This window comes from Myxocyprinus asiaticus, chromosome 22 (genome assembly GCF_019703515.2).
Source record: "Myxocyprinus asiaticus isolate MX2 ecotype Aquarium Trade chromosome 22, UBuf_Myxa_2, whole genome shotgun sequence".
NCBI lineage: Eukaryota > Metazoa > Chordata > Actinopteri > Cypriniformes > Catostomidae > Myxocyprinus > Myxocyprinus asiaticus.
This window is the reverse complement of record NC_059365.1, coordinates 41,478,900-41,550,988: the sequence shown is the minus strand read 5'-3', so window position 1 is coordinate 41,550,988 and position 72,089 is coordinate 41,478,900. Positions and strand designations below refer to the sequence as shown.

Genomic DNA, 72,089 nt, shown 5'->3' with positions numbered 1-72,089 from the left:
GAATAGAAAGAGCAACATTCATGCAATACTTACATTTATTAAGCATTTATAACATGAAAGTAAGAATGCTCACTATTTGGCAAGTAATGCATGAAATTCACACTTTTTTTTCAAGCTGTTATAACTTCATATCGATAATTTATAATATTATAATGCATTTGTAAATTACTTATTAATCATTAATAAACCACTTTATAAACCCTTAACAAAGGGAACATTAATGTATAGTGTTACCAAGGAAGGAACTGGTTCTCTTTTCTGATTACCATACCATAGTCATATTGGTATACCAGTTAGGTGTCTATTTTGGACGAGGACCCCTCGACAATCAAGGCAACTTGCCAAATTGTTTTGGATCACTGCAAAATACCTGAAAATGTATTCCATAAGCACTGCCTCAGTCCATTGCAAACATATGTGGGGCAGACAGGTTTGTGCAAAGACGGTCCAGCTGTGCAAAGATGGTCGCTCTAGACAAGTTAAGCATTATACCTCAAGGCGAGTCAAAGTTACGTCTGTATATAATTTGCGATTTCTGGGGAGTAAACAGATTTTCCTTTCAGTTTTAACTTGGAGGACTTTCAGATTGCTGTCTAATTTGTGTCTCATTCTTATTGTCTCCATAATAGCGTACAAGGGACCCCTACAGCCTTTGAAACCCTGTTGCTCAACCGACCCCAAATCAGTTCCATTTCCACCTTAATACAAAGAAAAAAACAACTTAAACTGACTTTAAGAAGCTCAATCCCTTCAAGGACTACACGCCTCAGACCGGGGGATAAATCGGGGCTTAGGGGTCCCAGAATGCTCCGCTGTCAGTTGAACCCAGCGGTCCTGACATGCCCCAGTTCCCTCGTCAGCCCTCCTGGTCAGAGATCAAACGAGGCCCCCTGAGGCTAAGGGCCGACTGGCTTAGGTCTGTTCATTTATCACGCTCAACAACAGACAGACGAAATCAGACTAAAGAGGCTGGTATAGCTCCCTCTCTTTTCCTGTCAGGCAAACGAGGGTGAGGAGAAAACTTGAAAGCTTATAATGCAGGGAGAGACAGAGTGACATTGGAATGATTACGGGGCTGAAATGGAATAAAGTGCCCTAATCCTCAGTTAATAGACTCAAGATGAGGCCACACACCTGCAGAGCACACCCATCTTCTCTGGAAGACCTTTGTTCACTGGTCCAGGGGTACACAAGAAAACCAAAATACATTCTAGTCTTTCTGTTACTCCCACTATTAGAGCTGGGTATCGCAAACTACCGATATTCAGTACATACAAGGATCTAAAATATTGATCAGTATTGGCACAGCTACCCTGATTACATCTATTTATTTATATTGTGTGTCTGTTTGTGCATCTATCTAACTATTTATCTTTGTAGCTACAGTATATGTCTGTCTAGCAATCGGTTTAAATTTATTGTGGTTTATTTGCATTGCCAAAGCAGTAAAAAATAGGAAAAACAATAGTGCAAATTGAATAAAATAATGGTATAAATAAAACAAAAAATACTATATACTATTATATAATATAATATTGTAACATTATAGACTGCATGTAAAGTATAATAAATATTTATTCAAATATACAAATGAAATCTATCTGTCTGTCTGTCTGTCTGTCTATCTATTTATCATTATTCCAGGCTATACCAAAATTTTCAAAATTGCCTTTGCAGATTTATAATTTAGTCCGTTATCGTGTAATGCATCTTACATGACTTTGTCCCATGTCTTTCTTCACCAGTAAATTAAATCAAACAGTCAATGCAGTCAAGGCAAAAATCAGTATCACTGAAATAAATGTGAGCACACAATGTGGTCTCCTGTCTCATAACCTTTTTGCCGAAGTCCAAATAACCAGTTTGACCTGTTTCACCTTGTGAAAATGAGGAGGAACTGCCACAGATTGGGTCTTTAAAACAGGCAGAAAATTACAGGATAGTTCATTCCTGTGTAACCCACAGGTTGCTAGACTGCTCAGAGTGTTGCATAAGTCCATGTCTTTTTTTCTTTTACTCTGTCTTTATCCTGCTCTGGTCCAAAACTGTGATTGTGAGCTGGCCTGCTATCTTCTGCTTACATAGGTAGCTGCCTTCTGAGGCAGCATCCTAACTGGAATGGAATCTCATAAATGACCGGTTAGGAATGCATAGGCAGCCTCTGCTGAAAAAAAAAGAAAAAAGCTTAAACCTGCCTAAGCTGGTTTTCAAGTCTTAGCTGGTCTACCAGCCTAGATATTTTGCTGGTTTTAGATAGATTTTGGGGACATTTCAGCTGTGCAACTAGCTTTGGTTTAGAGACAAGCTAGACCATTTTAAACCAGCTAATTATAAGATTTTATAATCTGGTTTTAGCAGGGGCAACTTAGTGTGTCATGATTTCTTTCATTTATTGATTTCAACAGAGCACAACAGTCTGGTTCCAGAAGTAAAAATCCTATAAAAAATGTTTTATTCCATAGGCAAAGAGTTGTTTAGCGATTAACTTATAAACCTTTAAAGACAGTCCTACCGGGAGCCCTGAGTAAATCAGTGGTATATGCTTCTGATTTAAATGTATTTTTTATTTTATTTTAACAATTTATAAAAAAAATCATGTTTAATAGTACAATTGGTGGTAAATTATATCTATATTATTATATTTAAATTATAATTATATCATTACCCCTGATCCTGCTCAAAAAGATCCACCAATCAGAGAATCACTGCAAACAAACCTAGCCGAAAGAGCTCTGCAGCGACCACCCATTCATGACCAACCTAGTTTTTATAGAACGAACGTTACTATAGCTAATTGTTTTACAAACTGACTTTTACGTGCCGAATTCTACATTCTGCCACAGATTCCTGGTGAAATGAACACTTGAGGTGCTACAACTACTGTGCATTTTATTCACTTTCACATAAATCACAACTACAATGGCTTATTATGACTTTATACACACTTATTTTTTGCACTATTACTCACACAGCTGTTTTTAAATCAAAACACTTTAACTCTAATGCATTATTTGAAAAACGATACTTTTTAACTAGGGCTGTCGATTTAACACGCTAATTCAGTGCTATTAATAATGCGATTAATCATTTCCCCGGACCATAATAAGGAATATTCCTTCCATCTGAGCAATTCAAGCATGGAGTACCACCTGTTATCTCCAGGGGGCAATAAACGAAACTCCAGCTGTATAGGCAATGCGCAGCTCAAACAGACACAGAACAAACCACACTTACCAAGAGAAGACGACACAAGATGAGAACACGTTCTTGCATACAAACACAGCTTGATGGAGCACAAATCCGAAGGCAGGGATCTCAAGACGTGTTTTTCTAAGTTTCAAACTTTGTGTAACTTGACACAGTGACCTAAAAATGGTATGTTTCTGACGCAACACAACTGCGATGCTCCAAAAGTATCCGTGTGATGCACGTGTACATTCACATGTCATTAAACAAGCCCTCGTAATAAATTTTGGACTGATTGACACATTCAATTGCAAAATGGATTGCTATGAACTGTAGGCCAATGATAGGCTTGTGTTCAATAATATGGAAATAAACAATATATTGCATTTTAAAGCCACTTTTTGTATTGTCTTTGATGCTTAACTTTTTGTGCCTAAATAATGTAATGCATTTGAATTATCTGTAGTTATTATTATAAACCCTGTGTTTGTTATTATGTAATATTCACCTTAAAAATCTTGTCTGATTACAACATCATTTCAGTCTATTTTGGTGCCCCCCACTGGACATTTCACTGGGAAAGTGAAGCCAAACATGTAATAAGGCATTATTTATTTAGGTAATTTAGTTTTGAAAAAATGTTGCCACGGTCACATAATTAAAATACGATTAATTGTCCAATTTTCAAATTATTTTTTGCTTCAAATCAAAGTTTTTTAATGTTTTAATTAATCTCAAAGCTGGTTGGTTTGGTTCTTAGAACTCTTGTATGAAGGATTTTATGAATTCTCTTTGGAAGAAATGAATAGGAAGTAATTTATTCCAGGAAGTAATTGCGTTCACACATTTCTTAACATGGTTCAGAGGTTCAATTTTCACTCTAACGTTCCATTTTTACTCCACTGATGGTTGGGTTTAGGTTGTTGGCAGGGGTGTTTCTAGGGTCAGTGGACACCCAGGGCTTATCCCAGAGACATCTATGCATCATTATACACTTGATACACTTTAATATATGTTTAAAAGTTACATCGGCAAAGAGTCCATATTTAAATGAAGTAAATCTTTCAATATTGTTTGTTAAAGAATACAAAACATAAACTTATGCCTGAGCATAAAATGAGTTGGACTGAAAACCTTTCAGATCTAAAAACTGCTTTATTCCACCACTATAGACAATCATCTGCAGTCCTTCTTAATAATTCTGCTCAATGCTAATATAACTTGTAATCAAACTCACTGAAAACTTAGGCTACATGTTTAAATCTTACAAATCCAGAGCCATGACACAAAGCTGTTATTCCTATAAGGAACGTGCCTACAGAACATCCACAAATTATAACATGATATTCATCAACAAAAATGCATGACCACAAAGTGAGAATACCCGACATTCTAAGATGTTAAATTTACAAGCAAAACTACAGCACAGGTAAGGTTTATCTGCGCTGCTACAGCTATTGATGACAGGAAAGTCAGTACATTCATCTTTCATATTATGTTGACAGTGAATCCCGACTTCTTTCCTACTAAATTTTTAGAAGCTATTTTTGTGAGAATAAATAAATATATACATAAATATTATCTATAATAACTAAAGATTCTATACCAATTCTTCAAGCACATATTCAGTTTTATATAATCTATTCTTAATATACACAAACACGTAGATACATAACACACACACTAGTCAGAATATACACCGGCTAGTTAGAAACTTTGCTAGCTTTTTTACTTTCACAAATAGAAATCAGAGAAACAATAAAAAATAATAAAAAAAAAAAATAATAAAAAAAATAAATAAATAAATAAATAAAAAAAGATACAAAAGTGAAAATAATATCATGAAGAAATCTAGAGTTGTCTCTTAAGAGTACAGGGCTGTTAAGCAACAAAGTTAGCCTCATTTAACAATGCAATCAATAAGTTATATTGTAGTTACACATACCTGAAGCAGCCGCATCTTAATGTTGAAGGCTGTTTTACTTTTTTGTTCAAATGTCCATTTCAATATTCTTATAAATCTCCTCACCAAAACAAGTGCACACCTACGAACGTTCAGTCTAAAGCAGGATTTCTCAACCTTTTGCCCACTGCGACCCACTTTTTTTGAATGCCAGTCATCCATGACCATGATTTGTAGCTTTGGTGTTGCTGGCTTAAGTTTTCAGACGGTCCCTTACCACACCCTCCACAGTTTTAGCACATTTTAGCACAAAGTGAGGAGTTTTCAGATGGTCCCTTACCCACCGTAGGCACAATTTTATCAATAAAGGTTAAATTAATGATCTTGAAAGATTTTGCGGTGACTCCATCGGACCAGCTTTAATCCGAGACAAATCGAATCCCGTATTGATTCGATACAGGACGCATCATTTGATCTTTAGATATGGGATCACGTATTTTACGGGATGGGTGGCGTAACCCTACTTGGGACTGCTGTTCTGAAATGATGATGTCCAGAGATTGGATTGCATTCAGACTAGCACGGTAATCCATTGAGCTAGTGCACGCAATGCTACGTAAAGAGACCTTTGTGGGGCTGGGTGTGCTTATATGGGGGCAACTGTATTATACCTTAAATGCAGTGGCGGGACGTGCATTTAAAGTCTAGGCCTTCAGTGTGATTAATGCCATTAAGAAAACTCAGTTTCACAATGAATAAGACACCCTATGTCTTTGAGCATCATACATTATGTTCAACGAGTTATACCAATTGACATTTTAAAAACACATGCACGCACGAAAGCTAGAACTTGAAATGACACTTAATGCTGAAGCAAGCCTAATTTTAACTGCAGCATGACTGTTTTGTGAAATGAACGTCTCCCGAACAGACATTCAAAAATCATAATTTTTCATATGAATCTACCATGGAGGTCTATAATACCTGGAAAAATCTATCTAATAATATTTGCGATTTAAATGTTGCTTGCAATAAATTTAGTTTCGTCAGGGTACATGGTTATGCTGTGTTCCATTCAAGTTTTATGTGGGATACTCCTATTTGATATCTCCGACCATAAATGCAATCCATTCCCCGATATTCGGAAGATGACGTTTAAGGAAACAAAACTGCAATGCTCCAGTTAGCTTAGCAGGGGTTTGACTCTCATTAGAGATGTCTCCTAACAACCCAACTGATAAACAATGCTGCAGCGCTAGCATTTGTGCTTCAGGTGTACGATTATCAAAAGAGATTATAATGTTTTATACACCTGTTTGTGCAGGCTTTTGTTAAACAAGCTTTAATATCATGTAATGTGGAAACGAACTCATTTATCGATATTACTTAATAAAGTGAATGTTTATCACTTACTTTGTATATCTCCCTGAATGACGACATATTTGTGTGACATAATGCCCCTGTATCTCGGCGAAATCAGAGGTGAGAATTTCTGCACGAGCCTACAGGTTGTAATTCTGACATCAAGATGCATTCCATTGCACTTTTCCTAGTAGGAAGTTGTAAAATCCGCCTTTCCGAGTTGAGTGGAATGCAAAACTACTTTTCAAAACTTGATCCGACACTGAATGCTCAAGCAGCCTAATTTACACTTAGAAAACTCCTGATGTTGCTATAACAATGCAAAAAGCACTTACCAATTTGCTTGAAGTGAAAATCAGTCCTACTTTCCTGTTTAATAAATTAAGCAATAACACGGTCATGCAGAACATCTCGTGTTTTAAAATCCATAAGGATCTCTTTCTCAACAGCAATACCACCAGTGATGACAGCCGACTCGTCAGACAGCTTGATCTTATGCTTTTCGCTCTTGAATTACGTACATCACTTAAAGCATGATTTCGTCACTCAAGGCCAGCTAGAAGGCCTCGACTGGGACATATCCTAAAGATCACACCCACCGAGAACAAATAAATCAATCTGATTGGCTGATGAATCTGACAATCTGACTTTAGTTGCCCATTCATTTGCACTGTTGAGGGATTCTGTGGAATTCTGAAGGCCTGGTGAGATGGAGCTCAGACATGCTGCTTCTGCTAACGAGCTTGGCTTCAGGCATGCGATTTGTGAAACAGTTGTCACGCTTTGCTTGTAAGTATCGAGGAATAAATTCTGACTGGATACATTTTTCATTTTTCTCTATTTGTTTGTAATGGAAAATGAGAATACAACATACACATTTCTTCATGTCATACAGGTTTGTGTGATTGATACAAGCCTGCCAGTCAGTATTGTGTTGCTAATTTTAGCACAGCCACCCCCTCTCTCCCTCCCTCCGATTCTCTTTCTTTCTTTCTTTCTCTCTCTCTCTCATCCTCTATCTCTCTGTCACCTGGGGAGAAGAGTAGTAGCAGCAGATAAATTGGGTTCCTGCCCCAGAATCCCTCTCTTAACGGCACTCAGTAAACTCGGTCATCTGTCTAACATGCGTATGCTCTGTGAGTGATGTAGTGTGTTGTATTCCACAGGGCTATCAATAAAAATAGAGTGTCGACATTGGTAAACACTGGAATGGATAGAGAGAAAGAAACAGCAGCCTATTTCTGCCTAGTTTCTTTCCTTGTGCAATGCTAATTTTACCCCCCTTTTCTTCAGCACATGCTATAAATACAGATTATGTTGGTTTGGTAAATAACAGATATAATCAAAACCACAAATGTGGCCAGTTAGCAGTGATTTGAGATGAGATATACAAAGGAAGCTAGATATTTATATAAATTTTGGTGTAGGATCTTAACTATGTAGGTCACGGACCACTCTGCTCCATTCAGTCTTTCACCTTACTGCTGCCTCCACTGTCAAAAGTGATTAATATTCCAATGTCCTCATGCAAATTTACCCAAATAGGTTTGGTTTGATTGGTGCAACTGCGGTAACCGGTGTCAGAGGAGACCATTTAGTGAGATCATGCATATGCATGAGCTAATCCATTTATCAGCTTGGCTGCAGTTAATCTTTGGGGCTGCATTTGAAAATAAATATGCAAGGGTTCTTAATTTTCACAAAAAAGATAAAGAAGAAATGACAGACTCTGGCCACATGGGTGATATAAATTCACCACCTGTCTCTAATCAGGAAGAGATGATCAGATATGAAGGAGTGTATTAAATGAGACAGTATTGTTCTGTTCCAAAACCCAGTGAGCTGTCTATGGAGACAGCATTTTAAGGCATAATAGGCACTCCTGACGTGAAGGCTGTTCCAAAATTTGATTTAATTATGCTGCATCCTAAGATACCTTGTTTTGGCCAAATTCTAAAACTGCATTGTGTGTATCCTTCATGGAGAATTCAATCCTGGAAAGCATTGCGATGAGCTCAGTGAAAAAATAAAACCAAGATGCCGGACGAAGCTAGAGAAATGTTGAGTATAAACAGAGACAGTTTAGCTGAGATGAACCACTTGCATTAAAATAAACAGGATAAATTAGTATATGGTGGGGAATGTTGCCCAATATGGTGGCTGTAGAAAAGGAAGTCCTGCCTTACAGGTAAAAGAGACGATCACCTTTTTGATAGATACATCGAGAATATGCATATGCATTAGCTAGACCAACTTTTTTATTTGGCATGATCCAGTTGTCAGATTTTACTGCTGATTTGAAATATGTCATTTGATCGTAATCTTGATCAACAGTTTCAAAGATTTTAGTGTTGTTGTCCCATTCAAGTAGATAGGAGATGTACTTGTAGGCCACATGTATCCATAGAAAATAGCTGCCCAGGAGCACTCCCAAGATGGCAGCTGAGTGGAATGACTTGTCTTCAATCAAGATAAATATCATTCAGTATTGAAAAGTATTGACAAAAAATGTTTTCATTGCAATTACAAATTTAATATTGTACCGAACAATTGTGTGTGCTATGTATATTTATGCTTATTAGTGTATCACATGGTTAGTTTAGCAAAATGCTAACATTAAAATCTATTGAGATCAACAAATGAAGTTACTCTTTATGATCTTTTAGCACCCCTGAAAAAAAAAACTGAGTTCAATAGCTGTGTTTCCACTATTGGGCCAGTTGTGTTCCCACTGTCACTTCCGGGGCTTCATCGTGCCGCCTCTGGGTTTTCTCTGTGCCAATTGCAAATGGCTTTTGGCCCGTTGATTACCCTTGGACCAAACAAGGCCAACTGGGGACTGAGGTGGGGTCAATGTCAGTGTCAAACTTGCCAGGTTTTGTATCCAGCGCACAACGGTAGAGGTTCAGGAAAAAAGAAAAAATTGCAGATACAGTACAAATCCGATAAAACACACAATGGACAAAGGAGTGCCCAAAGAAAGAACTTTCCATGGTTCGAGGTCATGGATGGTTTGCTGGGACATCATCCCACTGTTAGTGGAGAGACCACTCAAGACACTATGGCAGTTACAGTCGGTGAGTTGTCAACGCTAACTTAATTTGCTAGCTAGCTTATGTTTACAAATGATATAAACTCGATATTCTAGATAAATAGATAACATGGTACCTCAGCTTGAGCTTCCCTCTTGCTTGTAAAATGGACGGGCTTAGAGAGTGCCGTTGGCACCAGGGTGGCATGTTAAAGGCGTGTTTTAAGGCAAAGCTGCTGGGCTATTGGCCCGATGGTGGGAAAGCAGGTCAATTTTTTTGTGGCTCGAGGTCCAAGGCTATTGGCCTCGACTGACCAGCCGATAGCCCTGGGTCGCACTGGCCTGATAGTGGAAAAGTGGCTAGTGGATGCTTCATTCAAATTGAGCTGAAAATGCCCAGAAAAGTGCTGTTTGTGGGGTTGAACACCTGGTTTCCAATTGTTGAATATTTGGGCTTCTTTAGATTTCCACCAGAATCATCGGTGGATTAGGACAAACTCAGGATTTCACAGAAAATTATGATTATCGCAACTGTTTTATTAAGACCCAACTGCCCCACAGCAGCTGTTGGTAGATTTGAACTTTTCACGAAGGAATAACATCCCAAATGGCTGTTTTGTAATTTCCAAAGTGCAACTGCTGTGACATATGAGGCCAAATGTGATCTAACGAAGGTTTTGTACCACCAAGATCTAAGGAGACTAACAAAATCCCCTCTCCACTACCTCAGCACGAACTGGCTGTTTTTGAAAGGATATGCAAATAAAATGTATCTACTATTTTTCAAATTTTTGTTTGGACTTATTTGAAAGTAGTAACTTGTTCAATCTAAATCGGCTGTTGGAATATTAAATATTAAAGATATGTCAAATGTTATTATTTACTATACAGTATGTGGGCCAATAATTTAAACAGTAAAGATGCACATTGCACTTCTGATGGTAGTTTTAATTTTTATGCCACATTTACCAGGCTTTAAAAGTTTGTTAAACATGTGACAATGCTATTCATTAACCTTTCACATTTATGACTAAATCATACAAGCCATACAGTTAAAACTTTTTGCGATAGTTTAAAAAAAAAAAAAAAAAAAAATACATATATTTCTTCTCTATTAACAATAGATATCACTTTATAATAACTTTTATTCATATAAATGGTTACACTTTATTTGACAGAGTCCTTGTTACAGTGTAATTACACAAGTAAGTACAGAGTAATATTAATAAACAACATGTACTTACTATAGGGTTAGGGTTAGTTACATGTAATTGTTGGGCCTCATGTATTCAGATAGAAGACAAAGGCAGGCCTAACACAGTCGTAAAACCTAACTGAGGCCCACACACAAAGTCATAAATTTTACTGATAAAAACCGCGCCAAAATCAAACAAAGGGAGTCCAAAACAGACTACAAATCCCATGAAGCCTTGCTCACTAAAGGATCGAACTCTCATCTCCTATTGGATGAGGCACACGACAGAACACTCCTCTACCATGACGTCATCAGGAGTAGAAATAACTCTGAGATGCTTCCGGGCATTGCTTCCAGCAACTTTGCTCACCGTGTGTAGACGCAGCTCATCGCTGCTCTCAGGTGTAGCCTCGTGGCACAAGGAAGTAATATCCGACTTGAAACTGTGGCCATACAATCTCCATCTCGCTGGACGAGTTGAGATTACTCTGTGTTCCACCGAACACTCTAACGGATCTGAAGGAGACCGCCGAGCAATCTGCATCCTCATCCGTTTGCCTGCAGAAGTGAAGAGAAAAAGATTTCTCTTCCATCTTCAATCAAGTCGACGTTGCTGATTTCTCTGCCAGCCCGCCGAGAATCAGCAGCTGTACCGCCCGCCGACAGAGCGAGGAAACGGCCTCCCATCATCACCCGAGCCTCGAGGAACCGAGCCGGAGTTAAAGGACGGATGAACACACATTCTACCTGCGTCCTTATACGATTCAAGTAAGAGGTTTACGTCTGGGCAGAGATAGAATATTATAGTGTGTTTTTCTTGTGTATCAAGGATATTGCTTGTACAGTTATGGACCACCGAGTCCGCTCATTGCTGCTAATAATACTCAAGGTATTACTGTAATGTACTGTTATCACGAATGAGATCTGCTGTGTTGTAGTCCAACCACATTGGACTGTTGTGTATTTCCGCCATCGCAGGTGAGACCGGCACACTTTATCCATTAAAGAACCAAAGACTGCGGGACGGTTTACAAGCCGTCCACCGCGTCTCTGAGTGATAAACTAACAGTAGCTTTCTCTCCCACGATCGCGAAACCAGCTTTGGTGCCGCCACTTTATTCTCTCTCTCTCTCGTACTAACCACACACACATGCAACCCCTCACAAATATTCTCGCATACACTTTTGGCTAGTAGATAACTTCGTGATAAAGCTCAGCTTTGTCCCTAATTTATTGTACAAGCGGAGACACACGGTAAACGGGCAGACGCTATTAACCGGCTTCTCTCCGCCCACATTCGCGGCCATATTCTCTGGCCGGTACTCACCACGGGAGTCACGTCCGCCATTTTGTGCGCATCACTCCTTACACACACACACACACACACACACACACACACACACACATACACACATTCACACACACACACACACCTTCCTCTCATGTGTTATAGGCTTATTTTGGTAACCATATCTAATCATGTCACTGTTTGGTTTGTAGTTGTAAGTCGGAAGTTTATTGACTGCATTGTATTGATTATTAATTGATATTACTGCATAAATAAACTTTGTTATATTTCAAAGAGAAGTGTTTTGGTTTATTTTGCATACACCTGTGTCAAATGCTGACAGGGGATGTCAGTGCTCAGATTCAAGCCTTCATTGTTTCTTTTCGAAGGTCGATATTCTTCGGATGTCGATTTTCCTAAGAGAACGATCTAATATTGAGACTGTTATACTATCTGGTTATTAGTCCCTGATTCCAGGGTGGTGCCCCGGTGATATTAATCCTTATTAATATTCTATTGATTTTTGATAATTGATAATTATCTTTGATGATTGTTGAATTTGAAGGATCAATAAGCTAGTGTTAATTTTAATCAATGTTTCATCGATGTTAATAATTAATGATGATCTTTGATAATTGTTGATTTAAAGGATTAAAAAAGCTAACATTGATTCTCATCAATGTTCTATTGATTTTAATAATTAATAATTATCTTTGATAATTATTAATTATTGCTAATAACCAAACCCGCTCCTGAACATGGCGCATTACATTTAATGGTGTGCCATGTGAGGTTTTAATGTTAGAATGTTATTTAAATATTAATTAATAACTAAATAAATAATTATTAATTATTTCTGATAGTAACACTGATCTAAACAACCAGTAGAACCTACATAATTATGGATAATTTACTGTTATTACTATAGTCAATACATGCAATATGTATAACAAGGACACTGTAAAATAAAGTGTTAACATATCAACTATATGTGCACTATTTGTTTAGCACAATTGCTGTCTAGGTAGGGGCTTCTAAATCAGTCACTTATGTTATTATTCCATGATGGATAGAATGCTACCTTAGAAGGAAGCTCCTAATTTAGGCAGCAGGCAGCTCAATAACCTGCTGAAAAAAAAAAAAAAAAAAAACACAACTTAACCTAACCTAAGATGGTTTACTTGTCTAAGCTGGTTGCAGCTGGTCTAGGATGTCTCCCAGCCTGGCCAAGCTGGTGTACAGCTGGCTTAGCTGGTCGACACAAAAGTGCCCAAAACCCTCTAAAACCAGCCAATCTGACCACCCTGACAGATCAGGTAAGAACAGCAAACCATCTTAGACTGGTTTAAGTTTTTAAGTGTAAGTTTTTACACTTTTTTTTTTTCAGCATGGATGGTAGGAACAGAGCTCTAGAGAGAGAGAGAGAGAGAGAGAGAGAGAGAGAGAGAGAGAGATAAGGAGTTAGAAAAGAGACTCTAAGGGGAAAGAAGAGAACAGAATCAAGGACAGCGAGAACGTATTTCTCTGCAAATCACATCCAAGTCCCCCAAATTGAGCGCCAATGCTGTACATGATGAACTACAGATGATGGATCACACTTGTCTTAACTTGCAGCTTTCGTTTCATTTCAGAGTGCACCTGACTTATGCGTTGTGGTTATTTAAAATCGTAAGCTCATCTTGCAGAATGTGAGAGCTCATTCGCAGATTTGGTGGAAATAATGCATGTTCTGGTCTCTGGTATCCATTAAAGGAATTAAACCTTTGTTATTAGGTGCACATTTCCATGTTAATATTGAGGAAGGTGTTTAATCAATAGTAGCAAAAGGTCTAGAGGTATTGCTGCATTTAAGCAGGTGATTGAAAGAAATTGCAGCATGACACACTTATAAGAAAGATACATTTCAAATGTGATGTTTTTTCAAGTTTTTCCTAGAAAAATATGTATCCAAAACAGTGATAAGATTAAATGGAAAGTAACTAAAGGCTTTTGCTTAAAAGAATAGATCACCCAAAAATGAAAATTCTCTCATTATTCACTTATACTGATGCCATCCCAGATGTGTATGACTGTCTTTCTTCAGCAGAACACAAATGAAGATTTTTAAAAGACAGAGCTCTGTCAGGTCCTTATCATAGAAGTACACGGGTGCCAGCACTTTGATGGTCCAAAAGTCATATTTAAGCAACAATAAAGTAACCCACACGACTCCAGTCGATCAATGAATGTCTTCTGAAGCGAATCGATTGTGTGAACTCGCCGACGTGCTTATGTCACGCATTGCGTCAGCTGCTGGTAGAAAGCGCTTTTTAAAAGTTAACGTTTTAAATATCATAAAAAGAAGGAAGGTCATTTCTTTTCTTAAACGTAAGAAATATGATATAGTGTTTCTTCAAGAAATGCATCTTTCCCCGCAGGAAGCTGAAAAATTTGGGAAGATATGGGGTATGCATGTTTTCTTTAGTTCTGGCTCAAGTAAGAGCAGGGGAGTCATAACATTGATAAGTAAACATCTACAATTCAAATGTCTCAAACAGATTAAAGATAAATTAGAAAGTGTCATTATTGTTTTAGAAGAAATTCAGGGGCAAAGGTTGATTTTGGCTAATATTTACGCACCTAATGCGTAAAGGGGATCAGGGCTTTTTTATAGATCTTGAAGGGATGTTGTAAACCGCTGGCACTCATTTCATCTGTTGTTGATTGCTCAATTGGAAATATCTTAGTCTCAGATCACACCCTGGTGAGTTTAGAGGTGTTACCACATATGGAGAAAAAGAAATCATATAGTTGGCACTTTAATGTATCCCTTTTGCAAAATCCTGATTTCCAACAAATGTTAAAGGCTGAAATCAATGTTTATATGGATACTGATCTTCAGTATCCTCTGTGGGAATGGCTTGGGAGGCACTTAAGGCGGTTCTTAGGGGTTGGTTCATACAGTTTGCCTTATTCATCAAAAAATCCAACGCACGAAAATTTGTGGAGTTGGAAGGGAATATTAAAAGTGCCGAGGCAGAGCTGAAGTGCCGAATGTCATCTGATGGCCTCAGTGAATTGACCCGATTGAAATACAGATATAATACTATTTTGTCGCAGAAGGTGGAGTTTTGGTTATTCAGGGTAAGACATATTTTGGCTAGATATATAAAGCATAGAGAGTCTTTTTCTACAATTCCCTCAGTGAAATCTGTTGGTGGTGGAATTTTTACCTCAGCCATTGATATTAATAATGCTTTTAAGGAATTCTATCTTGATCTATATAGTTCCATGTCTTCGTCTACTGATGAAGATATTAGAAACTTTGTGGAACCATTAGAACTCCCTAAACTAACGACTGAGCAAAAAAATCCTCTTGATTCTGAGATGACTTTGGAGAAGCTTGGCAAGGTAATTTGGGCCTTTCCTACAGGCAAAGCTCCCGAGCCAGATAGATTTGCCGCTGAATTTTTTAGATCTTATGCTACAGAATTGGCTCCACTTTTATTAGAAGTTTATACGGAATCCTTAAAGAATGGAAAGCTTCCATCAACCATGACACAGGCCCGGATCAGTCTGATTCTTAAAAAGGACAAAGATCAAAGTGAGTGTAAGAGTTACTGTCCAATTTCCCTGATCCATCTAGACGTTAAAATATTGTCAAAAAATTTTGGCTAACCGATTAAGTAAAGTTATGACATCTCTTATACATATAGATCAGGTGGAGTTTATTTGGGGCTGCAGCTCTTCTGATAACATCAGGCGTCTCATCAATATCATGTGGTCAGTGGCGAATGATCAGACTCTGGTCGCTGCCATCTCACTTGATGCCGAAAATGACTTTGATATGGTAGAATGGGATTATCTTTTTAAGATTTTGGAAATGTATTGGTATGGGAGTACGTTTATTGGATGGATTAAGTTGCTTTATAGACACCCGGTAGTGGTGGTACATACAAATGGATTAATTTCAGATTATTTTACTCTGGATAGGGGCACTCGGCAGGGTTGCCCTCATTCCCCATAATAGTTCTGTCTTGCCCTGGAACCATTAGCAGCCGTGATATGAAAGGAAGATGATTTTCCAGGGGGGGTGGCGGGAGGTATGACGCATAAGCTTTTGCTTTACGTAGATGATATTTTATTATTTCTCTCCGACCCCACTAGATCTATGCCTTGGCTCCACAGAATTATGAATTCCTTTTTCTAAACTCTCAGGATACAGATTTAATTGGTCTAAATCCGAAGCTTTGGCTCTTACAGCGTACTGCCCAGTAACGGCTTTTCAGCTGTGCGCCTTCCAGTGGCCCAAACAGGGTGTTACGTATTTGGGTATTTTATTCCCAGAACATTTGTGTTTATTCCCAGAAAATTTTGACCCCTTAATAAAACGGTTTTCGAGAGAGGTGGACAGGTGGGCTTCTTTACATTTATCTATGATTGGGAAGGTTAATGTTATTAAAATAAATTGTATTCCAAAATTCAACTACCTGCTACAATCTCTCCCTGTAGCTATCCCCCTCTCTTATTTCAAGCAATTTGATAGCATAGCGAAGTCCTTCATTTGGAATGGTAAACGTCCCAGATTACATTTCAACAAATTACATAGGCCCATTGAAAAAGGTGGGCTAGGCCTACCCAAGATTTTGTTTTATTATTATGCATTCGGTCTCAGACATTTGGCTCATTGGTCGCTTCCACCTGAGAGAGCCCCTCCCTGGTTTTGTATTGAACAGGAAGTTCTTGCACCTATTTTTCCGTTGCAAAGCCTTTCTATTAAACTAACCGGAGTGATTAAGTCACACTCCGTTATCTCGCATTTGCACTCGGTATGCACAAAAGTGTCCAGAGTGTTTAATTCTGACTTTCATTTAAATGTTGCCTCAAGCATATGGATGAACCCAAAATTATGTATTAATAAGTCCCCTTTCTGTTGGTCGGAGTGGATTGTGAGGGAGGTTAATATGCTCTGTGACCTATATGAGAGTGGAGTGTTGAGATCTTTTGAAAATTTGGGTCAACATTTTAGGATTCCCAGATCTCAGTTCTTTAGGTATTTACAGCTGTGCCATCTACTCTGTACTGTTTTTGGGAGTAGCATACAACCCCCTAAAGCAGCAGATACCCTGGAAGTGGTGATTACTGCCTTTGGAAAAGGTCATGAGGCATCAGTGTATTATTCCCTGTTAATGCAGAGTCTGGGGGATGGAGCTTCAACTTCTTTCAAGAGAGTATGGGAGAAAGATTTCAACTTGGTATCGGAGGAGGGAGTGTGGGCTAGTATTCTATCAAATGTTAAGTCTACATCTACAGGGGGCCTGGGTAGCTCAGCAAGTAAAGACGCTGACTACCACCAATGGAGTTCACAAGTTCGAATCCCAGGGCATGCTGAGTGACTCCAGCCAGGTCTCCTTAGCAACCAAATTGGCCCGGTTGCTAGGGAGGGTAGAGTCACATGGGGTAACCTCCTCGTGGTTGCTATAATGTGGTTCTCTCTCAGTGGGGCGCATGGTAAGTTGTGCATGGATGTCGCAGTGGATGGCGTGAAGCCTTCACATGTTCTATGTCTCCACGGTAACGCGCTCAACAAGCCACATGATAAGATGCATGGGTTGACGGTCTCAGATGGAGGCAACTGAGATTTGTCTTCTGCCACCCGGATTGAGGCAAGTCACTTCGCCACCATGAGGACTTAGAGCGCATTGGGAATTGGGCATTCCAAATTGGGGAGAAAAAGGGGAGAAAAAAATAAAATAAATAAATGTCTACATCTAGAGATGAAAGGGTGTATCTGATGCAATTTAAGATTTTACATTGATTCTTTTGCACCCCTCTAGACTCTATAGACTTGGTCTCAAAGACACACCCACCTGCTGGCGATGCCAATCAGAAGATGGGGACACAACCTATGTTTTTTGAGGGTGTGTTAAGATTCAAGAATTTTGGTTGAGGGTTCAGAATTTTATTTGTGATGTGTTGGGTGCTTGGGTTTGATTTTGCCCCAGGCTCTGTGTTCTAGGCGATGGGATGGTTATTGATGTAGGGGATGGGTTCATGAAGAGTTGGGTCCTGGCTGGTGTCATGATCGGAAGGCAGGTCATCCTTAGGGGATGGAAATCTGCTGGAGCACCTTTGTTTCTGGAGTGGTGCATGGAGTTGGCTGGGCAACATGGGATTATTTAATACAAAATGGAGTAGGTATTTGGATTTTTTGGAGGGCTCTCGGGAGGAGATGGTGGAGGGAGATGGGCAATATTGAATGTGTGTGTGCATTCTTATTGTTTTATCTTTATATATAAATATATATATATATATATATGTATATATGTTATACTATTATTATTATTATTATTATTTATTTTTTTTTATTTTTTTTCTGAATACTTTCTGTTGATTTATTGTTTATTTATGTGTCATTGTTGGTTTGCTGTCAGGCCACTGGGGTGTGTGTTTGTGGCAGGTGGGGGGTGGGAATGTTCGGAGGGAAGTGTTTAGGTTCATGTAATTTGATTTGGTGTTTCCTGTTATGTTTGTTTGATTTGTCATTGGAATCAATAAAAATTGATAATAACAACAACAAAAAAATAAAATAATGTACATTCTCTGAAAAACCTAAATATCTCACACAGTGTTGTTTCTAAAACAAGATAAATCAAATTGATCTTGTTTTAATGATTTTTAGATATTTTTACAGGAAAACAATACAAAAATTATTATCAAGAATATGATTTTTGCCCTAATATCAAAGGTCGTGCTAGAAAAAAAAAAAGAAATTATGATCCAACGTGAATTTTCTTGATAAAAAATATGATCGTGCCTGGTAACATGTGCATGTAAAATGGCTAGAAATAGCATTTTAGCTTAGCGTAAAGCTGACAATTTACACAAGGTTTATTTCTATTTCTTCTGCTCCAAACTTACTTCAAATTTACTTCTCTGTCTGCTCATATGAATGTAAAACATCATAAGAAAGTGTTTCACCACTGTTCAAATACACTTTGGATCGCATCATTTATATGTATATATGTTTTCCATCTGAAAGGACTAAATATTAAATGAAACAAATGACAATAAAATATAAAGTAATCTCTTCAGTAATCAAAATACTTTTTGAATGTAACTATAATCTAATTACCGATTATTTAAACTGTAACTGTATTGGAATACAGTTACTTATATTTTGTATTTTAAATACGTAATTCCATTACATGTATTCCGTTACTCCCCAACACTGAGTATATATATTACATTACAACATCTACAGATAAAATTGGATGTAGACTGTATTATAGTGCATAATATTCTTAAAGGTATGACTATGAATAGGTTAAGTATTATAATGTATATTATTTATGAGAAGTTGTATCATATTATATGGTGTATTATAAGAAATTATGAATGCTTTATCATGCCTATACAATGCATTATAAATATAGGCTACAGAGAAAGTGTTACCGAGATTTCCAAATGATCTTAAGTGTTTCCCATCTAATTCTCATCTAAAACCAGATTATTCGCGCTTTTCTGTACCAGTGTTAGGTAAATTACTCTATAATTTATAAAATAATGCACTACAAATTACTAATTTCTTCTATTAAATTGTAATCAGATTACTTTACTGATACTTCATCAAAGTAATCACATTAATAATTACTTTATTTTTACTGTAAGTTTCTTTCTAAAACACTTTTCACAGAATGGTAAATTGTCTGCACTTATATAGCACTTTTTTAACCTTAGTGGTTCCAAAGCACTTTACACTGTGACACATTCACCCTTTCACACACACAATCAAACACCAATGACGGCAAGGAGCTAGCCTGCCATTGGGAGTAATTTGGGATTCGGTGTCTTGCCCAAGGACACTTTGGCATGTGGAGTCATGTGGGCCTGGAACCACCAACCCTGTGATTAGTGGCCAACCAACTCTACCACCTGAGCCACAGCTGCAGTTTAAAATAATGTCTACATTTCCACCGTTCACTGTCGCATCCTCTGCTGCCAAAGAAATGCAGAGACATAAATATGAACATAATTCATGTTTTAAATTATACTCAAATAATACTATTTTAGATACATTACTTGAGTTACACATTTCTAAAAGTAACTTTATTGAAATTAAGTAACTGTAATAATTCTGATTAGAATTTAAAATGTAATGCATTACACTATTTGTTGACTAAAAGTAATTAGATTGCGCAACTTATTACTTTGTAATCAGGATACACCCAGCACATTAACTATACTCTGTTCTATACATTTAGTTCAATAGCTCAATCCTCTTCATGTATGTCTCATTTGCTCATTTTTATTTCTTCCAAGGAATTATGAAGTTGATACTTCACTGATGCATAAATGAGAATTTCTGATTAAATCTCATGAAATGAGAAAGAGAAAACTTCCCAAAAATTTCCCTTCAGGCATTTCAATTAACCAAGGTAGATTGTCGTTGTGGCGCTATGTGGCCGGTACACTATGATACAGTGGAATTCAAACCATCTTTGAGTAAAATTGAGTCCAGCGCTGTACAACACCTGTTTTACAGCATGCATTAATCTAACATGTCATCTACATAATATCCGTTGCCGATCGGACACCGCAGTGGACAACATCTTGCAAGGCCACAGTGCTTTTATTACACACTGCAACCTGAAGAAATGGCTTTCCTTCTGCGTCTCTAACTGCAACTCATTGGCTGGCTGTCTCTTTGTATTAGTATCTGACATAGCACTGGACATATCCACCACTACCCGTGATAGTCCGAGTGTTAATTCCAGGGTTTCATTTAATTACAGGCCAGATTTCCCCATGCGTGGCATTTTTCTTCCCTTGTGAAAAGAAAATTAATTGCATGAAGCTTAAAGCTCATTACAAGGTTTATCCTGCCCAAAGCCATGCTTATCACCATCTATGATAATCAAGTATCCTTTAATCCCTAGAATGATGGATATGGAGAATTCATTATGTTTTGCTCAAAGTTGACATGGTAGAATCTTGTGTGAGATGGGAACAAGTCTCAGTATACTACAAGTGGAAACAAAGATCTGCATATTTTTATTCCCCTTTTCTCCCAATTTGGATTGCCCAATTCCCACTACTTAGTAGGTCCTTGTGGTGGCGCGGTTACTGGTGGAGGACAAGTCTCAGTTGCCTCTGCTTCTGAGACAGTCAATCCGCGCATCTTATCACGTGGCTCATTGTGCGTGACACCGTGGAGACTCCTCATGTGGAGGCTCATGCTACTCTCCGCGATCCACACACAACTTACCATGCGCCACATTGAGAGGGAGAACCACTAATCATGACCACAAGGAGGTTACCCCATGTGACTCTACCCTCCCTAGCAACCGGGCCAATTTGGTTGCTTAGGAGATCTGGCAGGATTCGAACTCGCGACTCCAGGGGTAGTAGTCAGCGTCAATACTCGCTGAGCTACCCAGGCCCCCAAAGATCTGCATTGTTGATTTCATAATTTTTTTGTCTGCATCCAAGTTCTTTCATTTTCTTTGTAATTTCCTTTGCGTGTTTATTTGTATACAGCCAATATGGTCTACATTTTGAAATCTGTGTTAATGTTCTTTTTGTGTTGGTCTTATTTGTACACTGAAATGGCACATTGAGATATATATAGAAATACAGATAAATCTTTACTAGCAGGGAATCAACCACAGAGGTCCCAGCATACCACTCAATCACTGATCTGAGAGTGTAAAGAGACTTCCTTTATTAATCTGTGTAGCTGAGATGTCAGAAGAACAGCCACCCAGAGAAACATTTATTCAACTAAACAGTTCCCTGTCTGTCACTCACTCGACGTTGTGTGATGTAGTGACATTAGGGGTTTGATCTTGAGAGCCCCAATCACCTTTGCTTAAAATAGAAAAGGCCAATGAGAATTGCCGAGTGGAATTTGCATGCCACTCTCCGCCCCGGACATACGGGTATAAAAGGAGATGGCATGCAACACTCATTCAGATTTTTTCTTTGGAGCCGAATGCATGTATTGTGTTCGTCCCATCACCTATGCTTACGCTGCTGCATTTACGGCACATATCATCGGTCACCCTTGCACGCTCGAGTGTTGTGCTTCATCTGGGCACTTCGGCGGCCGAATCTACAGGTGCTAAAAGAGTATATTCTAAAGAGTATATTTTCTACTAAAAGAGCTCGCACAAACGATTGCCATCTTTTTAAAGATGGCCTTTTGCCTTTGTGCTACTGGATGTGGCCATTATCTCTCCCCTCCGGATAGCCATGAAATCTGTCTCAAGTGCTTGGGGCACCAGCACGCCAAGGCAGCTTTCGTGGATTGGTTATGTTCTCATTGCGAGAACATGCCCATGAGAACGTTGCAGTCGTGGCTCACTTCCTTCTTCGTGAAGCAAGGACCCACCGTGGCTGCTTCCCAACCCGGTCCGTCCTGGGCTGAAACTCAGGCGGCCAGGTCGGCGAGCACCGTGGGCGATCTGGATGTGGACAATTGGAGAGTTTCCGCCGGCTCAGCCCCCGCAGACCTCCCATCCCCCAGCACGCTCATTCTACCCGGAAGAGCTGCCGAGCGATGCAGGCGGTCTGCCTCAGGTCGGATTTAATTCTCATTCGCTGCTCGTGACGAGGATGAGTTATCGGTCACAGCATCGGAGGGTGGGCTTCTGCTGTCAGAAGCGGACAAATCTTCTGAGCTCCCGCTCATGGGTGGTAGAGCTCAGAATGAGGCGGATGCTGAGATGGCAACCGTGCTTGCCTGGGTGGCTGCGAACATCAGGCTAAAGTGAAACCCTCTACCCTGCCCTGAGCTTTCACGGCTGTATGATTGGTTTCTGGGATCGGAGCACGACTCACGGCCACGCCCCGCCCCAGTGCCTTTCTTCCCAGAAGTGCATGAGGAGCTAACGAAGCCATGGAAGGCACCTTTTTCTGCCCATACATGCTTCGCGGGTTCGTCAATCCTAACTACCCTCGACGGCAGAGCGGCTAAGGGATACATCAAGCTTCCCCAGGTAGAGCATGCCGTTGAGGTGAATTTATGCCCGCAGGGCGCAGCCACCTAAAGGGACCGACCAAGGCTCCCTTCCAAGGCCTGTAAGTTCTCTTCCTCGTTGATGACGAAGGCTTACAAGGCCGTGTGTCAGGCCGCCTCCGCCCTGTACTCAATGGCCATCCTGCAGGTCTACCAGGCCAAGGTGTTGAAATATCTGCATGAGGGTAGAACCGACCCAGGGCTTATGCAGGAACTGCGTACCATGACCAACCTCGCCCTACGGGTGATGAAGGTCATGACGCGCCCTGGGCTGGACAATGTCCACTCTGGTGGTCCAAGAACAGCACCTGTGGCTCAACCTTGCGGAGATGCGTGACGCCGAGAAGGTTCGCTTTCTCGATGTGCCCATCTCCCAAGGGGGGCTTTTTGGTGACACTGTCGAGGATTATCCCATCAGTTCTCGACGGTGAGGAAGCAGACGGAGGTGATCAAACACATCTTGCTGAGCCGCTTTCAGGCCTCCGAAGTCCCACGCCCCGTCTGCCTCTCGCCAGGCTGTCCTCCTGCGGCGAAGGCCCCGGCTCCCGCACCAGTGGAGCCCATACGCCGGTCTGTGAGAATAAGATCCTCCCGCAGGAAAATGGCTCCACCTGCCCATCACCCGGACCCATGAACCCCGGACGGGCTTTGAGGCGGCCCTGACACAGGCAACCCAGGGGTGAGGCAAATGACTCCAACCGGTCTGGCCCAGGTGAACTTACCAGCCCCACCATCGCCCCTGGGCCAGCGCGTGGTGAGTATAACATCACCAGGTGCCCTCTGGGCCTCGGCACCCACATGGTCAATAAAAGAGCAGTTTCCTCATTCCCTGGGTCAGCGCGCTCGTGACGGCCAAACGCTGGAAGACTTTCCGGTCAACCAGTCAGACACGAGTACCTTGTGTTCCCTCGTTCTCTGTTGAGAGATGGCCAGTGAACAGGTAAGTGTGCTGGTCTCTGGGGCCACTCACTCGCTCCAGCCACCAGCCACCGGCCACCGTTGTGGGCTTGCGGAGCAGCACGTCCCCCTGGGTTGTCTTCCAGTTGGGACGCCTGCTCTGCCTTGCCACGAACCACCATCCACGGGCACGATAAATCCAGTTGCCCACTTGGTGACTCTGGCGCAGAGTCTGGAGGCCTGGTTAGCGCTCTCCAGCCCCTCACAATGGCTCATGAGGACAATTCGCCTCGGCATATGGCATCCTTGGCAGCGGTTCTCCCCCTCGGGTTGATGCATATGAGCACTGGCTACAGGCTCGAGTCCCAAGGTGGGCATGGCGCCACGGCACCCAGCATGTGACTATCACGCCACAGTGCCGTCAGACTTTCAGCCCTTGGTCGGACCAGGCATTCCCTTAGAGCAGGTCTCAAGGCACGTCGTGGTCACGACAGACGCCTCGAACTCAGGCTGGGGCGCCGTGTGCAACGGGCAAGCTGTATCGGTGCACTGGACGGAGCAGCTTGCCCATGTCGACTCTTCCGTACCTCATGACACGGTTCAGCACCCGCGGCATTTCCTATAGGAACCCCTAGTGTCACTACATCAACACAATGTCGAGTGAGTGACGGACAGAGAACGTCTAGGTTATTGGTGTAACCTCTGTTCCCTGATGGAGGGAACAAGACATTGTGTCGGCTCCTCAGCATAAATCTGAATGAGTTGTGCACGCCATCTCCTTTTATACCCGTATGTCCGGGGCAGAGAGTGGCATGCAAATTCCACTCGCCAATTCTCATTGGCCTTTTCTATTTTAAGCAAAGGTGATTGGGGCTATCAAGATCGAACCCCTAGTGTCACTACATTGACACAATGTCTCGTTCCCTCCATCAGGGAACAGAGGTTACACCAGTAACCTAGATGTTTTGCAGGCAGAACCAAGGCTGTTCTGAAACAAAGGGGTAACTGACAATCAGTGTACAGGACATTTTTAATTAAGAATTAGAGGTAGAGAGAGTGAGTCTGCAAATATTCAATTAAGAAGAAAGCATGCTACTCATAATAACTGTCTATCTTATTTTTTTTTTTTTTTTTTTTTTTTTTTTTATATATATTTTCTCAATATATTTGCACAGCCACAATTTTGACTCTTTTCTGCATACATACCCACAAGAGGAAACATATATTGCTCAAAGATTGCTCTTTTGTAGCTCACTTTGCATGTGGTTCATTTGCTTGGTCCAAAACCTTGATTCTAGCCCCCTCCTTTTTCTATTTTTGCATTGTACTTTTGGGTCTGAACCATTGTGCATTTGCAATATGATCACACAAGAAGTCAACATGTTGCTACCAAATCTTCCAGTTCCCTGTCATTGACCGCGTTCTGCTGACTTACTGACAAGCACCATCACATCAGACATTTCTGCATCAGTTCAAGTATGTTTACCTTTTCCTGGGGTGCGACTGTTGGCACGTTTTGTGAGCAGCCTCAGAGACATGGGTTCTGGTCCCACCTGGAAACAACAAAGTAAATCTCATTTACATAATCAATGGTAAGTGTGATCTGGAGGTTACATCTTTCATCTTAAATTATATTTTTAATACACTGGTGGTTAGGTTTAGAGTTGGGATTTGGGTTAGGATGTATGGTTTATAAAATATGCATTCCTGTTGACTGTATTACATCATATACAACTAAAAAACATATCACTTTAGGGACACTATGTGGACATTTCACCCAGAAACTGGAGCATAAACGTGCTTAAACATTCAAAAACACATCCATATTTTGAATTTTACCTTTAGAACTTTCAACCTACTGTCGCCAAATTCACAGTGAGATCAGTCTGACATTTCCCTAAACATCACGAGTTTCGCCATGAGTACTAGTGGTACATTTTTACCACTGTAACTTCAGTAGGTAACAATTCAAGACAAGAGTAGGCCAGCTTCACTGTTTTATTAATTAACTGATTTGAAGTAAAAAAATACTTGATAATCAGACAAAAATATAAAGGTAAAAGACTATGTACTTAACGTCTTAAATTAGGGCACAAACTACCATCCCATTAGGCATTACAGATGACGTATTCAAATTAAAAACCATGGAAATATATAAAACTATTGATTTTAAGTTGTTGATTAGAAGTATAGAAACGATATATTTTAATTTCATTGAAAAATATTGAGATATATCAATAAAAAAGTTTGAGAGTGTAGGGAGACCGACTTGATTATGGAAGTAGGCGGTCACTGCAGAGCTCTTTTCTTTAGGATCATAGGTAGTCTAGTTCTTCATCAGGAACTTTACTATGTTTGGTCTGTCTTTAAAGGTTTAAAAGTTATCTATACAAATCAATTCCCCTATGGACAAAAATTTATGGGATTTTTACTTCTGGAACCAGATTTTGCACTCTATTGCAAATGGTACTGGAGTTCATTTGAACCATAGACCAGACCATCTCTTCAAGTGGATTGCTGTTCACTGGTGTGCACTCGATTTCAGAAAACTGCTTTCACGTCAAATAAACAAATCGAACTCTTACATCAAATTGACTTGGGTGCACACCAAATGCTCTAGATGGTCTACAGAAAAACATGAAGTACAGAGCTATAAAAAGTATGTGGAAACTTAAAGTACACAAAATATTGCTCAATAGGCTGCAGTAAATTTTATCCCAGTGTATACCGACAGTGCGTATTATCAGAACTCTAAGGCCATTTATAACGGTCTCTTATACCTCACTGCATACTCAGGGGTTTACTTGTCAAGTGATGAAAGAAGTTTTAGATTAGAGCTACTGAAACTAACAGCTTAAACTCTGGATTCTCAAACCTTTGACCAATCTAATCTCTATTACCGTGCCATTACAACAGCTTTGATCAAAATGTTCTTAACAAGTCTGTCTTCAATTGTTGCACAGGTTGGGTTTACTCTAAGTGCAGTGTTTCCCAACCTTTTTTTCTGCCACGGCACACTTTTTACAATTAAACAAATCCTATGGCACACCTCTATCCCACTGTCCCACATAACCATCATTGATAGCTTTCCTTTTCAAGAACTTCCATGTTTTCTTTCACGGTTTCTTTCTTTTTATCAGGATCTTGATGATTAAAATACAGTCATCTGAAGACAAACAAAGCCTTTTTCTACAATCAGAGGGCAATAGAAAAGATTTTACACAGAAGGAAAGTTCCATTGTATCTATAGTTTTAACTGTGGCATTTGCAATAAGATCATAGTAACCAAAAGTGTAAGTAAAACCATGATAAGCAGTAACCATGAAACAAATTATGGCACTTTTCATAAGAAAAACACATTCTGAAATTAAATTTCAGAGAGTCAGCCAACTTTGTAGTCGCACCAATGCGACCTCTTGCAAAGTTTAATCGAACTGTTAGGAAAAATGGTTGAAATATTAGTCTCAGTCCAGAGCCCTGATTTATTTTGTGGAATCTGATAATTTTCCGCGGCACACTCAGTGGTTAGGAAACACTGCTCTAAGGTGATTGGACGTGACACGCACGCTGCTGTGGACTTTCAGGTTGACGGGTTTGTGTGCAGGGTGGACAGGTGGCTCCAGTCTTCCAGCAGGAGTAGAGTGCTTTAAAAAACCTTCTAGAAACAACTGCTGTTTCTCATGACAACAACAACCTGTCCTTGACAATCTCCGGTGGACATGAGGATCGGGTTCTGCTCACATTTCCTCCGATCCAAACCTGATACCCCCACGCTTTGTCCAGTGCAACTACGAGCTTTTAGCAAACAGGGTCGAAGGGTAAATTAGCATTAGACAAATGCTAAATGGAGGGGTGTTTTCTTTCACTCCCTGGGAACAACCACTTGTACAAAGGTGCGCAAGGAGTCAAATGTTACTCTGCCACTTAGGTGGTTATGCCGCCAGCCAACTGTGGTGAGAAACAAAGCTATTCAACCCAGCTGGAGCGAGGAGAAAGGGAGGATGTTTATGGAAACGTCAGCCGCTTGAAATGGAGCGGAACAGGTGATGGACAGTGGCAGGATTCAGGTGTGGATGGGGGGATGGGCAAAAAATTGAGGAAAAAAAATAGAGGTTCAGGGTGAATGAAAAAATAGATAGACCAGAGAGAGAAATGTGTTCACCAGATTTTTCCACCAGAGGGTTTCTTCTTCAATTATAGTCTGCAATCTATTATAATACAACAGAGAAGGTCACCATTTGGATTTTCCATATTGGAACGTATTGTGTGGCCTTGAAATGGAGATGGAAATAGTGCAATTTAAATACGTATGTAGCTGTGGGAAACTCAAAATACTCAATGATACCCGAGTTGGAATGTGTGAAGGGCCGTGCCGACATTAAAGATGGTTGAAAGCAACTTGGAAAGGAGTAGACTGAAGTGAATAATGTTGTGCATTATTTCAGTTGTTGTGCATGATAGAGTATGTAGTCAACTACTGTAAAGCTAATGACTCAACTGTAGTGGTTAGTTGCAGGGTTGTGCAAAATTCAGAATTTCACAATTGTCTCCCTTTCAATTCATGAGTTGGAATTTGAATTAAATTGGCCACGCCCCACAGGAAGATGAATTGGAATTTGAATCAGAATTATAGGAGGTGGAATTTAATGGATTGCAATTCAAAGAAATTTAACACAGTCACACAACACAATTTCCTTTGTCCAACACAACAAGACACATTTTGTGACATAAATAATTATTGGGCATGTCATAAAATATCGATATTTCGATTATTGATCGGCATGTTATTTTATCAATATATTTTTGAGGCATCGATATATTAGCATTAGCCAACATTTATGCTGTCTTCATGTGCTATCTGAATTATTCTACTTCCCACTTCTGAAGTGGTAATTATAAGTATGTGTACTGGGAAAAGCACACACAAACTCACACAACTATACAAATTAAAATGTTTTGACTTGATTTGACTTTTATGTTACAATGTTTTTTTTTTCTACTTTGGCAACAAAATGTCAATGTTCTCTCTTTGCACTGTCAAACAAACAAGTGATAGGTTCTGGTGCTCAGAGCTCTGTAGCGCCAGCCAGAAGGTAACAGTTCAAAAAGGTAGTGGGCTGGGTGAGTGGAGTCCAGAGTGATTTTTCCAGTCCTTTTCCTCACTCTTGAAGTGTACAGTTCTTAAAGGGAGGGTAGGGGGCAACCAATAATCCTCTCAGCAGTCCGAAGTGTTCTTTGTAGTCAGGCACAAGAACAGTTTTTTCCCTAAGGCTATCCATCTCATGAACAGTTAAAACTGCCCCATTGAGAGCAATAATTATGTGCAAAACAGCTTAGTCTATTTATATTTATCCAACATATCCTACCTCTTCTGACATTATATTCCCTTGCACTATCTGTATATAACAGATTTGTATTTGTACATACAAAACTATGGAATAACATAAATGGAACTATGAGAATTATGTTGTGACTAAACAAAATCCAAAATAAATCAAAACTGTGTTATATTTTAGCATCTTCAAAGTAGTCACTCTTTGCCTAGAATTTTCAGAAATGCACTCTTGACATTTTCTCAACCAACTTCTTGAGGTATCACCCTGGGATGCTTTTTAAACAGTATTGAAGGAGTTCCCATCTATGTTGGGCACTTATTGGCTGCTTTTCTTTATTATTTGGTCCAAGTCATTTTAATTACATTTTAGATTTGTAATTAAATAAATTAATATGGTGGCACAATTATATTTTTGTCTACAAAACTAATTTCAAACATTTAAGCATACGCCTTCAGATCAAAAGATTTTTAAGATCATGAGAAACATTTCAGTCAACTGTTTCAAAAGTTTTGACCAGTAGTGTATATATATTTCTTTTTTGTCTTATTCTGTATTTCTACATATACTTATATTTTCTATTTGCTTTTCATTTTTATTCTATTTAATATATATATATATATATATATATATATATATATATATATATATATATATATAATTTCAATAAACATATTTTTTTAAACAATTAACAATCTTACAAGATGATTTGAAAATAACATAATTAGTCACCTTTAGCATCATAAATAGAAGTCTATTATTACACACGTTAGTGCACTGTTTGATATTTTAATTGGATTTTTGTTAGCGAACGTGGGCATACATGGTTTTCTTATCATGTGTTCCAATGGCGCATGTTCAGTTACAGACTCGAGTCTAACTGTTCATGTTCCCAGAACTCAGTTGGTAGGTTATCGATTGCTAGAGAATTTATTTTTGGATATAATCTGAGCTTTCACTTACTATTTTAGATAAAAATCAGTTTTATGACTATGGTTTCTAGTCCGGATGTTGAGTGGACAGTTCGGTTTTGAGACACGTTTTCTGTTCCAATGCATAAATTAAGAATTAGCTTTCAATCGCATTTCCGTGAAGATGGAAATCTGGCAACCGTATATGGCTAGTAAAGTCTACTTTTTAAAGCAACATGACATTGTGCATGCATGAATGGCTTTGGTTGTCAGGGAAATCACAGAACCAGCGCGATGTAGGCAATCTTTTCACTACACTTCAAATTAAAAAAACAAAAGTGTTATTTACACAAATCTATGCTTTTGGACTCCTTTCATAGTTGTACATATTTTAACACTGTTTTCAAAGAACAAGAGGAAATACTTTACATTGGTGGTGATGTTATAGATGAACCTATGCTATATATATATATATATATATATATATATATATATATATATATATATATATATATATATATATATATATTTATATTCTCATGTTTTGGAAACCGGGTCTTGCAGTAAGGACATTGCAGATATGGGGCAGTTGTGTTATTAGACTAGCAGAGCCCTGGAGAGATTCCATTCAGCCTCGATTGGCAATGAGAGGGGTGGAATGGATTATGACAGAAACAGCAGAGGTAACAGGGCTTTCATCTGGAAAAGATCCTCATTAGAGAGAGAGAGAGAGAGAGAGAGAGAGAGAGAGAGAGACGAGACGAGACGAGACGAGTATGAGAGCTCAGCTACAGTCTGACTCCATACACACACACACACACTCATTCAAATTCAATAATACTCTTTCCAAAAGTTACGATTCCAAAAGAAACTGGCATATAGAACTTCATCACCCATGAAAGAAACACACACACACACACACACACACACACACACACACACACACACACACACACACACACATATAGATTTCCTCTGGGAGTGGAAAAGGGGTGGTCAGAGCACTAATGATGGTGACATGGTGAAAGGTAAATGGTCAGGTTACTCTCTGCTTGATTACAAAAGTAATTAGGAAACCTTCAGTCAAAACAGTTGTGTGTGTGTACAGGGTTGGGGAGTAACAAAATACATGTAATGGAATTACGTATTTAAAATACAAAATATAAGTAACTGAATTCCACTACAGTTACAATTTAAATCATCGGTAATTAGAATACAGTTACATTCAAAAAGTATTTTGATTACTGAAGAGATTACTTTGCATTTTATTGTCATTTGTTTCATTTAATATTTAGTCCTTTCAGATGGAAAACATTTATACATATAAATGATGTGATCCAAAGTGCATTTGAACAGCGGTGAAACACTTTCTTATGATGTGTTACATTCATACGAGCAGACAGAGAAGTAAGTTTGAAGTAAGTTTGGAGCAGAAGAAATAGAAATAAACCTTGTGTAAATTGTCAGCTTTACGCTAAGCTAAAATGCTATTTCTAGCCATTTTACATGCACATGTTACCAGGCACGATAATATTTTTTATCAAGAAAATTCACGTTGGATCATAATTTCTTTTTTCTAGTAAGACCTTTGATATTAGGGCAAAAATCATATTCTTGATAATAATTTTTGTATTGTTTTCCTGTAAAAATATCTACAAATCCTTGAAACAAGATCAATTTGATTTATCTTGTTTTAGAAACAACACTGCATAAGATATTTAGGTTTTTCAGAGAATGTATTTTTAACATGTGCATTTTGTCTTACTGAGTTTTTATAGTCAAAACAAGTGAAAAAATCTAGCAGTGCTGAAGAAGTAATCCAAAGTATTTAGAATACATTACTGACCTTAAGTAATCTAACGGAATACGCTAAAAATTAAATTTTACAGCATGTATTCTGTAATCTGTAGTGAAATACATTTCAAAAGTAACCCTCCCAACCCTGTGTGTGTATGTGTGGGTGTATGACAAATGTGTTACTCTATTGAAATGGGGATTTAACCACCATATAAAAACTCTGTTGTTTTACATGAATTAAGATGTAACAAACTACATTTTTTCCTCTGATTTGGAACATTACCAGTCTGTTTCAAAACCTAATGAGCTGCCTACAAATGCAGTATTTCAACCCTTAAATGCATGGGTGTTTCGCCAAACATTATTACATACTTGGGTCTTTAGAGACCTGGCAAATATATCTATCACAAATGGATCTTTAAAATTCCAAAACAAAAGTGTCACATTTTCAAAACATTTTCAAGACAATAAGAAAATGATAGAATGTAATATATTCTGATATATTTATTTTTCATATATCAAATAAATTTAGCAACAAATTATGTAAACAGGATTGATTACTTCCACTCTGAAATTTCATGAGAAATTCACATAATCTATGCATATTCTATTTCATTCTAAGGCACTTTTTTATGTCTAAGATGCACAGCTTACATAATTTCAGTAATACACCCAAATGACAAAAGTAATATACTTTTCATGTGTTGTAATTGCTGTAGTTTACTTCCATGTTGCTTCTTCATCACATAGCAATGTCAAATGTAAATCAAGTCAATCACTGAAACATTAGCACCACCTTGAGTAAGAAATAACATGTATAATATGTACAGTATGTGTACATGCATATGGAATACTGATAATTCACCACTGTCGCACAGAAAATCAATGTGATGTAGTACTCATTTATATGAATATAAAGCATTTTTCTCATAATAAACAAAACAATACACATCCAGTGATAGTAAACTTATATGGATATAAGACAATCATAAAAATATGATTTATGGAAGCAGAAGGAAACAAAAATGACACTATTACATATTTACGGTCTTTAATGAATGAATGTTATAAAAGAAAAATATTTTTTGCAATTTTTCAATTATTTTCTCTCTTTTATTCAGAGAACAGTTGTGGGAAAACTAATGATGTGTGGGTATAATTCCAAAAAAGGAATGAGGTACAAGGGGTGGAATGATGTCCCAGGTCACTAAAGACCCGAGGTATGCATTAAAGGTTAAAGGCATCAGCACCCGACATAAAGGATGCCAGTTTGCTGCCTGTATTGGTTCCATTTCTGTTCGAATATTGCATAAAAGGCTGCTGCCCGTATACTCTGCTCATAAATTCTGGTCTTAACTGGTTTAAGCTGGTCAAACCAGCTAAAAAGTGCTCAACACCCATCTGAAACCATCAAACAGACCAGCCTAACCAGCTCACAGCTAGGCAGCTCAATAGTTTTCGTAACATCCAACATCTGAGTGTCAGGGAATGGCTACATATAAAAAATGTATACTTCATGTCATTTTTTAATTATAAATTGTTTAAATGCAGCCATTCCCTAAGACATTCACACTTTCACTCCTTAAAGTATTTAGGCCTTCTGCAGTACATAATCTAGTCGCATGCTGTCTGGACTGAGCTGTCTTTCACTGCCTTTAAGAAATACTCTTTGGATTGTCAGTTAAAGCATCTAAGCTCAGGGCTCAGGTGGTTGTGTGAGGGAGATGAAAGGAGTGGGGGGAAAGGTTAGCTGCCTTTCCTGTCTAAGTCAGGGTAACAAAAGCACCATTGTGAAATTGTCAGGTGCTTTGTGGCAGCCCTGTGAGGCTTTAAGTGAAGCAAATTCAAACAATGCATTAAAGGACAGTAGAGAGAGGGAAGGCGAGAGGGAGAAATCAGCAGGGGCCGTTTTTAAACAGACTTGACTACAGAGCATCAGATGTGGAAATGCATCGAGCTTTGAGTAATTTAGATTACCTGGAGGGATGCCATAACTGCAAAAAATCGAATTCTATGATTAACATGTGTATGAATTTTTATGTTTTACCTCGATAGAGTACAACAGTGCCCATCCACTTTTTCAGATATTTTGGTTCCTGAAGTGTTTTTCCAACATTTTTTCCATAGGGATTTCATAAAATCCTTCATAAAAGAGTTGTAAGGCATGAACCAAGCCAACCAGCTCTGAAGTGAATCACATTACAAACTTTGATTTGAAGCAAAAAAAAAAAAAAAGTATTTGACTTAACGTCTTTCATGAGGGAATGAACTACAATCTCATGAAGCAATGTTAATGACATAATGACATAGGACTTATGAGCGATGGCACTGAGGATGGCAGCTGTGTTGCAAGCTCCGACACAACTTAGCAATTTTATGCTTTTAATGTTCTTAATTCATGTAACTTTTGTATTAGATATCGTCAGTGTTATTGCATATGACAAACAAACTATTCTGGACATCAGCTTTTCAGTCACACAATGCAAACTAGGCTTTGAGTTCCACAATGTCGACGATGCTCTGTTTACAAACACAGCAGGGGAGCTCTTTGTTTGGAATGCGCGGCTGCGACCGAGGAAGCGTAGCCGGAAAAGGGAAAGGAGAGCCGCTGTCCTTGTCAGGGTCAGATGCCGTGCCAACCGACCTCCACTACCCAGCATTCTTCTGGCTAATATTCAGTCTCTGGATAACAAGCTCTGCGAACTTAGGGCACGAATTTCCTACCAACAAGAGATGCAAGACTGCTGCATTATCTGCTTTACAGAAACTTGGATGTCTACAGAGGTTTCAGACTCAGCAATCGAGCCTAACAGCAACACAAGGACAGAGTGGAAGAACAGTTCAACACCACCGATGCGAGAAGTATGTGGCAGGGAATCAACATCATCACAGATTTCAAAGCGACTAAGAACACCACCGCCTCTCCTCTGGATGATCATCCGGAAGAGAGGCGGTGGTGTTCATAGCAGAGTGTTTAGTCGCTTTGAAATCTGTGATGATGTTGATTCCCTGCCACATACTTCTCGCATCGGTGGTGTTGAACTGTCTGTGCTTGTTTTGAGGAAAACAACATCGCCTCCACAGAGAGTTAGTTCACTTACTGTCTCTGTAGCGGATGTAACCCTATCTCTCAAATGGGTGAATATTCGCAAAGCTGCAGGTCCAGATGGCATTCCGGGCTTCACTCTCAGAGCATGCGTGGATCAACTAGCCAGTGTTTTTATGGACATTTTCAATCTTTCCCTCTTCCTGTTTGTGGTTCCCACATGCTTCAAGACGTCCACCATTGTGCCCATACGGAAACAGTCAAAGATAACTTGCCTGGCGTTCTGTTGCCCTAACTCCCATCATCAGCAAGTGCTTTGAAAAGCTTATCAGAGACCACATCTACTCTGTGCTGCCTGCCTCCCTGGACCCACTACAGTTTGCTTACAGAAGCAACTGCTCCACTGATGATGCCATTGCATTTACACTAGACACTGCTCTTTTCCACTTGTAAAAAAGGAACACATTTGTGAGAATGCTGTTTGTGGACTACAGCTCAGCATTCAACACCATAGTGCCCTCCAAGCTTGATGTGAAACTCCGAGCTCTGGGCTTGAACTACTCGCTGTGCAGCTGGATCCTGGACTTCCTATCAGGCAGATGTCAGGTTATCAGAATGGGAAGTAACATCTCCTCATCACTGATCCTCAACACTGGAGCCCCGCAGGGCTGTGTTCTCAGCCCACTCCTGTACTCCCTCTACACACATGACTGCATGGCAACACACAGCTCCAATGCCATCATCAAGTTTGCTGATGATACGACAGTGGTAGGCCTGATCACTGACAATGATGAAACAGCCTACAGAGAGGAGGTGCAGACTCTGACAAGCTGGTGCAAGGAGCACAACCTCTCCCTCAGCATCAGCAAGACTAAGGAGCTTGTGGTGGACTTCATGAGAAAAGACAGAGAACACAGCCCCATCTCCATCAATGGAGCACCGGTGGAGAGGGTCAGCAGCTTCAAGTTCCTCGGTGTCCACATCACTGAGGAACTCACATAGTCCGTCCACACAGAGGCCATTGTGAAGAAGGCTCAACAGCGCCTCTTCTTCCTGAGATGGCTGTGGAAGTTTGGAATGAACCCCCGCATCCTCACACTGTTCTACACCAGCACTTTAGAGAGCATCCTGACTGGCTGGATACTGTGTATTTTTATTGTATACTGTGTATTTTATATTGTGTATATTGTATACTGTATATTGTATATCTTTAGTTGTATATTGTGTTATGTGTAAATAAGATGTTTATTGTAGATTGGTACATGTCTCATCACTGTCATGACTGCTATGCAGAGGTGGGTAGAGTAGCAAATAAAGAAATCATAAAAGTAATCCAAATGACTCCAGTAGTTAAATCCATATCTTCAGAAGTGATATGAGAAACGAGAAACAGATCAATATTTATAATTTTTTTGCTAGAAATTCTTCTCCCTGCCAAGGATGGGGCGATATGCAGATAAGAATGTGAATCACCAAAAACATAAGAAGAAGAATGTGAAAGTGATCTGTTTCTCATTCAAACCTATCACATCGCTTCTGAAGATATTGATTTAACCACTGGAGTCTTATGGATTACTTTAAAGGCTTTTTGAGCTTTAAAATGTTGGCACCCATTCATTTGCATTGTATGGACCAAAAGTGGGGTGGCATGAAGCTGAGTAAATAATGAGAGAATTTTCATTTTTGGGTGAACTATCCCTTTAAGGGCTCTTTTCAGCTCTGGATGAATTTGTCAATAAGAAGAGAGGTTTGGAACCCTTTCTAGTAATTATTACGGTGAAAATGTGAAAATGTCCCACAGGGATATTATATATAATGCTGAAATATAAACCAAAGCAAGATCATGTTTTTATTAATGCCTACTTTCTTAGCTTTTAAATTCCTGCATGGATAGTTCAGTGTAGTTACAGTTTTCAGCATCGAAAGAATTTAGAAAATTAGTTCTGTACAGCAGTTCCGCCACTCCCTAAATGCAGAGTACACAGCCTGCGTAGCGCACCAACCCCAGTCACGGAACACTCTCTTCGCCATACAATCGCCTCGCGCCTGCACATCTAAGCGCACCTCACAACTTACCTCAGCGTGCTGCCTTAAGTTGGAACTGCAATTTTAATCTTGAAATATCCGCTTGACTTGGTGTGTTGCATGAGGAAATTATTCTTTTACACTGTGTGGAGTGAAGAAAGTGTTTCACTTTAAAGACCTTGATGCTGCAGCAGTGATGGACTCGGCTTAAGTGACAGTCTGTGACAGCGTGCACAGTTGTGTGAACTTCCACTGTCGGACAAGTCCCATTCAATAATCTGTCAATAAATTATGCATTATTTAAAATTAAACCCAGTAATGTAACAACAGGAACAGCGCCCACTGTAACGAAGTAAAAGTACATTTTTTTCATTAGAAACTTACTTGAGTGAGAGTAAAAAGTACCCACTTTTAAACCTACTCTAAAAGTATTTTTTTTTCCAAAAAGTTACTCAAGTAAATGTAATGGAGTAAATGTAGCACGTTACTACCCACCTCTGCTGCTATGTTGCTTAGAACTGCACCCAAGAATTTCACCCACTGTTGCACTTGTGTATATGGTTGAGTGACAATAAAGTGATTTGATTTGATAATCGAATTTAAAATGATAAAAATATAAAAATCTATTTACACTGTAAAAAACAATCTTGTTAAATTTACTGTAAAAAACTGCCAGCTGTGGTTGCCAGAAATTCACTGTAAAAAATACGGTAACCACGTTTCAGGTTTAATGGGATGTAATTTTGATGCCTGTATATTTTACGGTGCATTATCGATGTTTATATGATTAAATGATAAACTTGATATTAACCTTCTGAAACTGTAAAAATCTGCTTTTTACTTTATAATGTATTGTTAATCACCATAGTAATTACAGAAGGGCATGATAACATGAAGTTCATCAGTAGAGGCCCTTCCTGGAGCAATGGCCAATAAACATCTAAAGACAGTGCTCAGTGTCACTCACACAAACACGTAACACCATCAGGGTAAAAAGGGTAATGTTTAATGCAGTAAACATTAACTAAATTACATCAAATATAACACAGAACACCCCAAAGTACATAACTGATATTAAAAATAAGAAGAATCATAAATATTCCCATAAAATATAATTAAATGTAATTGGTCACGCAGGGAATTGTGGGAACAGCTGATTATTGTTTTTTACTGTAATTTTAACAATAATTTACCGTAAAAAGTGCATGTAATATCAGAATTTTTACATCTAAAAAATTTAATTTTTACAAAATGTTTCCGTAGAACTACATGTATTGTCTTTTAAATATATTACAATTTTGTACCGTATATTTTAAGGTAACTACACATTTACCAGTTAAGTTTTTTTTTTTTACTGTAGAATTTTTACAGTCTTTTACTGTTAAAATTACGGACATTTTTTACAGTTTAGGTGGTTGATAAGTATTGAAACAATATATTTGAGGTTTATTACAGATATACAAGTAGTTTGCATCGTTCAGATTGCGTCATGGAAGTGGGCGGTCACTGCATATTCTCTGATTGGTAGATTTTCCCCATCAGGATCATGGGTAGTGCAGTTCTTCACCAGGAACTCAAATATTTAACACGTGTTTTTTTTTTTTTTTTTTTTTTTTATAAAGTTGAAACAGCATGGACTGATGGCTTTATCAGAAGCATATACCACTAATTAACAACCTTGTAGCTCATGGTAGGTCTGTCTTTAAAGGTTATTGTTAAAATATGCTCAGATTTTTACTTTCAAAACCAGACTGTTGCCCTCTGTACAGTACATCTTGCAATAATTATTATTATTTTTTTAATTTTTTTACTGAAAACACAATTTGATAACACACTGAATAAATGTCCCCTTTGTTAAGGGTTTATAAAGGGGTTTATTAATGACTAAGTCATTTACAAATGCATTATAAATCATGTATGCTAATTTTAACTTAACATGTTATAAATGCTTAATAAATAGCCTTATTCATACCTATATAAATCAAAAACATGAAATGCCCTAATTCATGATTTATATCACAATGCAGCAAAAATAGACTATTATAGTAAGATTAAAAGGAGGGATTATGTCATTTTGCTACAGTCCGCTTTGTGTTTATATTCATTACTGTTATGTCTTGACTTACTTGTGTTGTCACTTTCCTTGTCACATTGATTAATGGTGCTACTCTGAGTGCTGTCCCAACTTACCTAGTCCTAGTTTCCTAAAGTCCTCTGCAAAAACACTTTTATTTTTATTATGTTTATTCACTGCATATATCATATAATAAATCCTGATGACCATTAAACCATACTGAACTTTATATACATAGGTGTCTAATGAGTTTCTAACTCCATAACAAATGCTTCATATGTGTCCACTTCACATTAAGGTACATTGTTATAGGTTACTAATGTCGAATAATTGTTATAAAGCATTTATAACATGTGAGGGGGAAAACGCTTACTATATGGCAAGTATTTAATGACATTAAAAAATGTTACTCATGTTTTCTAACCACATATCAATGATTTATAATTTATTTGTATTATTGAATTATTCATCATTAATCAACCCCTTTACAAACACTTAACAAAGAGAACACTAACATACTGTCTTTTCCTATCTTCTTACATCACCACAGGGTGTTCTGGGTGGTTGCCAGGCAGTTGATAGGGTGTTCTGGGTGTTTTTTTCCTCTCATTTTATCATCCACCAGGTGAAAATCTTAAGTCCGATCACTAAGGAAATAAATAGCATTCCTCTCCTTAACAAGCCACATGATTTTAGGTATCATTCAGGTCTGTAGCACAAATACCTTTGTAACACAGGGTTGAGGGGTTGTTCAAATCCCTAACAATAAGTATGAGTAATAATTATAGTGAGGTTTGCCTTAGCAAACACCACAAAAAAGCTAATTCATCTCATAGAGACATAACTGGGCCAATTAAGAGTTAGTTTCAGGTTAAGTTTGCAAACAGGTCGGAGCACAGTGGGAAGGATTTTGCTTAATTTTTCTAAATGCTTGGAAAGCCACTTCTTGTGAAAGGAATTCAAGAAGTTTGGTTGCGTAATTAGGTACATGTGCCAGACAACACAAACAAATGAAAGGAACAGATAAAAAATGAGGATGAATGAACGTATGTTAGTTTGCAGTTCTCTCTCCTCAGCTGATCCCAGGCCTGTATTTCATACCTCCCTGCCATGCTGAAATATTAATGTCCTTCATTACATGAAATCTGATTTCATTGTGGTGCTGAAAAAGCTTGTAACATTTTAATTAACTTATTGAACATATGGCTCTGCTCCGAGATGCAGTGATGAAGTTATTACAGACTTTCAGCTGCAACTTAAAGACACAAATAAACTGATTCAAAGGGCAAAGATTGGCAGAGCACTGTTTTCAAGATGTGAAGTTATTTTATGGTATATCTGCAGCATAAACACGCCTTTGTAACAGCAGGCATGATATCTGCAGTGAAGTCATTAGGAAATCATGCATGAGCAGAGAACAAACCAATATGCATTTAAAATCGCACACATCATGATCTTGTTCAAATTAGAAACAAACACAGCAGAATAAATCAATTGTTCATGTGAGAATGGCAGCTTATTTTCATTGTTTTGTGAAATAAAACAATCGATTTGTGCAGCATCGATGCAGCATGCAATAATGAAAGGGTGTGGAGGCATTAATGCTCTGTGCATCAGTGTGTGTGTGTGTGTGTGTGTGTGTGTGTGTGTGTGTGTGTATGTGTGTGTTATCGACCCACTTGCTTTATTGGCTCCATTCAACACACACCCAGACAGTTATGTTCATTCAGTCAGGACCTCGAATATGCAGCGAACAAATGTGTGCTATTCAAAGGGCTATCTGAGAGCTATGCAATTTTATGTGGCAAATTATTTTGGATATGACCAAAATGAACACCAGGTTTCTGTCCTTACATAATGTATTAATTTTCATTCCATTCATAAAAAAAAAAAAAAAAAAAAAAAATACAACTCTGTATATATACCAAAAGACTGGGAACACTTTGGCTTTTTTCAAAAACATTATTTTGCTGAATCCGACTCAAATCAAATTTGTTTTTAGTAGTGAAACTGAAAAAAAAAAAAAAAAACAAGAACAAAAAAACACTAACAGTTAATTGCTTACAAACCTGATTCTAACTACATCCATATTGGATTTGAAATCTGACTGAAAATAAAAAATTTTGGAGTGCACCTCAATCCAGTCAGATCGGATTTGAATTAGTTTTTTTTTTTTTTTTTTTTCAGGGTTGTAAAGTAAAATAAGTTTGTACTGAGCCCCTAAAGGCCCGGATATACTTCATTTTTCCGCGTTCTGGATCACGCCTGGTTGACCGCGTTGCCTTTCAGAGGATACTTTTTGGCCATGAGCAAATGCCAATGCGTTCGACGCATGCACACTATGAATGCTTTGTGATACTCTTTTAGTACAGTCAACAGGTGGAGCATGCAGACGAGGACTGAGCGTGTATCGAGGAAATTTGGGTCGCGGGTGGACAGACTGTGCGGATGACGAAATTTGCATGCCATCAGCAACGCAGCCAACCGAAGTTTACTTTTGGGCTTTAGAGGACAGGGAGGGATTTTTATTTCAACCATGACTGTAGTATCCATTTTGTTTTTCTTTTTTTTTTAGCAGAAACCATGATTTGAATATAATTAACCATGGTTTAACTAAAGTAACTATAGCTGAACTGTAATATTTGTAGTTAAACCATAATAACAACAAATTTCTAATTGTAATTACCATATTTTTATTTTCCTGAATTATTACTATGGTTTCACTGTGAATTTCATGGTTAATATATGGTTACTGTAGTAAAACCATGATAAATTTGTGGTTATGGTTTTACTACAAATACCATATAGTTAAACTATATTGACTACAGTAAAAGCATGGTAAATTGTGTGATTACTATGGTTTTACTACAAATACCATTGCAAGGGAACATAAAACTTGAGTGTGAGAAGATTGCACAAAGAGAATAACAGATTTTCAAACATGTTGCTCTTTTTTTTTCTTTCTTTTGTATACCCAAAGAACCACCTTGAAGTATACTTGAAGTCTTTTCTTCAAGCGCGGTTTGGGTTATTGTTTACTGTTTACTTTGAGATGATAGCAAAGCTCGGCAGGAATGCCGTGAACCACACATAAAAGATATTGAAAAGTGTCTGTAGTGAAGTGTTCTGTGTTTCTGATACCAGACTGAAGTTCCTGAGAAGAATGCAAAATAACACCCTAACATGCAATTTGAAAAACATATCCTGAACACTCCATGCTTTTAGATGGCTGTTGTTGGCTTATTGCTGGCATTATTGTTTCAGGTAGACCAGTTTGACCAGTGTATCCATAATAAAACCACCATGAAAATGCCCAAAACTTACCTTACACTGAAAAAGTAGAAAACTGTTCCTGTAGATCAGTTAGGGCATGGTGCTAAAAACACTAAGGACATGAGTTTGATATGCAGGGAGAACACATACTGATAAACATTTAGAATTTGAATGCACTGTAAATCGGTTTGGATTACAAAAAAAAAAAAAAAAAAAAAAAAAAAAAAAAAAGTCTGCCAAATGCATAAATGTAAAATGCCAGGGAGAAAATGCATCATGTAGCCACATAAATTGACAAATTCCATAGAATGGCTGCCTCACTATAGTCTTAAGCATCTTGTGTGTGCTGATTCCCTAGACACTCATTTCTGTGCCTGGAAAAACATAAGAGCTAAGATCGAAGGGAAGCTGGCAGAGGACAATGGGATGCTTGGATGGTTTGTCCTAAGTGCAATAGGGTACCAAGAACCCACAGGACACCATCATGTAGAACCAGTTTAGCTTCCTGATTAGATTAGCGCATATACAATGGTATTGGATGTGTCAGCTTTTAGTATTCTAAACATGGTGGTGAACTGGACAGATTGTGGAGGCGATCAGCACAAAGACACAGTAAATGGGGAAAAATGACTTTTTCCCCCTCAAATTGACCCCATAATCATCCTCATGTTGGCAATCAATAATGTAACCAGCAGGGATTAGACTTAATCTGTACCATCACACAGATCAATACTAGAACAAGAAGCGTGAATTTAGTGTGCTGGGAGGAGAAATAGAGAGTGTAAGAAAGAGAGAGATAAACATAAGAAATAGGAGGGGGGATTGGGGGGGGGATTCAGCCACTTAACTGTTCTATGGTTGACAATACACCACTACATCAAGGGACCAGACATGTTATTAATGGACCTAATGATTGAATGTGAACTTTTATCTTTGGTGGCCATTTTGTTTGTTTATTGCGTTCCTGAGTGCAACTGCTGCAGTGCTTTGACATTACCTCAGTAAACATCTTTCTACGTTCAATATATGAGCTAAATGTAATCATTACCCTGCTCAAAAACCAGCTTTTGGTCAGCCTTGACAGGCTGGTCTGCTGATTTTAGAGGGGTTTGGATCACTTTCAGCTGGACAGGCTGGGAGACTAGCTGGCAACCAGCTAAACCAGCTGAGGACAAACTTAGCCAGACTGGGAGACCATTTATACAGCTTAAGCCAGCTAAGACCAGAAAAACATAAGGCTGGATTAGGTTTAACTTTCCTATGATTGAAAAGCACCACTACGTCAAGTGACCAGACTATTAATGGACCCAATCATTGAACTCTAATCTACGGTGGCCATTTTGTTTGTTTATAGTGGTCTTGAGTGCAATTGCTACAGTGCTTAAACGTTACCTCAGAAAACTTCTCTCTGCATTCAGCATATGTGCTAAATGTAATCATTACTCTGACAGACCAGCAAACCAATCATTTTTTGTTTTGTTTTTCTTTTAACAGAGTCTGGTCAGTTAGCTGTTTTAACAGGGGCTTGGGCTACTTTCAGCTGGCCAGGCTGGGAGACTAGCTGGCGACCAGCTAAATCAGCTAAAGACAAACTTGGCCAGGCTATGAAACCAGTTAAACCAGCTTAAGCCAGCTAATAACAGTAAACCAGTTTTGGCTTGTTTAGGTTTAATAGTTCTATGGTTGACACCACATTCAGGTGACCAGATATGTTGGCTGTTTCCAAAAACTGGAAAATGTTGCCTTCGGAGGCTGTACACAGAGGTAGGATGGAAATAAGGTGCTTTTCAAACTGTTCTGAGACCAGTTTCATAAAGAGTTCCATTCATGTTAAAACGCTGTCAGTTACTCATTTAACTGATTAGGCAGCAAGGCAGCAAGTCAGCTGCCTAAGTTTTCGGATGCAGCCGTTATTAATGGACCTAATCATTGAATGTTAACTTTCATCTTCAGTGGTCATTTAGTGTGTTTATAGTGCTCTTGAGTATAACTGCTACAGTGCTTTAACTTACCTCAGCAACCCTCAAAATATGTTCAAAATATGTGTTCAAAATATGTGCTAAATGTGATTGTTATCCTGCTCTAAAAACAACTTTTGGTTTGATGGTTTCTCAAAGGCTGGTCTGTTTGCTGGTTTTAGAGGGGTTTGGGCCACATTCAGCTGGTCAGGCAGACTATCTCAAAACAAAAACTGGGAGACCAGTTAAACCAGCTTATGTCAGCTAAGATCAGCAAACCAGCTTAGGCTGGTTTAGGTTTAACTTTTCTACAGTATGGTCAATGCACCACTACATCATGTGACCTAATATCTTATTAATGGACCTAATCATTGAACTCTCGTTTACAGTGGCCATTTTATTTGTTTATAGCACTCTTGACCACAACTGCAACAACTTTGTCTCTGCATTAAGTATACGAGCTACATGGGATGATCAAACTTACAGAAAGATTGCAAATTATAAAAAATAAATAAATAAATAAATTACAAAAATTTTTTTTTAAAGTGCTTTAATTCCCATTTGTAAACTTCTGTTGACTGGGCTGCAATTAGAGCAAGACCCTTTATGCATCAGGTTATGCATCAAACTAATGCTTTAGTTTGCATGCATTACACTTCAAGTGATGGGCACAACAATATATCTCATTAAAGTAAATGTTTCTCTTGGTCAGCAACTACTTTTGCATTCATCGGTTTGTCAGCTCGAACCACTAAATCAGTTTGCAGCAATAGACACCATACCGGTGCCATAGATCATTCACAGGCTAATGTGATTCCCTGTTCAACATGAGCAGCCTTCCCTCAGACAGGGGCTGAATTAGTGCAGTTTAATGGATGGATATTAATTCCTTGGAGTCACAACAAAATTAAGTAATAATGTGACCATTAATATTTCAGTCACAGCAGTTCAGATTATGATACGAAGAAGCCCCCCAAGATCTTTAATCATTACTAATATTGAACAGAGCTAGAGGACTAAGAGAGAGATACAAGGAACTTAATACACAACTTTTCAACTCTTTAAACGAATCTGTCAACTAAAGGGTAAGAAAGTAAAGCCAGAAACACTTGATGGAGCAGAAACCAGTCTTTCTGCTCTGTTTCTGGAATGCACTGCATTATTTGGTGCTATAGAGAGCAGCGCCCTGTGGAGACTCCCGGTTGGATATGCCACTGCATAATTGATGATGCCGATAAATCAGACAGTCATACGAAGGGAGAAACCGAGTCTGTTCTAATTTCTCATCCTGTCCTATGATGTAATGTTGCAGCTTTATCAATGTAGCGCAGTAATGACGGTTGTTAAATTCTGATGCATGAATAAACCCTTAGAATTATGCCACAGAGGCATTTTTTGACTTAAAATTTTACTGCTAATTTGTAAAATAGGCAAAACATACAAAAAAGGCCCACACACTATAATAATGAAACAAAATAAGAACGCTCAATGTGAGATAAAACCACAGTTTTACTAGAAAACGGCAAACATTTCGGTCACGAGTGACCTTCCTCAATGCCTTATGAGGCATTAATGAAAATAACAGGAGATCAGCAGTTACAGAAATACTCAAACAAGCCCATCTGGCACCAACAATCATCCATGCGATTATCTAATCAGCCAATAATGTGGCAGCAGTGCAGTGCATAAAATCATGTAGATACGGGTCAGGAGCTTCAGTTAATGTTCACATCAACTATCAGAATGGGGAAATATGTGATCTCAGTGATTTGGAGTGTGGCATGATTGTTGGTGTCAGATGGGCTGGTTTGAGTATTTCTGTAACTGCTGATCTCCTGGGATTTTCACCCACAGTCTCTAGAATTTGCTCCGAATGGTGCCAAAAACAAAAAAACATCCAGTGAGTGGCAGTTCTGTGGACGGAAATGCCTTGTTGATGAGAGAGGTCAACAGAGAATGGCCAAACTGGTTCGAACTGAAAAAGTCTATGGTAACTCAGATAACCGCTCTGTATAATTGTGGTGAGAAGAATATCATCTCAGTATGTGGGTTGGTGCTGTTTTGGTGGCACGAGGGGGACCTACACAATATTAGTCAGGTGGTTTTAATGTTGTGGCTGATCGGTGTATATACTATATACAGTTGAAGTCAGAAGTTTGCATACACCTTAGCCAAATACATATAAACTCGGTTTTTCACAATTCCTGACATTTAATCATAAAAAACATTCCCTGTCTTAGGTTAGTTAGGATCACTACTTTATTTTAAGAATGTGAATTATCAGAATAATAGTAGAGAGAATGATTTATTTCAGCTTTTATTTCTTTCATCACATTCCCAGTGGGTCAGAAGTTTACATGCACTTTGTTAGTATTTGGTAAATTAAATTAACTTTAAATTGTTTAACTTGGGTCAAATGTTTAGGGAGCCTGAATTACAAAGCTTCTCACAATAAGTTGTTGGAATTTTGGCCCATTCGTCCAGACATAACTGGTGTAGCTGAGTCAGGTTTGTAGGCCTCCTTGCTCGCACATGCTTTTTCAGTTCTGCCCACAAATCTGCTATCGGATTGAGGTCAGGGCTTTGTGATGGCCACTCCAATATTGACTTTGTTGTCCTTAAGCCATTTTGACACAACTTTGGAGGTATGCTTAGGGTCACTGTCCATTTGGAAGACCAATTTGCAACCAAGCTTTAATTTCCTGGCCAATGTCTTGAGATGTTGCTTTAATATATACACATAATTTTCCTTCCTCATGATGCCATCTATTTTGTGAAGGGAGGGATGCCCGTCGTAGACGTAATCTCCTCGACACTGCTGTCCACCCAGGGGAGCACTGCTGCCATCCGCCGGGGGATGGAGTAGCACAACCGCCCGGATGGCGAGGAGGGACGGGACTCCCCGACCGCCTGGAGCGATGGAGTCGTTGCCAGGGCAGGAGGAGTGTCCCCACGTGCCTCCAGAAAAGCGGAGGGGCGTTCTGTCCACTGGGGGTTGGAGGTTTGACTCCGGTCCGCCCGGGGAGGAGCGGCTGACATCTGCCTGAGAGGGTGGAGGAGTGATCAGGGACCATGCGAAGGCGCATCAGAGAACCGGTGAGTGAGCTTTTTCTCTCTCTCCTCTCTCTTGCACTGTCGCGCCATGTTGGCCTTTCCCTCGCATTTTTTTTCCCCCTCCTGTCTCCTCCCAGGTCGTGGAAGGCAGGGATGACCTGCCAGCAGGTGGGGCACAAGGCACGCCCCTCACCCCGGAGAGGAGGGGGGGGTGTACATCATGCCGGGGGTTGCTCGGCCTGAGGCAATGCAGGGAGGAGTGTAGCACGGAGGAGGGCGGGGCCGGGCAGAATGACGGACCCCAATCAGCCTGATGAGGTGAGTGAGGGCTAAAGGCGACTGAAGATGGCAGCTCGAGAGAGAGAGAGAATTATGGGCAGCTGCCCTGTATGTGTTTGTGTGCCTTTTTATTTAATTAAATATTATTTATATTATCAAACCGGTTCTCGCCTCCTCCTTTCCATTGATGTGTTACACTCACCCTTTTTCCTCCAAACATAACAATGGTCATTATGGCCAAACAGTTAGATTTTTGTTTCATTTGACCAGAGGACATTTCTCCAAAAAGTAAGATCTTTGTCCCCATGTGCACTTGCAAACTGTAGTCTGGCTTTTTTATATCAGTTTTGGAGCAGTGGCTTCTTCCTTGCTGAGCAGCCTTTCCAGTTATGTCGATATAGGACTCGTTTTACTGTAGATATAGATACTTGTCTACCTGTTTCCTCAAGCATCTTCACAAGGCTGTTGTTCTGGGATTGATTTGCACTTTTCGCATCAAACTACATTCAGCTCTAGGAGATAGAATGTGTCTCCATCCTGAGCGGTATGATGGCTGCGTGGTCCCATGGTGTTTATATTTGTGTACTATTGTTTGTACAGATGAACGCGGTATCTTCAGGCGTTTGGAAATTGCTCCCAAGGATGAACCAGACTTGCGAAGGTCCACAATTTTTCTTCTGAGGTCTTGGCTGATTTGTTTTGATTTTCCCATGATGTTAAGCAAAGTTGCACTGAGTTTGATGGTATGCCTTAAAATACATCGACAGTTACACATTCAATTCAGAACACCTCCTATCAGAAGCTAATTGGCTAATTGTCTAAAGGCTTGACATCATTTTCTGGAATTTTCCAAGCTGCTTAAAGGCACAGTTAACTTAGTATATGTAAACTTCTGACCCACTGGAATTGTGATATAGTCAATTTAAAGTGAAACTATCTGTCTGTAAACAATTGTTGGAAAAATTACTCATGTTGTGCACAAAGTAGATGTCCTAAACAACTTGCCAAAACTATAGTATGCTAATATTAAATCTGTGGAGTGGTTAAAAAATTAGTTTTAATGACAAACCTAAGTGTATGTAAACTTCTGACTTCAACTGTATATTTACACTACCGGTCAAACGTTTTGAAACACTTGACTGAAATGTTTCTCATGATCTTCAAAATCTTTTGATCTGAAGGCGTATGCTTAACTGTTTGAAAATAGTTTTGTAGACAAAAATATAATTGTGCCACCATATCAATTTATTTCATTATAAAATTTACATTTAATAAAAAAAAAAAATATTTTGAAAATATTTTCAAATTGAAAATGAAATTGATGTTTTGGACCAAATAATAAAGAAAAGCAGCCAATAAGTGCCCAACATAGATGGGAACTCCTTCAATAATGTTTAAAAAGCATCCCAGGGTGATACCTCAAGAAGTTGGTTGAGAAAATGTCAAGAGTACATGTCTGCAAATTCTAGGCAAAGGGTGACTCTGTATCTGTACATTTGTTTTTAAAAACTAATTTGACCAAATGAAAAACTAATGATAAGATAATAATGGTAACCAAGTTAGAAGGTCCCCTGTATAATTAACAGCATTAGCAGAGAGCTTGTGTATCAGAATCTAATTGAATCGGGACATCTGTATCAATTCCCAGCTCTACTAACATCCACCCTACATCCTCACTCTCGAAACCACATAGCAACTCCTATGCAACTACCCAGAACACCCTAGCAATCGTATACATGTAAACACCATGGCAACCAACCAGAACACCATAGCATCATGGCAACAACCTTAATACAAGCAAACACCGCTCACATTTTTCTTGTTAAAATCTAGTTCACTTCACACTTTAATTTGTACTTTATAGACCATTTCAAGGACGTAAAGAATAACAAAGAAAATACAACGCTACTGCACGTCTGGTCATGAAGCATTTCTGATGCATTTTTTGCGGCTATTTTATAACTCAGAATTGTCAAAAAAGTAGTGCATACTTTTTGTGTCAAGCTAAAACTGAACAAATAAGATATGCAAAAACTGAAAATAAACAATGAAGTGTCATTACTGGATCTTTAAATAAGACTTTAAAGTCAACAACTTTTTCAAGGGACATCAAACGTTTACCTAAAGTGACTTATCCAGATGTGTACCATTATCTTATAGACACTACATGAGAGAGGCGATAAAAGCAAATCGTAGTTTAGATGCTTACAATTATTTCCTCAACGGAAAGATCTGGAAGATTTGATTGCTCCCATTATAATCAATGAAGCTGTTAAAACTCCAAGAGTGTGACTTCCACAGCTTCAGTCATTATAATGGTGCAATCTATAAGGTCACTTTTAGAGCCCGTAAAGAAATGGAAGCCTAAGTGATAATTCTAACAGGAAGACTCGAAGGAGATGGTTGCATCAGTCCTTCATTCATTTATGTCATCCAATCATATAGCTACTTTTGTCTTACAGGTCCTATATTAGCCTGTCGTCTCTGCCTTATTTTTGTGATGACGTTGCACGAGACCTCCACCCCACCGCCACCTGCTAAGGTCCCTGTCCACGTCGGTAGCAGGATCTGAAGGTTGTGCAACTATCTATCATCAGACTGTCGAATGGGGACTTGCAACAAATTAATTTATTTTAATAAATATGTTAAATTCAGTATTGTCTTCGAGTCGTTCTGGTAGACTTAACTAGCCAGCTAGAAACTAACAAACTAACAATTAATTGGCAAAACTTTTGTTCACATAACAGAGATAAAATGTGTGCTACATATTCTACAGTTGGTATTACTGCAAGTCTCGCTTCAATGCTGCAGTTCATGCATCCATTTTTCCTTTCTTTTTCGGAAATCTAAATACTTTTGGTTAGTTCCAGGCATCCATGAGGGAGCATCCAGCCACTGAACGACATGGTCCAAATTTTATTGCTGATATTTGATGACAATCATGTTAAAGTTACCGTTACAAGTCACTATGAATGAAGCGCCTCCAGCTGTTTTTTTGAATGAGTTTGACATCTAACCGGAAATGTTCCAGGAATAAAGACATCAATCTCAAACCAATGAATAACATTATGAAATGGTCTATACTTTTAATTTATACTTTCTTAATCTCTTTTACCTTACTTTTTTAAGACTGTTTACATAAGTGTTTACATCAAATATCATACACATACAACATCTCTATTATTTAACTGGCTTTAAGATCTCTTTAGGTGCAACTTTGAAGTCAGCAAGACATAACATTGGGTTATTGTCTGAACTCTGCAAACATGTAAAGGATCATTTTGAATTAAGGGTCTGCATCTGTTTCCCTATTTATTCAACACATCCCAGAATCTCAACCAGAACCAAAGGGGTCAAAAGTCCAGACAATGTAGTACTCGACAGAAAAGAAAAGCCACTAAGCCGAGTGCAAATTTACACAAAGCACATCTTCACCACTTTCCACTTGGATAAGCAGCTAGGTATGGCATTATATTCCCTCTATTTAAATAGTTCCCTCTTTAAATGGACTTAATCATCCTTGTTGTCAGAAGTTCACAGAGCTCTCCTCCACTTTTAATTAGACGTACAGTGGATGGTGACTGTAGCTGTGCTGGAGGAAGCTAGCGTCCACGTTCCTGAAGGAATATAATTAATCAGAAGACCTTTTATACTACAGCATGGTTGAGTGTGGCCTCTGCTCACACTGTGGCAGAAAACTCTACTATTGACAGAAATCTTACTCTTATGCTGGACAAAATCCTCTCTGCTGGGAATACTAATGGTAGTCTTCATTACTTAGAATCTTACTTCATTACTTAGAGAGTTATCGTAATGTTTCTTTTAAATATCTTATCAATATCCTCTAAACAAGCTCAGATGAGCTTGAGTCAGCAAAAATATCAAACATAAATACTACAGCAACACAGGTGCTAGCTTTGTGTTCGCAGTTGAGTCACCATCGAAAAATTAGAGTTTTATTATCTAACATTCTTAGTTTTGTAAGCTTTTAAATCTTGAATGGGGCATTCCTGTTACACAGTACATTTTGAATTCTGAAACTTAAAAAAAAAATTGTACACGCTTGTTTTGTAATTTATATATTTCTATTTAAGGACATTTCTCAAAGTGATGTTATGCCCTTGAACGGGGTTCTTAAATCTCGTTCACTTTCACATGCTCAAATTTGTCATGGTGACAATACACACAAGAACGACTTTGCGCAATTTCTTTTTCTCCACCTTTTATCCTAATATGGTGTCAGGTGCACTGACTGTGCTGAGATTATTTAAACAAAGACGTTGAGTGTGCACCAGATTCAAAAGGGTGAAGGGGACTATTTTAAGTGAATTAACACTTAAAGCTGATCTGTGTAACTTTTTCTGTGTTAAAATACTTTCTATTCAGCTTAATATGCAGAGACAACTGTAAGTAAGCCATTTGTTTGTCTCTGTAAGACTGTAAGTCTCTCTGTGGCGCTATACAAATTCCTCTGTTTGTTTTGAATATCCTATCCATACTGACACAATAACATTGACTCAACCAATGGCATGAGTTGGGGGTGGGACTATCTGTTTGTTTGATCAACAGAAGATGGGGGCTTATTGAGAAAGTTGTTTTAAAACAATCATTTATTTTTGCCATTCCATTCGTTGGTGCTAGTGGTGCAGAAATTACACACTTCAGCTTTAAAGGTGAAGTATGTAACTTTTTTTGTCAAAATACATTGTCCTATCTTAGTTTATTGTTCATTGACAACTATAAGTAAGCCATTTGTGGGTTTACCTTCCCTAAAAGTATAAATACTAAGCCTCCCAGGCACTATCAAAACATTAATGTTTATATTTTGAGCGGCCCACTTAGCTCCACCTATCGCTTTCTAGCTCAACCTATAGTGTAAGTAAGGGGCATTGCTACTTGTTCAGCTGGGGGAATATGAACATCCATTGCAGATGTGTTACAGAAAAAAATTAATTTAGCTTTGCCTACAGATGTTAAAGCCAAAATTCGAAGACTTGCTAAAAGACACAGTGATAGAGAATGGAGTAAAACAAGAGTGAACACTGGAGTCCCATTTAAAAGTTGGAGGACTTTGAGGGAATTTTTGGTGTTTGATGGAGACGCCAAACTTGCCGAGTTGCTTCTCAACAGGTAAGCTAGACTCAAAGTATTTCCACACAAGTAAGCTCATTACTGTCATGCCTCCCACCCCCCAACGTTGACTTTCCCCATCAACAACAAAAACAATCTTGCTTAGTGTGCAAAATGGTCAGAAACGGCGCTAAAATCGTTACACTTAGTAGTTACCAAAAGAACCACCCTACCTCATGTGCTGGATCCCCCGCACACCCAGCTGCTGTTCAGTCCAGGTGGTCTTGTTTATTAAAACATTAAACGTTTATCCCCTTTTATTAAGTATGGTCAGTTTGTTCATAGAGAATCAGAGTGTGCGATAGGGCGTAATGAGTCTAAGGGGTGTTGGCAAAGGTTGTTTGGAAACATACTTTATTTTTGTAATTCCTTTTGGTGCCACTAGTAGCACAGGAATTACATTCTACACCTTTTACGTTCATTCTGTTTCTCACACAGTGCTTTTGTATGGCCTCAGAAGACTTATATAAATATATTAAATATAGTGAATGTGTGCACTCCAAAAAATAGCTCTTTGGCTGAACTTCATTCAGTTGTGTACAGTGGTTCCATGTGTTTGAAATGACGTTTCTTAACTTAAAATTACTATGTAATCTCAACACAAACACTTGGTAAACCCAACAAAATAAGATTTGTCACTGTAACTCAAGTGAATATCTTTTTTCATTTATGTACTAACTAGTGAAGTACTGTAAATGTTAGCATGCTAAATACATGCTGGTTGGAAGCACTACAGTGTGTAGTTTTGTAACTGTTGTGGTTAGCAATTGCTCAACAAAACGAGCAATCGATATCATGTGCAATATCTACCTGTCATCATTATTTGCTCAAGCTCCACTCTTCACCGTAATGGTAACCCGCAAAACTCCAACATAACAGAAACTCTTCTAAATCTCTTCAGTACATAATAAACTATTAAACACTAACACATATCCCCCTTTATATTCATCTTGCACAAAAACACATAAAATAACACTTAATTTTAACATTTACTCTCCCTATTGATTTCCATGCAAAGCATACTGGAAATGGAAATCCTCTGCCGGTTTCATCAATGCTAAATTAACACCACAAACTATTCATGTAGTCCCAACTCAAATGGATTAAGTAAACTTCCATTTTACACATTTAAATGGATACTGTAGAATGCAATAGAATCAAGTTGTGACAAAATGTTCAAGAATTGTGTTGCTTTCATTCATTTTAATTAAGTAAACTGAACAAGCAGCAAAAATCCTTTCTATTTATTTATTTATTTATTTATTTATTTAGTGTGGAACAGATGACTTTGTTGGTCCTTTTATGTGCTTTTGAAGGTTTACAGTCACATTAACGATCCTCTAATCCATTATCCTTGTGTTTCATGGATGAAATTATGACAGAAATGTCAATTTTTTTAGATGAGCTATATTTCATCATAACATTGCTCCTGCAAGCATTATCATTTTTTTATTGATTCTTTGTTTTAAATTTTTTTTTTATTATGTTTTATAAGTGTATAGGCCTAATTAAAGTTTTTTATATATATATATATATATATATATTTATGTAACACAGAAAGTCTGAAGAAAATAACAGAACAATGTAGACCTAGTGACCAAAAGTTTATTCGATTTTTTTTTTCCCAATGAAGTGTGTAACCTCATTACTAAGAAAACCGTGGAAACAAAAAGAACACATTCAGTTTTCGTTGTTTAAGTATAAACTTTTTTCATAATTCATCAAAAAGATTTGTAATAATTTTTCAATAAACATATTTGTTTTGGTTTTTTTTTCAAATTATTATTTTTTCGATTAGATTATAGGAGACACAAAAGTTTTCCCAGTCTCAAAGAAGGGCGTGCCAAAACAATAGCAATAAAACTAACAGGACCCTGCTGAGAGAGAGAAAAGAGCTTAAACCAGGCTAATTTGGTTTTGCTTGTCTTAGCTGGTCTTTCAGGTCTTTCAACCTGGTTTGTTTGCTGGTTTTGGAAGGTTTGGGCACTTGTAAGATGGCCAGTCTAGGAGATCAGCTAGCTGACTAGCTAAACCTGCTGACCACCAGCATGACCAGGTTGGGAGACCAGCTAGACCAGCTTAAACTAGCTACGACCAGTAAATCATCTTAACCTGGTGGAAGCTGTTTTTTTTTTTTTTTTTTTTTTTTCAGTAGGGGATGCCTAACAAGATAGAAATTAAGAGCTAAAGATAGCCATTGCTCAATGAGGGATTGAGAATTAGATGACATGACGGCATCAACTTGAAGTTAAAGTCAATAATTTTAAACATCTTGAAAAATGCAAATTATCATACCGATTTCTGTCATTTGATTAAACATAGAAACCAACTAATACCACAAAACATCCAGAATTCATCTTATCCATTGCTAATACTTACTGATGTTTGAGCTGTTGTTTTCCTTCCAAAAATGATGCCACTTCCTGGAGGATGATATGAGGCTGAATTGAAGACATGGAAAAAACGTAAATCAACAACTAATTAATACAAGTTTCCCAAGAAAACACATTTGAAACATTTTAATTAGAGAAAGTGAACCATGAAGAAGCAGCTAAAATATTTAATAAAATGCCAGTTTTTCATGTTAGAATGAAAATGACAACATTTGCTCAAACTAAAGTAGTTAATTAAAATTCATCATATGTTCACTTAGTTGGGACATTTCGATTAATGTACATTTACTAATAATAAAAATCATTTCTAACTTTAATAATTGTGAGATTAATATTTCATCCAGTATATTATATAATGGGTATATGAACACATACCACTAGTAGGAATGGAACAGATATCCTTCTTGATTACTATTCTAATACACAGCTGTGCCCTTTATTTTCTATTGTTGCCAGGACCACAGCGAATGTAAGTGTGTTTACAATATTTTTCTTAGATTTTGTTATACAAGCTGCTACACTGAAAAATACTCAATGACGTCATGCTAATTAGGAGCTCCTCTGAGCTCACACAGACCCCAAGTGGTGGGACTGGAGTACTGCATATGTATCATTACACGCTGCCTTACAATATGCGAGATGTGAATAAAAATGTATCTCTTGAATCAGTCATTTAATATAATTACACTGATTTACATAAGTAAGTACACCACAGTTTTATACAGAGATGTTCTCTGAGAGAAAGACTATTATTTATGTGTACAGAAATCAGATGGTTTGCACCTGTGTCCCTCCTTCGCTTCAAGGGGTCTTGAGCAAAAAATAAATAAATAAAATGCAAATTAGCCTTTTGTTTACCCAGAGATGAGTTAATTTGGCGAGACACACATTACATGTCTTTCTGGACTGGGTGATTTTTGGAGCGGGCTGGATCCAGGACTACTCAGTGTGGCTGCTCGGAGCCAAGAGCTTGTCATCAATGACGCTCTACCATCTCAGCTTTTCACACAGAGTCAAGGCCACAACAGGAGCAACATAAAAGAACTGCGGGATACGAGCACATTTACTGACGTCTGAGCCTGGAGCCATTTAGTTCTAAAAGACGAACAATCCTAAGGCTCATCCAAATTGCAATGAAACTACTGCAGGTCCTTATCAGAGCCTGATTTCACAACCTCTTGTGCTTGTTTTCTGATGTTTTTTTTTTTTTTCTCTTCGAACCAGCCTACTAATATGTACCATTATTTTTCATCATAATATTAGCAGTAGAGTACAATCAATGAAAAATACACCATATTTTCAGTTCTCAGAGAGAGGTTTATTTTTGAGAGACCCCCCTTTTAACATTTCAAACGTACTTCAAAATCAAATCAAATCACTTTTATTGTCAAACAACCATATACACAAGTGCAATAGTGTGTGAAATTCTTGGGTGCAGTTCCGATCAACATAGCAGTCATGACAGTGATGAGACATATACCAATTTACAATAAAAATCAGATTTACACAACACAATATACAAATAATAATATACAATGTACATTATACAATACACACAATATAGAATACACATTATATGATAAAAAATAGTATATATAGTATATATAAAATGTACAATAGGTTGTATTGTACTGTATTGACATTCAGGCTGTCGGTTGATAGTAAGTTGCCAGTGTGTTGTTAAGAGAGAATATAATTTACAACAGTCCAGTGTGAGATAATAAGATTAATAAAGTGCTGTGCTGATGTATATTGATCGTGAGAGATCAAGAGTTCAAAAGTCTGATTGCTTGGGGGAAGAATCTGTCATGAAGTCGGCTGGTGCGGGCCCTGATGCTGCGACACCGCCTGCTTGATGGTAGCAGTGAGAACAGCCCAAGGCTCGGGCGGCTGAAGTCTCTGATGATCCTCCAAGCTTTTTTCACACACCGCTTGGTATATATACATGTCCTGGAGGGAGGGAAGCTCACCTCCAATGATGTGTCTGGCAGTTCGCACCAACCTTTGCAGGGCATTGCGGTTGTGGGCGGTGCTATTGCCGTACCAGGCGGAGATGCAGCCAGTCAGGATGCTCTCCACAGTGCAGGTATAGAACCATGTGAGGATGTGGCGGTTCATTCCAAACTTCCTCAGCTGCCTCAGGAAGAAGAGGCGCTGATGAGCCTTCTTCACAACGACTTCAGTGTGGATGGACCATGTGAGTTCCTCAGTGATGTGGACACCGCTGACTCTCTCCACTGGTGCTTCATTGATGGTGATGGGGCTGTGTTCTCTTTCTCTTCTCCTGAAGTCCACCACAAGCTCCTTTGTCTTGCTGATGTTGAGGGAGAGGTTGTGCTCCTGACACCAGCATGTCAGAGTGTGCACCTCCTCTCTGTAGGCTGTTTCATCATTGTCAGTGATCAGGCCTACCACCGTTGTATCATCAGCAAACTTAATGATGGCATTGGAGCTATGTGTTGCCACACAGTCATGTGTGTTCAGGGAATACAGGAGTGGGCTGAGAACACAGCCCTGTGGGGCTCCAGTGTTGAGGGTCAGTAATGAGGAGATGTGACTGCCCATTCTAACCACCTGGCATCTGTCTGACAGGAAGTCCATCATCCAGCTGCACAGCGAGCTGTTTAAGCCCAGAGCCCAGAGTTTGTCATCAATCTTGGAGGGCACTATGGTGTTGAATGCTGAGCTGTAGTCTACAAACAGCATTCTCACATAAGTGTTCCTTTTTTCCAGGTGGGACAGAGCAGTGTGTAGTGTAGATGCAATGGCATCATCAGTGGAGCGGTTGTTGCAGTAAGCAAACTGCAATGGGTCCAGTGAGGGAGGCAGCACAGAGCAGATGTAATCTCTGATTAGTCTCTCAAAGCATTTGCTGATGATGGGGGTCAGAGCAACAGGACACCAGTCATTTAAGCAAGTGATTTTGGATTGCTTTGGTACTGCACAATGGTGGACATTTTGAAGCATGTGGGGACCACAGACAAGGAGAGGGAAAGGTTGAAAATGTCCATAAAAACACCCGGAATGCCGTCTGGACCCTCGGCTTTACGGATATTCACCCATCGGAAGGATGTGACATCAAAGTATCACAATGACTTTTTTCTACTCTTATGGGAACTGATTATAATCAAAATTCCAACTTGATAACATTGATCACACACCCTCCGTGATAAATGTTATGTTTTTTGGAGGGTCTCAAAGACAGATCTAAAACACGACTGACTGGAATAGGCTATACACTGTTTCTGTACACTCCCCATCAATTGTCTATTAGGATTTGTTTATCAGTGGTATCACAGAATCAATGGTAACACTTTACATGAATGTTCCCTTTGTTAATGGTTTATAAAGGGGGTCATTAATGACTAATAACTCATTTACAAACACATCATTAATCATTTATATGTGGTAATAATAACAGCATGCATACAAATGGTGACTTTCATACAATACCTGCCAAATAGTGAGCCATTTTATCTCCCATGTTATAAATGCTTAATAAAACGTATTAAGTAACAACATTAGTAACCTATAAAAATGTACCTTAATGTAAAGTGGATGCATATGAAGCATTTATTAAGGAGCTGCCAACGTTGTACCTGTGTACATAAAGTTCAGTATGGTTTAATGGTCATCAGGCTTTATTATATGATAATTTGGGACAGCACTCGGAGTACCTTAATCACTCCTTTTAATCTCACTTATAATTATCTTTTTCTTTTTTTCTTTTGCTGCATTGTGACATAAGTCGTGAAGTATTTTATGTATTTGATTAATGTAGTATGATTAAGTGTATTATTAAGTATTTATAACATGTAAGTTAAAATGCACAGTATTTAGCAAGTATTGGATGAAAGTTGCGCTTTTTATACAGTTTGGTATAAATATTTTTTTATGCATTTGTAAATGACGTATTAGTCCTTAATCCTTTAAATTCTCACATCATTTACTCATCCCCATGCCATCCCATATCGCCACCTACTGCGATGTTGTGCAAATATGATTAATTACTTATTTATTTGTTTTTTGTTGATTAAATATTATTTATTTATTATTTTCCTTTGCTTTATCCCTCCCTTTTTTCATTCTTCTCCCTGCTCAGTAGGTGGCGATATGCACATAGAATGCGAATCTGCAAAAAACAGAATAATGATAACTTCCTCTAGTAAACCTGCATAACAAGGGCTGATGAAAGTGTAGATATATATATATATATATATATATATATATATATATATATATATATATATATATATATAAAGACTTAAATTTATATCTTAATTTATAAGATTTAATTGTTTCTCACCCACACCCAGTACCACCGCTCCCAGCCCCATAGGGGGGCACAATCTTATTCTTGGTGGGCACCAAAGTCCACTGAATGCCCTTCCCCTCACATTATACGTTACTGAAGAGCCGATAGTGGTCGCGGAACATGCTGTCTGACAGACGATTGCCTCGCTCTTGCACATATCCCTGTCAGACGATTGCTCTGCGTGAACTCACACCCTCCACCCAGCAGCGGCCCTTGTATTGCTTCTGAAGATGTGAACTGAACCACTGGAGTGGTATGTATTACTTTTATGCTGCCTTTATATACTTTTTGGAGCTTCAAAGTTCTGGCCACCATTCACTTGCATTTTATGGACCTACGAAGCTGAGATATTCTTCTACAAATCTTTGACTGTCTTTCGCAGAAGATAGAAAGTCATACACATCTGAGATGGCATGAGGGTGTTAATGAGAGAGTTTTCATTTTGGGGTGAACTACCAAGTGGTACCAAATCAACGTTATTATTGGACAACAGTACCTTTTCTGTGAAGAAAATTTCTGCTGTGTGATACAGGGGATTAAACTCAAACAATATCTGACAAACGGGTTTTGATTAGGTCAGATGAACAAATTGAGTATTTCAAGTGAACAAATGCTCGAATTACTATATCATTATTAAATAATTAGTCCATTATTGACTATTCCACATAGTAAATATTGTATCTGGGAGCTAAGACATAAAAACAGTAAAGTCAACCTCAACATATCATCAGACTGAAGTTAAAGACGTCCAGATGTGTCTGAAATGTCTGAGAAAAACATGTTTAAGTAAACGGCGCTCACCAGTAAAATCAACTCCACGATCTCTCTGGTCCGCAGGTGCGCACATGGCATGTTTTCAAAGAACAAAGAGCACATGTACGCGCACGATCCTCTGTTTCTAATGACACCCTGTAATCTGAGCACGTCGTCGGTTAATCCTGACGATGAATAGAAACAAACTGCAGCTCCGCTCACTTCAATATAAACCCACAACAGTGCACACAAAGCACAGCGTCTCACACTAAAAGAGCTACCATGCCTTGTCGTTGAGGCAAGAGAGGAAATCGGATGTACAAATGTATGATCTTTGAATAGATTGCCCTGATTTCCCCTTCATATTTAGCCAGTGGAGCATTATACACAGTTGGAAGTCGTGAGCTACAGATGTTGAATAAAGAACTCGCGTTATGCAACTACTGTAGGTTACTGTAGCTATGCAGCCATGTTTTGAGACACTTTGTTTTTACTTGCAAGATTCAAGAAGCTTATTGGCATGGTAAAAAAGGGATAAATATTAGCCTATTGCATGCGCATACACAGTTTGGTGTTTTATGCTTTATTTGCATGACAATTTCTACATTCCTATAGCCAAAGCATTTTCAGCTTACATGCAAATAGAATATAGTGCAAAACTGAAATAAATTAACATGCAACAGGGCAATATATAAATCTCTTTCTCAGTGGTAATGGTAACTGGTACAATAACTTGTATTTATTTCGTAATTACAAAGCAACGTCTCCTCTCATTCCACTGTGGTGAACAGTGATCTACTGGTCAGGCAGTAGAAAACATGCTGTTGATCTGCTGCTCAGAAACTTGGTTTGAAAAAGAGCCCCGCCCTCCTTCTGCCTCTCCTGGAGCCTTATAACCAGATTCCTGTTCTTCAGACGCAGATACCCAAGAAAGGCACTGGACTTGAGCCTACTTACCCGCTACTAGATCCTGGAAAGCAGACAGAAAGAAACCTGACGGAATATACACATTTGTTTTATTCCAAGAGAAGCATCTTTTCTGAAGAAGACATGGATTTTTTGAACCACAGCTACTTGAGTGCGCGCTCCTCGTACGATTACACCTTTAATTTTTGGAATGACTATCTCGGGCTGTCCACACTGGTCACGAAGAACAACAAGCACAGCGTCCCCCAGAGTCCCAACTCCATCACGGAGTCTCTGAAAGCAACGCTGGGCTTGGACGACACGCCTCCGTGCCCGTGCGTAATCGCGGCCGGAGGCGAAGGCGAAAGCGGAGGACACCTAGATTCCTGCTGCTGCCCTCCGCCAGCCTCCATCTCCATCCTGGACCTGAAAGAGCGCTTCTCCATCCTTAGCCCCTTCCAGAGTCAGAACCAGGGCACGGGAGGGCTGCTGTCCTCCTCACAGGAGCGGGAGATGGGCATCGGAGGGGGCTTCGCCGGCTTCGATCTGTTCGGCGTGGAGAGGAAGATGAGGAAACCAACTGCGCGGAATAAGCAGGAGCCCAAGATCTGCGTCTTCTGTCGGAATAACGGCGCGCCCGAGGAGGTGTACGGCTCGCACGTCCTGAAAACCCCGGACGGAAGGGTGGTGTGCCCGATCCTGCGGGCGTACACATGCCCCTTATGCAGCGCCAACGGGGATAACGCGCATACGATAAAATACTGCCCTCTCTCCAAAGACCAGCCTGCCCAGAGAGTGCTGAAGGGAGGCAGAGCTGTGGGTGGTAAGCGAGTGAAAATCTTCTAAAAAGACTGATGAAATAGTCTACACTTACATTTATTGCACTGAACATTTTCTTTCAGATTATGACTGTTCTGATTGCGGCTTTAAGAGTCTTAACTACTAGGCTACAGGACTTATTAAACAAATACGATATCAATGTTTCGTTGAGGAAAAAAAAAAAAAAAAAAAACATCTCTTATATTTTTATAGATTCTTTATTTCCATAGTTTATTGCATATTATTCATAAAAAGCTATTTTTTTTTCCTTTTCACGCATAGGTTTTAGATGTTTATTCATTAAAAGTCACAATTCATAGTCACATGTTTTTGTGAAATAAAAGATGTTATTTTTGTTTAAATGGGAAACGTGAACGATGCCATTTATATACACACCAGAGGAGTTGCTCTTCTGTTGACCTCAAGTATTTTCTTTACTGTAGGCTAAGCCAAGCTTGCACCTCGTTTTGTCTTTTAAACCAAAGTTTATTTTGCCATTAAGCGATTTTACGAATGTTCCACGTCTTCATTTAATTGACATGATTCTGAACTGATGTTGGAAGTCCCTTTCCACTCTTCCTTTAAGTCCACTTCATAAATTCCCTCCTTCCCTCCGGGGCCTAACATTTAGTACGCGCACGGACGCGCACAGCAACACAATAGAGTCTCTGTTGCGCGTTCATGTTCTCAGCATAACTTCATAATAAGCCAAATTATTTCCAACCCCACTGACTGAGCCAGACTTAGGCTAGGTTACATTTTACATTACTGAGCTCCATGTTACTCATATTACATGTAAATATAATTAATAAAAATAATACTGAGTGAATTTACAAGCAGCTCCATTACATTTGAATTACATGTTGCTCATTAGTATTACTCAGTACTTACTTATGTAATTACACTGTAGCATGAGCACACTGATGTAAAGTGTTACCATAGGCTATTTTTTTTTTTCACCCAGAATTCTTTAGAGATGACTGTATGAGGGGCGCTTTCGATGTTTACACCCCGAGTAAGGGGAACACACACTGGAGAAAAAATAAAAATCCTATGGGTGCCTCTCTTTAGCTCGAAATGATCTGCTCAGCCATTTTCACAAAGTCCACATTTCTCCAAAACATCCATGGTGTCCAAGGGGAAAAGAGAGAGGTTTATGACAAAAACAAAAACACACCAGTATGACGATTCTCAAAGGGTCCATGATGGAATATAGCACGTATAAATGTTCTTAATAAAAAAAAGCTTTTTGTAAAACAATGCATTTGCCCCTTTTTGCATTATGTACAATAATAAATTCCAAAAAAAGCAAAAAGAAAAAAAGGATGCAAAAATATTGTGAATGTACAATTGACACTTACAGGACTGCACATTTTTGACCGTTATGTTTACCAAAGGAATTCAATTTGAATGAAGTAAGGAACATAGATTTGCTGTATTGTAAATAATTGCCGAAAAAATGGAAAAAGAATTAAGTGATGATGTCTATTCAGTATTTTACCATTTAAAAGTGACTTCAGAGGGAACTACCTCACCAGGATTTTGTACTTACATGTAAAATGTCAACAGCAGTTTATTAATATAGTGTGCCATTTATAACAAGGGTTTATAATAATATTTTTGATCTTTGTATAACATAATTGTATTTTTTTCCAGTGCATTCTAGAGACGAAAGTGAAATTCCAATAAGCTCTAAGCATTGTTTGCTAATAAATGACAGCTGTACATAAGAATAATGATATCATACATTTTAAGTTGCAGTTTAATGTTACATTCTTGGTTGGTGACAGAAAGAGAGAGAAACAAATGTTGAAGACTACAGAGAATTTGCCACTTTTAACTGAGGTTTGTAATGAAATTAAAAGAGTAAAAAAATAAACACTGTTTAATATTCTTATTTATATTTTGTCACAATACCCTGTATGCTGCTGTGCAGAAATTAAAGAGATGAATTCACTAGTAAATAAACAGCTTATAAATGGTTTAACTGCTGCTTTCATGTTGTCATCCATGCCCCACTGTGGATTGTGTTGAGCAGGCCAGTGTGCAGTTTTCACAAGAAGAGTCTTTGTGAATCCCACCCAAGCCCCATCACCACTAAACGCTTCCGTCCACCTCTGCAGACTCTTTGTTCCTTCATAAATAGCACAGAAATCAGAAGTGGAGAAAAAGTAAATCAAAATTCGAGTATTGTGGCTTTTAGTCCATGTCTGTTAACTTTGAGGCCATTTATATTCTAGTGCACACTTAAATTTGACAGAATTACATTAATTTACATTAATGTTCCCTTTGTTAAGGGTTTATAAAGGGGTTTGTTAATGACTAATAAGTCATTTATAAATGAATTATAAATCGTATAACATGGATAAAAAGGGTGAATGTCATGCAAAACCTGACAAATAGTGAGCCATTTTTACTCACATGTCATAAATGCTTTTATAAATGCATTTAAAATTTAAATTAGCTTTCCTAGGAAAACAGATAAAAAATATCGATGACTCACCTTGCACTCGGGAATGTGAAATTTAGTTTGGTAAATAACTGAAGTCCCTGAATCTACACCACCCATGAGAGTGATGTCATCACTTGACCTCTGACCCTCCCAGAGAACGGCGTCTGCAAGAGGGCAGAGAGCGATCTTGTGGCCCATCTGCTTTTTCCTCTGCTCCACCGTTGGCAGGCTCCACCACATGTTTCTTTCCATCCTTTCTTCTTTTCTCATCTTTCAGAGACACACAGCTAAGACACTTCATTAAAAATGGATAAATACAAAGTGCAATAGGGATTTATATTACAGCAGACAGTTGCAGAGAAGCCTGGTGGGTATATGGTCTCAGACACACATAGCACACACATGAGCTAACAGTTTTTATTCCCGTTACTGCAACCCATTTTCAATGCAGCAGAGAGGATTTTTATAATTAAGTTAGTTCCACCATTTATTCTGAGAGTCTTATCTGATTTTAGCAAGGACAATAGAGAAGGAAAGATTTTTATTACAACAGATCCTTGAAAATGCTCTTTACTGATTCCTTTTTAGACATTTATGGATTAATGGAAGGTTATAGACTCATACAATGTCTACTCTGTGTTTGTTGAGACTAATCTAAGGCCACACACTGACCATCTGTGAACAAGCCAATGTGACATTTGAACACCATTAAAAGTCTCCTAGAGTTTGTGATAACTATTACATTTGGTCCCTGTTCTGGTGCCTGTTTGGACATGTTTCATTCTTTCGAATCGTATTATTCAACCATGAAAATGAGGCCTGTTCATCCATCTTCACTATTTTCTACTCTCAAAACATGCAGTTGCCCCAAAGAGAATCTGCAAACTTAAGCCACACATAAAAATGTATGAATGTCTTTGCATTAAATAACAAAATCTGAGACTGAATGGCATTTATTTTACTGAAAGATAGCACAAGTCATTTCGGCAGGGTTTTAAACAATAAAACAACAGATACAGTATACTGTTCAAAATGAAATCAGAAAGTATTAAGACACTGTCTGGTTGTCAAAGAAAGTGATGCATAGTAAATGTGATGAATGACACCCATGGTTACTCTGCTAGGACAGGAGCTTTAAAGCTGTGGGGCATGAAATTATGGTGTTCAGGCATACACTCGAGTAAAGGTAAAAGATTAAAATAGCTGTGAACTTGTTTTTTAAGTCACTGCTAGCAACTCTTTAGTCACCCACTAGAGGGGCAATCTAACTATGGTCCCCCTATTCAAGTGAACTTCACACATCCTCGTGGCTGCGGCTGCAATTGAATGATCACATAAAGGCAACTAAAGACAGAGATTGTGTAAACTGTTCAACTGCATGTCTAAACAATAGTGTAGGGTGTAATCTGATTACAAAGTAATTAGTTACTGTGATCTAATTACATTTTAGTCAGAAAGTAGTGTAAAACTTTACAATAATTTAAAATCAGAAGAAGAATCAGAATGAGCTTTCTTGCCAAGTATGCTTACACACACAAGGAACTGGTTATGGTGACAGAAGCTTCCAGTGCAAAGAGAATGCAACTGTATATACATACATACAAACATATACAGTTAAACATATACATATAGTGACATAAAAAAAAGATATAACAGATAAAAAAGAGAAATATACAATGGAGCAATAATGTTGTTCGAATATTTTATATGCAGTTATATGCATGTGATGTAATGTATTGAAGAAGTGGTAGGATATGTTAAAGAATATAAATGAAATATGGATATATATTGGGGGTAGTTTTAACTGTTCATGAGGTGGATGGCCTGAGGGAAAAAAACTATTCCTGTGCCTGGCTGTTCTGGTGCTCAGTGCTCTGTAGCGCCAGCCAGTGGGCAACAGTTTGAAAAGGAAGTGTGCTAGGTGAATGGGGTCAAGAGTGATTTTACCAGCCCTTTTCATCACTCTGGAAGTGTACAGTTCTAGTAGGGTTGGTAGGGGAGTGCCAATAATCCTCTCAGCAGTTCGAACTATGAGGCGGCCATCCATTTTATAAGTCTTGATTATATGATTATATAAGAATTATTATTATATAAGAATTATAATGTAATCAGATTAAAGTTTTTTTTTGTTTAAATGGGAAACGTGAACGATGCCATTTATTACCAGATTTAAGACTTTAAGTTTAATTTTATATGTATATATTGCTTGGGTTACACATATTTCTAAACAAAGAAATCATAAAAGTAATCTGATTACAAATTTCGAGAAGTGATTAGAAAGTTTTTTGGATTACATTTTTGAGTAACAGTGCTAAACAGTGCTTAACAACAACAGCAACAACAACAACAGAAACAAAAATATGACAGTGGTGTTTCTGCGGAAGAATCCCCGACCAAGCCGTAAGTCTTGCCACCACAAATATCGATGAACAGTCTGCATCAAGTTCAGGGCTTTCCTTAGAGATGGCTTACTGCACAAACCAAATGCCTAGGTGCATTAAAGTATAACAAAAATTATATCAAATTTAACTTCACATGCATCATTATAAATAACGAACCACATCCACATTGTTTTGTATGTTCCGAGGTGCTTGCAAATGACCTGCACAACTAATAGGGCACTACTAAGACACTTTATATTAAACTAATCAACACCCAACATTCAAAGATAATCCAGTTGACTTTTTCCACTGTAAAAAGGCAGTGCTGAAAAACCAAAAAGTTATGACCTGCCAAACCACAGTGTGAAGCCACGCTTTAAATAAACATATGAAAAACAAGTATACCGTTCACATTTATTGACAGTGGAGGATGGTTTATGACTAGCTGTGTCTGGTATTGAACCACGGATTGACGTAATGTGCTCTAAGAAAAGACCCAACCAAGGAATATGATAAGCTAAGGTTTAATATTATAATATAAAATACTGTATACATGTAAAGTTTTATATTAATGTGATTAGACAAGATTTAAATTCAGATTAGACAAATGAAGGGGGGTGCATGTCCTGACAAGTTGAAACCCCCTGTGACACCTGTGTGAACTGAAAGTTGCTGTATTTAAGCTGTTCTAGATTTTTACAGATTTTTGAATGCCCGCTGTGGGAAAATTCTAATCAGTTGTAAAAGTCATAGCAACCCAAGTCAGAACAGCCTGAATGTCTGTGCCAAGTTTGGTGAATGTAGCTTGAAAGCTCTAGGAGGAGTTACAGTCAGAAATGTAGGTCTTTTTAGAAATGTGTAGGTTGGAAAAAAAGAAAAAACCCTAAACATTGCCTCTAGAAATAGGATGTTGGTTTGTCAAGCCAAAATAATGACATTTAAGACCAGTTGTTGAAAAGCCAATAGAAGATAGTTCTAAGAGAAAAGGTCTAACATAATTTGTTTACAGGTGATGCTTGATTTGATAGTAATTTGTTGTCTAATGCAATGACATTAAAATATTTTGAAGAACGTGTCTTAAGTGTCCAAATGCTTCTTGGGGGTAGGGTAACTTTCAAATTTGGCATTTCAGAACGTGCAGAGAGACATATAAAGTAGACTGCAAAGTAGTTGAACAGATGGGACATTATCTACCACAGCTACTGTATGTGAAGACAAGATCATATGTACCCTCAACCTGTTTTCAAGGAAAAAAGTGGTCAGCCTATTCCCAATGAACAACTTTGAAAACAAGAGGTGAATTTCATACAAAACCAGTCTTGACAGGACTCCCTAACCTGGTTGAAGTGTATGCAGTTGTACATGGTAATCAGGGGTGTGACCTTGGGTCTGTCTGCATGGCATCCGGCCCTGTTTGAGCATTCTGAACTCTCTTAGTCTTGGCTGCGGGCCAGCCGGATCCATTGAGCCCCCTTATACAGTCCTGTCTCCCCTCAACCCTGCTCCAAACGGAAACTTCCAGGGCTTTTCTACAGAATGGAAACATATGCTGGGATCACATGATTGTGTGTATGCTTCTCTGTAGCCTTCTGATGCTTACACAATGGTATCATGCCAGTGCTTGCATATATGTGGCTGAATGTTTTGGATTAGGTTTGAGTTCTCAGACCGGGAATTGGTTGGATGGGTGAGCTTGGTTTTAAAGCTTGGTTTGCACCAGTTTTTTTAGGGCAAAGGGGTTAACTCCCTCTGTATTTCTTGGAGATGAAAGAACATAGCTGTCATAACTCATTTGAACAGCCACTGAGTTGAAGTGTTTGGCTATATGGTATAACACAATAACAGGAATTCTTCTTTACTTAAAAAGGTCTCTGCGGTCTTTAAGTCAGAATGCTTGAACTTGAACTCTTAAGTAACTAGACCGAGTTTTCTTTCACATGATTTCCCATGAGTTTTTGTTTCACTGTGCGGTCACAAACACACAGCAAATGAGTTGACCCATGATCTACTGCACCAAAGTATAGAGTGTCTTTCTTGAGAAACCTTTTTTTTTCCAATCTTTCCTTAATCATCCTTTGTTGTTTCGTAGTCCCTTTTTCCTAAAAACAGTGTTCTTTGGAGATTTCAAGATTCTACACAGTGTTGACAATGTGATTACATCTAGATGGTTAGCTGTAATGAAGTTATCAAGCAACTATAATGCGTATCTGTGATTTCTTGTCACTGGTTTTGTGGTGTTGCAGAGCTCATTGATGTTTCTCTCACGATATGGGTGGTGTAGGTTTACGTAAACCATGTGACTCTGGCAACAGTCGGTCTTGTGGTTATTTCCCCTCTAATTTATATGGTTCTTTGCCTGGCTCATGGGTTGAATGCTACGTGAGAAGGACAAAACAGCTTCTGGAGGGTAAAATCTGCTTTTTGTGGCACATAAACACCATCTTAGAGCATGATATGAAAGAAATCCACCATTTGTGGATACAAATACACACATGCAAACAGGTGTATACAGTGTTGGGCTGCATTTCCCAATAACGATCGATCTTAGCGGTTAAGAGCATTTTACGAACATTCGTAATTTTTTACGTGTTTCCCAAAACTGCACTTAACATGAACAACTAAACATGAACGTGCGAGGATGCGCTTTAAGTGCTACTTAAGAGAGTCCCTGTCCATGTGACAGTGCTGATATGTGACCATATAGTGCTGCTCGTCATTGTAACTTCATCATATTTGTGTGTAATTTACCTCACTAAAATTTGTTTTAAAAAAAATTCTTAAATATTTACATATTGTTTTTATAATAATCTTTTACACAATCTGCTTCCATAATCAGGTGTGCATTTGTAGTATTTAGTTTTCACAAATTCCTCTCGATATAAAAGCTTCCAGGATTAGTGAAGACAATGGAGGCCCTGTGGATGATCCTGCTAATTACAAGCATTCATTTAATATTATTACGTGTTATCGCTGTGCGCAAAATAAGGAGACGTTTGGAAGATGAGCTTTAGGGACATTCACAAATAAAGCGGAGGTCTGCTCTTTACTCCCAAAAGTGTTTACAGTGACAGTAATGCTGCATGTGCGGTGCTACGCAGCTTGTAATGCTGGTGAAAGAGCCTTTGGGTGTCAGAGAGGAAGAGGAGACGAGGATAAATGCGTCTGCCAAATGAATAAATGTAAATGTAGGATGATGAGCAAATACATACAGACGATTTTCATGCATGGCAGCAAGTTATTGACTTTTTTCTTCTCTTTCTAATATTAATTTATACAGTTGTCTGCATTAATCATGCCACAACTTCGTTGTAACCAACTCGTCCACATAACTTTATTTGCTTACTAATAAATCTATTCATCCATTTAGACTATCTATTTTATGTATTTCATTATTATTATAATTATAATAATAATAATAATTATTATTATTATTATTATTAATATTATTATTATTAGACTTGTCTGTTAAAATAAAAATAAATAAAACATAAATCCTAATATTAAAGTCTCATCATAAAATGTAGCTATTTGTATGAAGTTTAATTTTGTGATTGTCCTGCAGGTGTCTGTATATTGTCTGCATAAGTATGTGTCCTTACGATGCTCTTAGCGCTGTACCATTACTCCAGAGCACCCATAAATCTACGAGCATTTTCAAGAACTACTTAAGTTACGATGCTTTCGGGAAACGAGGCCTTGCGCTGTAATGGAATACATGTAACGGCGTTAAGTATTCAGGATATAAAAATTAAATAACTTTGTTTAGCCCTCGTTACATTTTCAAGCATCTGCATTCAGAATACAGTTACTTTATACAATTTTGTTAGAATAGTTTTGAATACTTCTCTCATAATGACCACAAAATAAGGCAGAAAGAAAAAAATCTTGTCAATCAAGTGAGAAACTTGTTTTTCTAAACAGTTTTTCAGAACAGCGCAAATGTGCAGATGCGCTCCCTCTTCTCCAGAGCAGCTGCAGTGCATGAGCAGTGTCGCCAGGGTTTCATGCCAAATTGGGCTAATTTGAAAACACATTTGCAGGTTAAAATGATAGCATCACAGGTTGTGGTTTTTGGGATAATTTTAAAAATGACCTCGGTCGGCAAAGGATTTTATGGTAGATGCTAAATAATAAAAATACAACATCTTAGTCATGTATAAAAATGTTGTTGTCATAATCAGTGTGCTTTCAGCTGTGCATCAGAATCAATACAGCCACATTTCTACACAAATATTACATTTGAGTGCATGATACATTGTTTCCCACAATTGTAATTGTTGGTTAAATACATTTAACATCTCATATGAAGTGATATACACACACACAAACATAAAATTGACAACTAAAAACAAAGGAGTAAAAGAATTAAAAATTTTTAGTCTTGTAACAACAGAAACAAAATTGGTTCAAATAGGAATTGTCAAATATATCAGTTCAATGACACTGTTCAGATATGTGACTATAATTTAATCAGTTTGATGAATCAGTTCAGGTAATCGACTCTTTTGTGAATGAATCAGTTCTCGTGGAGTTTAATGTTCAAAGTAAAATTCATAAAATGTTCATACCTTTAGTTGATAACACAAGTGATTCAGTTCACAGGCTACAGAATCATTTGCTGGCTCGCCGTGTTCAAACACCATTTGATACACAAGAGTACATTCAGTGCAAAGACAAGATCACATCCAATAGCGTTGAAACACAGAAGTTGTCACATCCAGTTGAACACACACACAAGGGAAACAAAGAAAGACAAAAAAGGCCTTGCATAACACAAAGCCAAAAGATTAATTAATCATCCCTTCATGTAAGACCAACTTATATAACCACATATTGTCATCTCATAAACGGAGTTATTAAACAAAAGTTCAGGAGGAGCTGGCTCATCTAATCTACCAATCAACCTGCAGGCTGCTGAGTATATAAACCGCCTCTTACCTCACTCTAGCGACAGTCTTTCCAGCATTTGGTCCCCCACGACAGATCCATGTGATGTCCTATTACTCCACTTAAAGCATTCGTCCCCCTTATCAGATGAGCTATTTTATCACAATCATTATATTATTCAACGGAAGCTGCCATAGCAGCTCACTATTTTCATACATCGTGATAATGGCGACTGCCACTTTAACTGTGGTTTTCTACCCTGCCTTGCTTCCTTTCTAATCATTACTCGCTGAAGCAGATCCTATTGCGTTGAGGCTGCCTCCGCAAGACCGGCCACTGCTTCGCCGTATACCAGTGCTACCACTTCATATGGCCGTGCACATGTCCTTTCATCTTAACTGTCTATATTTTATTCCCACGTGCTTGATTGGTTTAATCCCGT

At 38.4% G+C, this 72,089-nt stretch overlaps 1 protein-coding gene and 1 long non-coding RNA gene across 2 annotated transcripts; one reads left to right on the top strand and one right to left on the bottom strand.

Annotated features, from left to right (window-relative positions):
* Nucleotides 1-25,131: 25,131 nt before the first annotated feature.
* LOC127413356 (uncharacterized) lies at nucleotides 25,132-60,430 on the bottom strand. The gene is made up of 3 exons (XR_007892573.1): nucleotides 60,251-60,430; nucleotides 55,121-55,182; nucleotides 25,132-25,414 (listed from the first exon to the last, which is right to left on the bottom strand). It is a non-coding gene; the product is annotated as an uncharacterized LOC127413356 (long non-coding RNA).
* Nucleotides 60,431-61,124: 694 nt separating this feature from the next.
* Nucleotides 61,125-63,909, top strand: LOC127413347 (nanos homolog 1-like). The gene has a single exon (XM_051650436.1). The coding sequence runs from the start codon at nucleotides 61,253-61,255 to the stop codon at nucleotides 61,952-61,954; it is 702 nt and encodes a 233-aa protein (XP_051506396.1). The 5' UTR covers nucleotides 61,125-61,252; the 3' UTR covers nucleotides 61,955-63,909.
* Nucleotides 63,910-72,089: the final 8,180 nt, after the last annotated feature.

Bases quoted from the DNA above. Each gene is read 5' to 3' on its own strand.
- LOC127413347 (XM_051650436.1), top strand. From the start codon at position 61,253: ATGGATTTTTTGAACCACAGCTACTTGAGTGCGCGCTCCTCGTACGAT.